General features: G+C 35.7%; 6 protein-coding genes across 6 annotated transcripts in view; 4 read left to right on the top strand and 2 right to left on the bottom strand.

Moving 5' to 3' along the window:
• LOC111892218 (probable alpha-mannosidase At5g13980) overlaps window positions 1–2,450 on the top strand; it is a 7,371-nt gene extending 4,921 nt beyond the window's left edge. Inside the window, exons 19-30 of the mRNA XM_023888287.3 lie at window positions 50–121; window positions 246–293; window positions 364–483; window positions 584–649; window positions 791–903; window positions 1,008–1,092; window positions 1,188–1,298; window positions 1,385–1,480; window positions 1,581–1,628; window positions 1,747–1,815; window positions 1,901–2,099; window positions 2,272–2,450. Coding sequence (XP_023744055.1) covers window positions 50–121; window positions 246–293; window positions 364–483; window positions 584–649; window positions 791–903; window positions 1,008–1,092; window positions 1,188–1,298; window positions 1,385–1,480; window positions 1,581–1,628; window positions 1,747–1,815; window positions 1,901–2,099; window positions 2,272–2,321 — 1,077 coding nt within the window. The 3' untranslated portion in view covers window positions 2,322–2,450. The remainder of the gene's footprint in view (window positions 1–49; window positions 122–245; window positions 294–363; window positions 484–583; window positions 650–790; window positions 904–1,007; window positions 1,093–1,187; window positions 1,299–1,384; window positions 1,481–1,580; window positions 1,629–1,746; window positions 1,816–1,900; window positions 2,100–2,271) is intronic.
• Window positions 2,451–13,346: 10,896 nt separating this feature from the next.
• On the top strand, window positions 13,347–17,578 carry LOC111892260 (uncharacterized). Its single transcript, XM_023888329.3, has 13 exons — window positions 13,347–13,508; window positions 13,649–13,715; window positions 13,810–13,920; window positions 14,362–14,557; window positions 14,645–14,730; window positions 14,838–15,033; window positions 15,116–15,227; window positions 15,319–15,446; window positions 15,527–15,733; window positions 15,816–15,925; window positions 16,091–16,220; window positions 16,310–16,465; window positions 17,161–17,578. Exons 1-13 carry the CDS (start codon window positions 13,430–13,432, stop codon window positions 17,383–17,385), a joined length of 1,803 nt encoding a protein of 600 aa, XP_023744097.1. The 5' UTR covers window positions 13,347–13,429; the 3' UTR covers window positions 17,386–17,578.
• A 3,467-nt stretch (window positions 17,579–21,045) lies between these two features.
• LOC111892325 (ADP-ribosylation factor GTPase-activating protein AGD3) lies at window positions 21,046–27,137 on the top strand. The gene is made up of 19 exons (XM_023888403.2): window positions 21,046–21,586; window positions 22,536–22,612; window positions 22,873–22,970; window positions 23,074–23,144; window positions 23,387–23,449; window positions 23,522–23,566; window positions 23,658–23,723; window positions 23,839–23,886; window positions 23,970–24,065; window positions 24,137–24,178; window positions 24,270–24,479; window positions 24,548–24,679; window positions 24,759–24,965; window positions 25,047–25,133; window positions 25,313–25,633; window positions 25,713–25,861; window positions 26,087–26,177; window positions 26,265–26,746; window positions 26,824–27,137. Exons 1-19 carry the CDS (start codon window positions 21,524–21,526, stop codon window positions 26,936–26,938), a joined length of 2,463 nt encoding a protein of 820 aa, XP_023744171.1. The 5' UTR covers window positions 21,046–21,523; the 3' UTR covers window positions 26,939–27,137.
• Window positions 27,138–31,196: 4,059 nt separating this feature from the next.
• LOC111892212 (pentatricopeptide repeat-containing protein At5g61990, mitochondrial) lies at window positions 31,197–34,389 on the bottom strand. The gene has a single exon (XM_023888280.3). It carries the CDS (start codon window positions 34,254–34,256, stop codon window positions 31,641–31,643), a length of 2,616 nt encoding a protein of 871 aa, XP_023744048.1. The 5' UTR covers window positions 34,257–34,389; the 3' UTR covers window positions 31,197–31,640.
• Window positions 34,390–55,751: 21,362 nt separating this feature from the next.
• Window positions 55,752–59,406, bottom strand: LOC128133526 (uncharacterized). The gene is made up of 7 exons (XM_052770998.1): window positions 58,949–59,406; window positions 58,025–58,808; window positions 56,996–57,147; window positions 56,660–56,773; window positions 56,555–56,559; window positions 56,106–56,185; window positions 55,752–56,042 (listed from the first exon to the last, which is right to left on the bottom strand). Exons 1-7 carry the CDS (start codon window positions 59,404–59,406, stop codon window positions 55,752–55,754), a joined length of 1,884 nt encoding a protein of 627 aa, XP_052626958.1.
• A 4,279-nt stretch (window positions 59,407–63,685) lies between these two features.
• On the top strand, window positions 63,686–68,243 carry LOC111892306 (ATP-dependent Clp protease ATP-binding subunit ClpA homolog CD4A, chloroplastic). Its single transcript, XM_023888380.3, has 10 exons — window positions 63,686–63,867; window positions 64,598–65,146; window positions 65,243–65,358; window positions 65,424–65,549; window positions 65,641–65,826; window positions 65,910–66,125; window positions 66,217–66,434; window positions 66,520–66,595; window positions 66,665–66,754; window positions 66,845–68,243. Exons 2-10 carry the CDS (start codon window positions 64,600–64,602, stop codon window positions 68,024–68,026), a joined length of 2,757 nt encoding a protein of 918 aa, XP_023744148.1. The 5' UTR covers window positions 63,686–63,867; window positions 64,598–64,599; the 3' UTR covers window positions 68,027–68,243.
• Window positions 68,244–71,918: the final 3,675 nt, after the last annotated feature.

Below are 71,918 nucleotides of genomic sequence, written 5' to 3'. Positions count from 1 at the left end.
ATATTTTATAGTCAGATTTAAATTTTAATAGTGTTCTTTGAAATTACAGACTCCCATAAAGGTTTTGAATGGGCCAATATATGATGAAGTACATCAGAAAATAAATCCATGGATTTACCAGGTAATGAATTATTAAATCATCATCTTTTCTTGATTACCTTTTGAACAAAATATAGGGCACGTATATTGTTTATTTGTTGGATTGATTGAACCGTCTAAAATGATCATTTTACCCTTCTGTCCAGATCACTAGAGTGTTCAAGAATAAGGAGCATGCTGAAGTTGAATTTACAGTAAGTTCATTTTTCTTTACTTTTTGTCTTATTGTTCATTGTTCATTACTGATAATCGCAACTTTTTCAGGTGGGTCCCATACCTGTTGATGATGGAGTTGGGAAAGAGATTGTAACTCAGATCACAACCACCATGAAGAGCAATAAAACATTTTACACAGACTCTAATGGGAGAGATTTTCTTCAAAGGGTATTAGTATTACTCCCATTAAACATCTGTTTCTTCAAGAAACAAATAGGTATTTAAAGAAAATGTGATCAAAATTATATATATTTTTTTCTTTTGGCAGATTCGAGACTATAGAGAGGATTGGGATCTTGAAGTGAATCAACCTATTGCTGGAAATTATTATCCTGTATGTTTTTTTTTTCTTTCAATATCCATTATCAAGATAACTGTCATTTTGAATCAACATGCCCTTTGCTATTTATATTCAATGCTCCATTAATGGAAAATTTTTAAAGAAACTTTTCACAGACCTGTGTTATTTCTAAAGGTCAATCTTGGAATTTACCTAAAAGACGAAACAAGTGAGCTCTCACTTTTAGTGGATAGATCCGTAGGTGGATCCAGCATTGTTGATGGGCAATTGGAGTTGATGCTTCATAGGTATGTCCTTTGACTTTCCATTCACATTTTCATCAAAATCAACAATAAAAAAAAAAAATTAAATCAGCCATAATATATATAAACACGAATAATCTCTTTTTTAGGAGATTGCTTTATGATGATGGAAAAGGTGTTGCAGAGGCACTAAATGAAACAGTTTGCGTTGGTAACGATTGTAGAGGATTAACTGTAAGTCCTTCAATTTGGGAATTTAATTTTGACTTTGATAAAAAAAAAGTCAAAGCAACGAGTCTTCCCCTCATTAAGTCTTAAACTTTTTATAGGTTCAAGGTAAATACTATCTTAGGATCGATCCGGTTGGAGTGGGTGCCAAGTGGCGCCGATCCTATGGTCAAGAAATATATTCTCCACTTCTTTTGGCCTTCACTGAGCAGGTGATTGAATTTTTTTTGTGTTAAATGTTTCTTTAAAAATCCATAAAAAGTTGTTACTTATCAATTAATTTTATTATATTTTACAGGACGAAAAAACAGGGACAAATTTCCAAGTGTCCACATTTTCAGGAATGGATTCCTCCTACAGTCTTCCTGATAACGTAGCATTGTTAACACTCCAGGTAAACCATGCAAAAAGACGTAAATGCCCTCCCTCTTCATTCGAATCTTTGATAATAGCCTACAAAGCTTGTGAAAAAAAACTTTATTTTCTTAATTCAGGAGCTGGAAGATGGAAAAATTCTTCTCCGATTAGCACACTTATATGAGGTGGTTGATCTTTCTTCTTCTTATTAATATTATTATTACATAAATTCTTTTAATTGTGTTTTGAAACACGATAAAAATATATCTGTATATTTATATATTTTTTTTCTTCTGGTTCTAGATTGGAGAGGACAAAGATCTTTCGGTTATGACAAGTGTCGAGTTAAAGAAACTATTTGCAAAGAGGAAGGTAAGACAATACAACATGCAAGTTTCTTGAACACACTAAATAACAACTTTTTAACTTTTTTTTTTTTTGGGTGCTTGATATGAAGATAACAAATGTATCTGAAATGAGCTTATCGGCTAACCAAGGAAGAGAAGAAATGGAAAAGAAAAGATTGGTGTGGAAAGTAGAAGGGTCAAAGGAGGATAAATCACCTACAACCCAAAGGGGTGCACCTATTGATCCTCAAAAATTGGTTGTTGAGCTTGCCCCTATGGAAATTCGAACCTTCATAGTCACTTTACAAGGTAAACTTACCCTTCTCTAGGGCTATTTTTGGTGATGTGATGAGATGAGGAGGGCATTCTCGTCTTTTGCACACACAAGAGAACCTATCTTTTTGGGTGGGACAAAATTGCAATTTTTGGTATATTAATGCTTGAGTCAATCAATAAATGGGGTTTTGGAATGTGTATGTAGGTAAGACAATACCCCGGAGATTGGTGAGCTCGGATCTTATTCCACAATAATCTGCTTTGTGAATCGGCCTAAGTAGATTCAATACATGCATTTTGATGGTTGTAATGTGTATCTACATTTGATCTAGTAGTGGTTATGACTATTTAAATAAATAAATTCATCTTTTAGAGATGTTATCATTGGTCTATCCTTCAATAAATTAGGTTTTTTTTTTTTTTTTTTTTTTTTTTTTTTTTTTTTTTTTTGAAAGAGAATAAATTAGTTTCTTTATGTTCTAACAATCATGATTTTTTTTGTAGGCGACAATTGATGGTCATATTTACCACCAATTTCGCATATTTATTGTCGTCTCAACTTAAATATTAAAAAATTTATCATTTACATATCGGATAATGTTGCTAATGGTTAATCTAACTACTCCAAATTTTCTAATTTAGTCATTTAGGTCATCTGAAACACTAAAAAACAACACTAAAATGGTGACTTTTTAGCACAAAAATAGAGTTTTCATTCCACCCACGTATTAAAACTTTACACAAAAAACTTATTTTAATAATATTATATTAGAAAGCAATTTCATTATTATTATATAATTCAATTTAACTTATTTATAATATCTAAATTATCAATAATAATAATAATAATAATAATAATAATAATAATAATAATAATAATAATAATAATAACGACAACAACAAGAAGAACGTTAATAATAATAATAATAGTAACAACAACAACAAGAACGTTAAATAATTAACTAATTGAAAAAACATTATATGAAAAATAAATTTAAATAATAACAACGACAACAAGAACGTTAAATAATTAACTAACTGAAAAAAACATTATATGAAAGATAAATTTAAATTTAAATCAACAATATTACATTACTAAAAAAACATTACATTTAATTCAACTTCGAACATAACCCAAATTTAAACTAATTTTCCGAGTTAGTATACTCATCCCATAAATGTTCAATAAACGCATTTCGAAGTTCATAGTGAGCGTCTTTATCTTTGATCTTTTTATGTCGAGCAAGCAATTCTTGAAAGTGAATATCATCATTAACCACCATTTCAACTTCTACATTTGGCATTTCACCTTGCTCTTCGATTGTTGCATTAACATCACGTTCGTCTTCAATGATATGTTGTGTATAATGATAAATGAAGTCATTATATCATGTAATATTTCTTTATTTATTTATCCAAATTTTGTAAGCATGTAATGTATTTTGTAGATTGATCAAGCAAAAATTTTATTAGCACAAGATCCAAACTACAAGAAAGGGTTTATATTTGGGCATGTGGGGAACATCCTTAAAGTTGTTGAGAAATTTACGAATGCCAATCCAATGCCTAGATCTCAACGAAAAGGTAGACTCTCAAACATCGTCGACTACATCCGTTGAACCCTCGTTTGATATCAACGAGGAGGCAGACATTAAATTTACTGAAAGACCTATTGGTGTGAAAAAAGCAAAAAAAAAAAAAAAAAAAAAAAAACCTACAAAATGAAAAAAAATATGCTCGGTATATTAGACACCAATAAACAAATGTGTGAAGCTTTAAAAATCGGCAATGAAATTGGTTTAAAAAAACTTGAAGCTCAAAATGAAAAGAATCGGGTGGCAAATGAAACAAATAGTTTGGCTAACATTACAGAAGAAAACAAAATTTTGTTTACCGATTTAAACACTATCTTCGATCCCGAGTTTCTTGAGTAAATTCAAAATGAAAAGAAACGAATAATAAGAAAAAGAACAGAAGAATCTCAGAGGGACAGGGACAAGGGTCTCATTATCAATGATCTCAATATCGAGCCTCTTAATATCAACCACTTCAACATCCAGAATCTCAAAACGAACCATGTGAGTACCAAGGATCCCAAGAACAAGAAGAAGAAGTTCAAGAACAAGAACGACCCCAAAATTATAGTCAATACTTTCAGTATTTTGGCGGAGCGGAAAATGATTTGAACAATTTCTAGATTTGTATCTTATTTTATGTTTTTTTGTTAATTATCTATGTTATATTTATGAAGTTTCGATTTTTAATATGTGTTTAAATTTATTACAACAAGATTGAATTATCTTTAGACTTTTTAATTAAACAATACCTTAATACTTATAAAATATAATGCAATACTTTAATTATAAAAATCAGCCGTTTGTATAAATTATTTTGATAGTTTAAGATGGTTCATTTTTATAATACAATATATTTGATAATATATGTATATATGTGATAATCTGAAACAAGTCCAATGAATATAATATTGATATATATTGAAAAAACAATTTTGTGTTATATGAAATGACCTCTATATTTACAGGCCAAAATTTGAAGACACAAAAATACCGGCCCATTTAGCGATCGATTGGAGGAATAAATGCTAGCATTCCACTATTTTAGTGGCCCATTGGAGTAGCTCTTACACATATCTAAACTCCATATATTAGTTCAAAATTAAAAGTGTTTATAATATTTACGGAAATTGAATAATCTAACTCATACAAATGAAATGAAGTTTGAAAAAATAACTATATATATATATATATATATATATATATATATATATATATATATATATATATATATATATATATATATATATATATATATATATATATATATATATATATATATATATATTGTTAATCAAACTAAAAGACACGCAAGGAAACCGACAAATAATATTGTGAATTATATGTCGATTAGTTGCGAATAATAAATTCAATTATTATTATTAAATTTACCAAGTTTCGTCCAGAAACCAGATCTATCCTTCTCGCTTAGATCTGATTATAAAAAAGGTAGAAGAAGACTGTCCTGTTATTGGACGAATTAAACACAAGACAGAAAAGTAAAACCGACATGTTGATTGCTGACTTGATCTTGAAGCAACTGCACGGATCAGATTCCTGTCCTTAAAGGTTTTTACTTCGCTTGTATAGGCTGTAAGCAACAGAGTAAAGCCCCAGGATTTAATGCAGCTAGATCAATATTCCAACAACACTGGAAATCGACAAACACAAAGCGACTACTCGGAAACTAGAAGAAAAAACGCAGAGAGAGGGAGAGAGCTTTGAGAATTCGTGTGTGTTCTGAATGGCTCCTAGGGGGCTATATTTATAGGTATCGAAACCCTAGAAGGCATAAAACGGGCCCCCATAGGCCGGCCCCAGAAACCCTAGGGCGACGACTTGCTCTCTAAGCAAGCCATTTCCTGATCCTTCTAGAATTCCCCGTTGACTTATCCTTCACGAAGTCAACATCGGTCAACCATTTGACTGGGTCGGTCAAACCGGCTTGACCCGAACTCACCAAAAAACAAAAGCTCCTCAGCTCCCAGCGACCGATGCGTCGTGCAAAGTGCGCCTAAATCGCGCACTCACGGCGTCGGCTAGTGCTAGGCTAGGCTAGGCGCGCGCGTGGGCTTGGCCCATTCCTTTGATCCACTAAAGCCTTTGAAGGCTTACCAAGGGAATAGGCTTATAAACCCTCAAAAGTTTCTTCCCCCCACCAATGTGAGATATAAAGGAAATTGCCAACTTGCAATTCCTTTATATATAAATTCCAACAATCCCCCACCAAGTTGGTAAGTTTCCTTTCACTCAGACAGATGATGTCACTTGGGTGTCACAAAGATTAAACCCTAGTTTAATGAGAACAAACAAGAAGAGACCGATTCAATGGTATCCTTATAGGTTTAAACCATGAACCTCAATGACCTCTCCGGTTTACCCCCACACACCACAAGTCATATTTGTGTTCTCCCTGAGCGCTATTATGGCCATGCGCTATAAATCCTTTTCATGACCCTTTAGAAGATAAACCACTAATCTTCACTTGAGGCGGCACCACCTCTAGATCATATAGGCATAGTTTTACAACATCTTCGTTGCTTAGATGTCTCCAAAACTACGTTAAGAGTCGTAACTCAACCTCATTCTCGGCAACGACGCACTATCCTACCTCACATGGATCTATCATGAATGATAGTACCTTCTATCGTTAGTGATTTCGTTGTTACCCTTTAAACTTGAAAATTAGGAGCACTAATGTCAAGTTGGGTTTCCATCACTAAACGATTCTATTGTGGTTTTAGACCCATGACTCTCGTGGTAGATGTAACCAAATCTCTCGTCAGAGGTTTGGTAAATGGATATGCCAAGTTCCTACTTGTCTTGACATAGACAACCTTGATGGTACCACTTTCAATTAGTTGTCTCACAAAATTGTGACGCAAACCTACATGTCTTGACTTCCCATTATATACCGCATTATATACTTTAGACAGTGTGGCCTCACTGTCACAGTACATGGGTATTGAAGGCATCGGAATATCCCACAAAAGTATATCCATAAGTAGATCTCGAATCCACTCTGCCTCTTTGCCTGCTGCTGCTAAGGCAATTAGCTCAGCTTCCATCGTTGAATGAGCTATGCATGTCTGTTTCTTGCTCGCCCAAGAAATAACACCACCAGCTAAAGTATAAATCCAACCACTTGTGGATTTTGAATCACTGGTGTGATCAATCCAGCTGGCATCAGAATAACCTTCAAGTATTCCATTAGATGACGAATATGTCAATTCAAAAGTACTTGTCCTTTTCAGGTATCCTAGTACTCTACCCACTGCTTTCCAGTGCTCCGTTCCTGGATTAACTGTATACTGACTCAACTTGCATACAGCGAATGCGATGTCAGGTCACGTGCAGTGAGTAGCATACATCATGCTCCCAACTGCACTAGCATATTCTAGTTGGGCCACAGCTCGACCAGAATTCAACTTAAGTTTCACACTTGAATCAAAAGGAGTGTTAAATTCCTTAATGTTCAAATGTTGAAACTTTGTCAGAATTTTCTCTATGTAATGAGATTGACTCAGAGAAATCTGACCACCTGTCCTCTTCACCTTGATACCAAGAATAGTATCTACTTCTCCAAGATCTTTCATATTAAAGTTCGAGGATAGGTATTTCTTCGTCTCAAGAATACCTTCTAGGTGAGTGCCAATGATCAACATATCATCAACATAAAGACATATAACTACTATGTAATCAGATGTATGTTTAGAGTAAATACATCTGTCAGCACTATTGTGCTGAAAACCAAAGGCAGTCACAGTGGTGTCAAATCTCTCATGCCACTGTTTAGGAGCTTGTTTCAACCCGTACAAAGACTTAACAAGTCTACATACTTTGTTTTCTTGTCCAGGTATTACGAAACCTTCAGGTTGCTCTAGGTAAATCTCCTCTTTGAGATAACCATTCAGAAAGGCTGTCTTCACATCCATTTGATGAATGTACAATCCCTTTCAAAGCTGATATTGCTATGAGAGTTCTAATTGAACTAATTCTAGCAACTAGGGCATATGTATCAAAATAATCGATCCCTTCTCGCTGCCTATAGCCCTTTGCAACCAACCTTGCTTTATAAGCAGATATGGATCCATCAGGATGATATTTCTTCTTGAATATCCATTTGGATCCTATGGGTCTTCTCCCCTTGGGTAGATCAGCTAACTCCCAAGTTCCATTACCCATAATTGAATCCATTTCGTCATTGATTGCTTCCTTCCACAGAGGAGCATCCCGAGACGTCATGGCTTCAGTAAAGGTCTTAGGATCATCATCCAAATTAATTGAAAAGATGACCTCTCTCGTCACTTTCTTTTGTGTTCCTTAGACCAAATAAGAATAGAAATCACCTCCAAAGGTTTTCTCAATTCTAGCCCTAGTACTTCTCCTTGGTTCCTCCACAATGGGAGGAGGTGGGAGTATTTCTCGAGAGGTACTTGGAGGTGTTGTATGACTAGAGTTTTCTTCATCCTTAGAAAACTTGTCCTCAAAGAATTCCACATCTCTGGATTCCACAAAAACACCAGAATCAATATCTAGTAATCGGTAAGCCTTGCTATTTTGAGCATATCCAATAAATATACTCTTATTAGCTCGTGCTCCCAATTTGGTTCGCTTAGGATCGGGAGTCCGATAATAAGCAACACACCCCCACACTTTCAAATAGTCTAGGTTAGGCTTTCTACCTTTCCACAACTCATAAGGGCTTTTAGGAATCACACGACTAGTGATCCTGTTATGAACATAACAAGTAGTTAATAGTGCTTCCCCCCACAGATTCTTTGGTTGACCCGATTGGTTCAACATACAGTTGACCATCTCACAAAGAGTTCGGTTCTTTCTTTCAGCTAAACCATTCTGTTGAGGGGTGTATGGTGATGTTCTCTCATGTTTGATTCCATTCTCTTTGCAGAATGTGTCAAACTCTTGGTTGAAATATTCTCCGCCTCTGTCCGAGCGAAGAATTTTGATGTGTCTTTCAAGCTGATTTTTGACCTCAGCCTTATATCGTTTAAATGCATCAAAAGCTTCATCTTTTGATCTTAGCAAATAAACATGTAGATATCTACTGAAGTCATCACAAAATGTGATGAAATACCTTTTTCCTCCTCGAGTAAGGATTCCATTTAACTCACATATATCAGAATGAATCAACTCAAGTAAAGATGTGTTTCTCTTAACTGATGGAAATGGTTTCTTAGTGAACTTTGATTTTACACATGTTTCACATTTTTCAAAATCTTTTGTGTCATATTTTAACATACCTTTAGATTGCATTTTTTCAATGTTTTTAACATTAGTGTGAGCTAAACGTTTGTGCCATAAAGAAATTGAACAAACAATATAACTAGAAAAGTTCACTTCATTCACATTAGCAACCAATCCATCAATTACATCATTACCAACACCCGGCACACTAGCAACACTAGAAACACCACACTCAACACTAGGAACACTCACATTACCCTCATCAATAAGACACAAGCGATACATTCCTGAAGTATTGTTCGCCCTCCCAACATGTTTTCTACCTTTAGTGATCACAATTTTGCCTCTCTCAAGCACCATCTTGAACCCACCCTTGTCAAACTTGTCCGCAGAAACCAAACCCTTCGAGATGGTAGGAACATGAAGAACATCTCGAAGTCACCCATTCACCACGTGTGAACTTCAACCGAACATCACCCTTTCCTAGAACTTCAGCTCTGTGGCCGTCAGCACAGACGACAACCGTCCCTTGTGGCATGGGGTGGTAGGTGCTAAAGCTTTCTCGATGCCCACAAACATGCACAGTGGCTCCAGTGTCCACGAACCAACCTCGAGCACAGATTGCTCGAGTAAGAGAGGAGATCATGAAAATTTCTCCAAGGTTCACACTGGCCACCATGTCAGTCACCTTCTCGACTGCGTGTGCAACCGGTACTGATTTGCGATCTTTGCATTCTCTTGCATAGTGCCCAATCTCTCCGCAGACGTGGAAAGGACCGACCCTTTTTGGCTTTGAGTTAGGATTCTGATGACCCGGTTTCTTGAAGCTTTGTTTCTTGGGTCCAAAGTTCTTCTTGTTCTGTCCCCCAGATTTGCCTTTGTGGCTAGAACTCCCAGCTGACACTTGATGCACACTTTGTCTAACTTTACCTTTCTTGTCCCTGATGCGAGTTTCCTCCTCAATGCGGAGGTGTTTCATCAGATCATCCAAGGAGTAGTCCTCAGACTTGTGCATCATTCTCTTAGAGAAATCTTTCCACGAGGGTGGCAGTTTTGCGATGATCGCACCAACCTAAAAGAGTTCTGGAAGAGAGATGGTGAGTGCATTCAACTTGTTGACCATGACTTGGAGTTCATGCACTTGCTCCATAATCGATTTGTCATCAACCATTTGAAACTCAAAGTACTTGGACACAAGGTACTTGTTAGTACCTTCCTCATGTGCCTTGTACTTAAGTTCCAACGCATTCCATAGCTCTTTTGGATCTTTGACCGGCGAGTAAAGATCATAGAGCCGATCAGATAGGGAACTCTTGATGTGACCCACACACAATTCCTCGGATTCTCTACGCAGAATCCTTTGCTTTTCTAGTTCTGCAATGACCGCTGGGTCCACAGATTCCCCTTCCTTGGGAATTGGATTATCTGGAATCGGTGGCAGTTTTGGGTCCAACACAAAGGAGAGCTTCAAGACATGAAGCATGAACTTGACCTTTTCGGCCCAACGAGTGTAGTTTTGACCATCGAATTGGTCAAGTTTGGCAAACTCTTGGTTCATGAAGTGGAGGCTAGCAGTAGTGTCCATTAGTCTGATGATTTTATCACAGTAAAAAACCTTTAAGAGTATTGTTAATCAAACTAAAAGACACACAAGGAAACCAACAAATAATATTGTGAATTATATGTCGATTAGTTGCGAATAATAAATTCAATTATTATTATTAAATTTACCAAGTTTCGTCCAGAAACCAGATCTATCCTTCTCGCTTAGATCTGATTATAAGAAAGGTAGAAGAAGACTGTCCTGTTATTGGACGAATTAAACACAAGACAGAAAAGTAAAACCGACCTGTTGATTGCTGACTTGATCTTGAAGCAACTGCACGGATCAGATTCCTATCCTTAAAGTTTTTTACTTCGCTTGTATAGGCTGTAAGCAACAGAGTAAAACCCCAGGATTTAATGCAGCTAGATTGATATTCCAACAACACTGGAAATCAACAAACACAAAGCGACTACTCGGAAACTAGAAGAAAAAACGCAGAGAGAGGGAGAGAGCTTTGAGAATTCGTGTGTGTTCTGAATGGCTCCTAGGGGGCTATATTTATAGGTATCGAAACCCTAGAAGGCATAAAACGGGCCCCCATAGGCCGGCCCCAGAAACCCTAGGGCGACGACTTGCTCTCTAAGCAAGCCATTTCCTGATCCTTCTAGAATGCCCCGATGACTTATCCTTCACGAAGTCAATGTCGGTCAACCATTTGACCGGGTCGGTCAAACCGGCTTGACCCGAACTCACCAAAAAACAAAAGCTCCTCAGCTCCCAGCAACCGATGCGTCGTGCGCCTAAATCGCGCACTCGCGGCGTCGGCTAGTGCTAGGCTAGGCACGCGCGCGTGGGCTTGGCCCATTCCTTTGATCCACTAAAGCCTTTGAAGGCTTACCAAGGGAATAGGCTTATAAACCCTCAAAAGTTTCTTCCCCCCACCAATGTGGGATACAAAGGAAATTGCCAACTTGCAATTCCTTTATATATAAATTCCAACATATATATATATATATATATATATATATATATATATATATATATATAATCATTTTGTTCGGAATAGTTCATTTCGGAGCGAACTCTTGGATACCAGAGTAGGATTCCGAACAAGCGTTCCGGAATAGTCAAACATTTTTATTTTTGAAAGTGGATAAAATATTCCGTATATATTCCACCAATCTCAGTGGTCTTTATAATACACAAATGTTTGACTTAATCTAAGTTAAGAACATACTTACAATATAATTTCATCATTATGGCTAATACGCCCCCGTAGTCGAAACGATAGGTGGCCGGATGTTGGGAATCTAAAGTTGTCGAATAGAGCACATGGGAGTCCCTTTGTGAAGATGTCGGCAATTTGAAACCGTGATGGCACATGAAAGACACAATCTTCACACTTAGCTACTTTTTCGTGAACGAAATAGATGTCGATTTCTATGTGTTTAGTGCGTTGATGTTGAACCAGATTGGTTGACAAATAAACAACGCTCACATTATCACAGTAGACAATGGTTGCTTTGCGAGGGGGGTAATGTAATACACATATAAGGTTTTGTAGCTAACAAGATTCAGAGACGACGTTTGCAACCCCTTGGTACTTGGCTTCGACACTCGATCTGGAAATAGTGGTATACCGTTTAAAGGACCTAGAAAAGAGATTGTTTCCCATAAAGATGTAGTACCCAGATATCGAACAACGAGTGTCGGGACAACTCGCCCAACTGGTGTAGGCTATAAGCGATGTAGTGTTGGAGCCGGTGAGTGTTAAGTCATGATCTACCATACCACAAATGTAACGAAGTATTCTTTTGATGTTTTCTAGGTGTAAACTAGATGATTCAAGTATATAACAAGCTAAGACAATAGTACTTACAATATAGAAGCTTGTAAAGGTGCTTAAGGCTCAAGAACACTAGTATGTGTTCTTGGTGAAATGAAGAACACTTGAAGATCTATCAAATGAAAGAGATTTCATGGATGAAATCATGAAAAACACTAGATATTGAAGAATATCAACTAATCAAGGAAGGAATCATTTACAAAGTTGAAGATCTAGTGAGAAATTCGGATGATACTTGAGAGAGAATGAGTTCCAGGCTTGAAAATGGTAAAAATGACTAAGTGTCATATTTATACCTTAGAGTTTACGGCCTTAAACTCCATGTTATGGCCGTAAACTCCAAACTCTTGGAGTTTTGAGACTTAAGTGTTGTGCAATTAACTCTAGAGTATACTTCCTATGATTACCTCTGATGTATTTAAGATCAAAACACCCAAACTGACTCCAAAACTGCTAAAAATTAGCAACAGTAGGTTTGACTTTGATTGAATGCAAGGTTTGTTATAAGATAGAAATTTCGAGTTGTCACAGGTACTTTGGGGAACTCACTAAGCTTTGTGCTTACAGTTTATGTTATGATTTCAGGTACTTCCGGTACGAAATGGAAGAATCCGATGTGATGAGACAACATTACCCTCTTGATTCCTCATTTGTTTTCATTTGTACTTTGATGTTTTGTTGACAATTTATTTTGTGATTCACTTTGTGATACCTGGTGAATGAAACTATTGGTTTTTAAAACGAAAAATTTTATGATTGTTTTTGGATTGTTACATCTGAACCTTTTAAATTATAATCAATAGTTTGTAGGGTTTGTATGAATTTAACCTCAAAAATAATGTTTAAAATATGAGATTGAGATACTCATTACAATTTGCAACGTACGTACATACTACATGGCCGCTACTTCAATATGTGAATAAGGTGGTCGGACTCGAATAGGAAAATTGCAATGGAATTCATATAGAAACGAGTCAATATTGGTCAAAATGTTAAAAATAAAAAAAAAAAAAAAATGTTAAAAGAGTTTCGACTGTGATCCGGCGTTTTGCTGATTTGACCCGACCCGTTCTCATTAACTATGTCCATGTGCGTACTAGGCGCATTTTAGAGAGTGACAACAACATACCGTCACAAAACTCGGAACCCGCCGCCGGACGCTTCTAAATCCATCTGAGAAGAATTTCTAATGGCGAAGGAGAAGAGCGATGTGTCTTCAATGGAAGTCGATGATCAGATCAGTACCAATCCCAAGTTCTCAATCAACGGTCTGTCCCTAATTACGCACAAACACATGTATTCACACGCACCATACGCAATTACTTGTGAACAAAACTTGTCTACTTGTGTCGATGATTTAATTGAAGTAGAAATCTTATGTGAATTGAGATAATCGGTGCTTTTGCAGTGCTGCAGCTTCTAAAATCATCGCAGATGCAGCATGGATTACGTTTTGGGGACTACACTCGCTATCGGTAATGTCGATATATGTATTGATTCTAGGTTTTAGCTTTTTCTAAAGAGATACGCATGGGCATTTACGAATCTTATCTGGATTTGCAATTACAGGAGATATTGCACTGCTCGGTTAAGGAGACTGTACAAATCGTTGAAGTTCACACATGGGCGTGGAAAATATACCAAAAAGTCCATCACAGCATCTACTGTTACTGAAGTTAGGTATGTTAATGTGTGATTCGTGTTTATGGCCTGAGTTTTGGTTGTTGGATTGGATTTCTTTTTTCTTGTGATGATGATGAACTGCAATGAGGAATGATTCAATGAGATTATTGGTAGTCGAACTTAATAGGGATGGTATAAATTGCATGGGATGTGGTAATGCCTTCAAGGTTGCAGTTTTGGATCCCATTTCCCCATTTACTGATCCAAAGAAACAGAAAGTTTGGGATCTCTAGAGGTTCAGGATTGAGCAGTAGGGCATGTTGTTACTGAACCTAGCATCATCTGCAACTATTAATCATAGGTTCCTCTAAGAATTAAGTTATTTCATCCAAATTATTTTAGAAGTAACTTAGACACTGATGCATGGATTGAAGATAAAGGTCATTATTCAATAAGTTGTCTAATTTGAAACTAACACCTTTTTTGGACCTTCAACAGGTTTCTCCATCTAGTTCTCTACACAGCAGAAAGAGCATGGAGTCACGCCATGGAGAAAAGACAACTCCCTGATGGACCAAATGCACGTCAAAGAAGCTACCTGATTGGTCGGTTGCGTAAAGCAGTAAAGTGGGCCACACTTTTTGCAGAATTATGTTCTATCAAGGGAGATTCTAGAACATCACTAGAAGCTGAGGTATTAAGTTTTTGACATATTTATATAACAGGAATTCATTCACTATCTTTCACCCTTTCCACTAAGCAAGTTGATTTCAATTTGCAGGCTTATGCCTCATATATGAAAGGGAATTTATTATTTGAACAAGACCAGAATTGGGATATTGCATTGAAGAGTTTCAAGAGTGCTAGGCAAGTCATTTTATCTTTTACATACCTAACTTTTTCTCTTTTATCATTATACATCTGTAACAGTTTGTTATCTTTAAAGATACTAAAACAAAACTGATATGAAATAGGGTTGTGTATGAGGAACTTGGAAAATATGGAGATTTAGAGAACCAAGTTTTGTGTCGTGAGCGTGTTGAGGAACTAGAACCAAGTATACGATACTGTTTGCACAAAATTGGAGAGTCAAATTTACAAGCTTCTGAACTTGTACACATTGGAGAAATTGAAGGACCTGCACTTGACCTTTTTAAAGCTAAATTGGAGGTAATGCTATTAATTTGAATACCTTTTTAACTTCCCACAAATCTTATTTCCTCCATTGTTTTCATTTTTTTGATAAATCCAGGCTGTTATGGATGAAGCAAGATCTCAACAAGCTGCATCCATGACAGAATTTCATTGGCTAGGGCATAGATTTCCAATATCAAATGCCAAAACTCGCGTTTCCATTTTGAAAGGTTAGTTATCATTTATCAGTTATCACTTATCTGTCTTCAGTGCTTTGGGGGTATGTCTATATTTAATCAGTTTCCGGATTTACCCTTTCAGCTCAGGAATTGGAGAAAGAGCTTAATGATCGAAAGGAAGGTGCTCTTCCATCTGAGAAAAGACTTGCTGTTTTTGACAAAATCTTTGCTGCATATCATGAAGCCCGAAGCTCCATTCGTAGTGACTTGGTATTTAATGAGATTTTTTTATATATCCATAAATATATATATATATGTTTTCTGATGGGGTTTTTTTATTATTTTTTTAGGCGAATGCTGGTAATTCTGAAAACATGAAGGATGATTTGAGTGGTCTTGATAAAGCTATAGGTGCTGTATTAGGGCAACGTACCATTGAACGCAATCAGCTGTTGGTTAGTATTGCCAAGAGTAAACTAAGCAAGACACGTGATGAAAAAAATGAAAAAGTTACAAAACCTGAAGAACTTGTGAGGTTGTATGATCTTCTTTTACAGGTAATCATTCATTTAATGTCTTTAAATGATAATTGTTTTGTTGCTGCTGCTGATATATGTTTTATTTTGTTGTTAATTTCAGAATACAGCAGATCTTTCTGACTTGTTGAGTTCTGGAAGAGATAGAAAAGAGGAAGAAGTTGCATTATCTGAAGAATGTGAACTCAAAAGTTTGATCTTCCGAGCAGAAAGGTTTGCATAACATTTGATTTTGTAATATTATAATGTTTTTGGAAGGAATGGAATCTGTCAAAGGAATTGCAACCAAACACAAACACACCATGGAATGGAATCACGAATTCCATTTTCGGGCAAACCAAACACCTCTTCATATTCATCAAGATTTTTTTTTTGCAGGTGTTTTTTCTTGGGTAAGTCTTATAGCTCAGCTGGGAAGAGGACAGAAGCATATTCTTTGTTTTCTCTTGCGCGTTCTCTCTCTGAAAAAGCCCTAAAGAAAGTTCAAAGTGTGGCTACACATGATCAGGTGTTTACCCTTTTTCAGGCTTCTAACTAAATAAAAATTAAATTTATTAATAAAATGATATATATCTATTTTTTTTAAAATAATAATAGGCAATGGTGAAAGAATTGGAGACATTATATAAAGATTGCAGATCCAACAGCTGTATTGAACATGCAATGGGGATTATGGAACATGAGAAGGCTCCTAATGATCTTTCAAAAAAGATTTCTGCTGTTTCAATATCTGCAAATGGGAATGATAAGAAGGTATGAAACACCTTTTCTTTGTTTTTTTTTTTTGGGCAGAGTTTCGGTCTAAAATTACAAAATATGATTAGGGGCATTTTAGTTGTTTTAAAAGAAGATTCAGTCTAAATTTGCAAAATGCAGTTAGAGGCATTTTAGTAATATGGCAGAGTTTCAGTCTGAAATCACAAATTATTTTTAGGGGCATTATAGTAATTTGGCAAAGTTTGGGTCTAAACTTACAAAATCCGATTATGGGCATTTTAGTAACTTTGGCAAAGTTTGGCCTTAAAATCACAAAATGTGATTAGGGGAATTTTATTAATTTTGGCAAAGTTTCAGTCTGAAATTACAAAATATGATTGGGGGCATTTTAGTAATTTTGGCAAAGTTTCAGTCTGGAAATCACAAAATATGATTGAGGGTATTTTGGTAATTTTGGCAAAGTTTCGGTCTAAACATGCAAAGTTCGATTAGGGGCGTTTTAGTAATTTTGTCAAAGTTTCGGTCTGAAATCACAAAATATGATTAGGGGCGCTTTAGTAGTTTTGGCAAAGTTTCAGTCATGAAATCACAAAATATGACAAGGCGGCATTTTAGTTGGTGTTTTTCTGTAAAGTTCCAGTCTGAAATCACAAAATGTGAGTAGGGGCATTTAAGTAATTTTGGCAAAAGTTTTCAGTCTAAACATACATGTGACGGATTAAAAATTTCAGGGTGAGAAGTTTCTGGTTGAGAAGTTGGATGCGTATGAGTCGGCTGTTGCTGATTCAAGCACAAGGGTGGCTCCACGTATTGCAGCATTCCAGCCATCTTTTCAAGCAATTCCTCGTAACCCAATTGTTCTGGACCTTGCTTATAATACAATTGATTTCCCATCAATTGAGAACAGAATGAAGAAAGACAAAAAGGGTGGTTTTATTAGTAGGCTTTGGGGTTAATTTATACAAATCAGAATTTGGATAATATATTTATTTTTACTTTTTTACTTTGTGTTGATTTTTGGTCAGACTTGTTAGATTTTGGACAGTTTTGTAAGTTAAATCTCCCGGCTCTTTGTATTGTCGCATACTGTGTGTTGTTTTGTGAACCATTTTCTGAAGAGTGAAATTGAACAATAATACTTTTATGAGATATGAGATTAGCTTTTGTAGTGAATTGAAAAGGGTTGGAAACCAATAGTTGATCAATACTAGGAGACTATTTATGTGATGGTAGTAGATCTAAGAACTCTATTGTTATGTCACTTTCTTTTAAAATACTATGGTGTGGCTCTATTCCAAGCCTTTCCTATCTTATAGTTTTAAGAAACTCCTATCTATAAAAATATTTTTGGTGATTTCAAATCAACAATTTGTATGAATATTATAATGATTATGTGTATTTTGATTAGACGTAAAGCTATATAAAAGCCATAGGGAGTGATTTTAATATGATCCATAATTATATTTAGAGGTAGAATTTGTATTCAGATATGTTTGGTAAAACTAGCTGATAGTTGTAAGTTGTAGCTTTTGTTTGTAGGAGAAAGTGTCATAAAAATAGATGTAAATTTTTTTAACATGTAAAATGGCAAAATATAAAAGTTTATAGTTTTCAAAAGCTACTTGAAATATCTTTTCGATTGAATGTTTTTTGTTAAAGTGAAATTCTAAACAAATTTTTTTTCTTTAATTCAAGTTTCTTTACGGCTAAAAGATAAAAGCTTTTAAAAGCTCGTTATCTAACATACCTGATATCTTTTTACTAGTAAATTTACTAAATTGTATGTAAAACAACATATTTTCAATTCATTTTTATTAGAGAATGTATTTATAAATTAAGTTTATAATCAAATATTGGTTAAAATATGGTTTTATATTTTATTATTAATATAAAATTATATCTCTTGATTGATTGTACACTTACAAGCTTGATAATTATTTTCTTTACTAAAATACCTTCTCCTTATGTATGATTTGCCTATTTTATACAAAAAAGTTTATGTCCTTCTGGAGCCGGGTGCTTAGTTGATTAGAAAATACTTTATAGCCAAATGTAAGGCATCAAAATATTTTAGTTATTTTAACTTTTTCATTACTGTCAAGTAAATAATATTTGATTGATGTGGCATTTATATATTGATTTGTATAGTAGTGTTTGACTATTATTGATTCTTTGTATTTACCCATTATATATAGGTTTTAATGATGTGATTAAGACTTAACCCCTCCCATAAGCTCCTAATTAGTTTAGTTGAGCTAAACCCAAAGCTCTTGTTCATAGTAAAACTCAGTAATATACAAAAACTTTGAAAAGATTACTTGCAAAATTTATTGTTTGATTATCATAATTCCATTATGTCATTTTAATAAGATCTTAAACATGTGGTTTTAGAACTTAATATTAGAGGTTTAAGCAATTGTTTCAAGTCACCGATCCAAAATGGCAACTTTATCTCATGAATCTTGTATTGTTCTTTTACATGCTCATAACATTTCGTTATTGGAGCTGCTCACTGTAAGCAACTTACAGTCCAAATCAATTTTGAGCATAAATAGAATTACTTACTTGTGTGTTCATTACTTTTAACTTTGATTTGAATTGATTCACAAGTTCAAAATTCAATAATATACAAAAGCTTTGAAAAGATTACTTGCAAATTTATCGTTTGATTCATGTTTGATTATCATAATTTTGTTATGCAATTTCAATGGAACCCTACAATTACAACCTCATCGTACTACTAAAATTTATTTTATTAAAATAACCGATTTTAAAAAATCAATCTAATTATATATTTAAAAAATTTACTATGATATTATATTTTATAAAAAATTTACCCAATCATAATAATACAAATTGTTTTGTATTTAGATAACATCGTTATTACTAAGTATACTTTTTCAATATATATATTAGAATAGGATAAAATAAAAACAAAACTTTATAGTAAATATATCAATAAAAATATGTTTTTATTTTGTATACACAATCATATTATTATTAGAGTAGATTACAAATTTGATCATATTGTTGGCACTCTTTGTAGTTTATTCCAAGTTTTGAAATATTGATGTGGATGGTCATTATGGTTTCATAATAATACAAATTGTTTTGTATTTAGATAACATCATTATTACTAAGTATACTTTTTTCAAAAAATATATTAGAATATTATAAAATAAAAACAAAACTTTATAGTAAATATATCAATAAAAATATGTTTTTATTTTGTATACACAATCATATTATTATTAGAGTAGATTACAAATTTGGTCATGTTGTTGGCACTCTTCTACAAATTATTCCAAGTTTTGAAAGATTGATGTTGATGGTCATTATGGTTTCAAAATGTTACACACTTGACCCTTTAGTCGTTAGTCGTTACGGTTAACGACCATCCATTAAAAGCCTTAGTGTGATCCTTACATGAGAACATTTCTATCTTTATACATGTCTCTTCTAACGTCTATACGAATTGAAACAACCATCTTTCCCCTTATACTATGTTCTTCCCTTTTTATCTTCTCTTATATAGTTTCGAAGATGTATATCGATCATCCAAATAAACACCAGATTATGATTTGTTATTTGTGTGTATGGAAGCCATGTGATTATCGTCATATCCTAAACTAACCTCAACCAATGTATAAGATTATGGAGTTGCTCTAGGTTTGGCAAAGATGATTGGAATAGAAGCAGTAGCGGATTCATAATAAAAAATCAAGGGTTGCATAAATTTTTTAGGGGTTATACTACTAGAAAAAATACTCATTTCCGAAGGAAGTTTCCGGCCGGCTCTATGTAGAGTTTTTTTAAGGTAGGGCTTAGGGCCCCTAATTCTAAGGGGCCCCATATTCTCCAAATTCCAAAGATTTAGTCTATTAAAAATTCCAATCCGGTAACCACAAAATAAATGAAGCAGAAGAATAAATCAGCGATGGCTGCACTCATGAAGCTGAAACGACTTTGCATTCTTCTACCGATGCTGATTTTGCAAAATATTCAACTCATCTGTTTTCGATTTCCAAGTATAGTAAAGGCCAAAGGGCCCCAAATTTTTGGATTGCTTAGAGCCCCCAAAATGGTTGAGCCGCCCATGGTTTCCGCCACCAAATAATCATGAAACCGATGAATTTACACTAAATTATCAGACTTTATGATGAACTATCAACGGCTTCGTGACAAATTTGTGACAAATTTTCTACAAATTTCGATGAATTTTCATTAAATTTACATTTTACGGTAAAATTTGAGGGATAGCTCGATGCTACATAATGGATATGCACATGAGTAGAGAGACAAATAAAAAGACAAAAATGGCCTCGAGGGCAATTGACCGACCTACCAGCTAACAATCAAATGGATCAAGCATGCATTTTGAAACTATAAGGACTATTCATATCAATTTACAAAACTTGGACCAAAACCGTCGAAGAGTGTTAACCACATACCAAAAATGTAATTTACTCTTATTATTACCATTTATTACACTTAAAAATACATTAGATCATGTACTTTAAGAAGTGTGTTCAATAATCAAACTAATGGTATGAGAATCTATAAGATGTCAAAAGTAGAATTTTATGATAATAAATAAAAAATTGTTATTGGTTGTTTGCATGTTACAGCTTTTTGGCGCGCACCACCGTAGATGCCCGTAGCCCCTTGTAAACCCTTCGGCTTAACTTTGATATCTCAACAGAGAGTAGGAGCAACACAGGAAACATCGGAGACTTTAATGGCATCCACGAAAACTCGCTACCTCTGTTTTTCCCTCCTCCCTATTTTCCCGCATCTTTCGTTCAAAAATGATCCCAAACTCACTCTTTCTCTCTCTACGTTGTTCGTTCCTGTTATTGTTCCTACATCCTTCCTATCCGTCATCGATTCTGAAGGCCACGATCATACAATTGTATTTAACCCTATTATTCAATTTCATTCTGAATTGATCGAGACTGAAGGGTCGGGAAGAAGAAGATGTATTGAAGAGTGGGTATCCATTCTCATTTTGTGATCGAAATTAGGGCGTCCCAGAAGAGGATTATATTATTTCAGAAGTAGTTGCGTGCCCCCTAATGCTGGAGGTTGGGATCAATGCAGCAGGAGGCAATGATGTATTTCTCCAAACTCGACGATTCCCCAATGTTCCGTCAACAGGTTTGTGATGCTATCTGTAGCATTTTGATTTACCTATTTGAAAGCATGTTGTTTATGGTTTTTGTGGTTTGTTATGTCTTTGAGAAATAGTATGCTCCTTTTGTCAATCAAATCGATAGTATTGTTGTTCAATGAGGGGACATGTTGGTTTAATTCGATGCCAAAGTGGTAAGCTGTATAATAGAAAGTGAATATCTTATCTTGTTGCATTTTGATTCATCAAACCATCCCCTTGTAGATAATTACTTTCTGGTTTGAACCTCTTTTACCACTTTACAGAAAGTTGATTCTGTTTTCTTATGAATAAGGCTTTGAGTTATAATAGTCATTCCATTTTACTTGTTATGTTCCTCAACTTTATTAATCATAAAGGCTGAAAGATTGCAAACAGAGTAATTTTTACCAACAGGATCAACACATTTATGATTCATGTAAACTTGTATACTAGAGATTTACGTTTTAGATGTCAATTAAAACTGAGAGATTGAATTCACAGAAAAAGTTAAAAATACATGCTTGAAACAGTGGCCAATTATGATTTGAATACGAATTTGAAGAATAAGTAAATCAACAAAAGAAAATTAACAAAATGAACTACCAAATTGACAACCCTACCAACACTAACAAGCTAACCTAAACAAACTTTTTCATGATTCCAGTATCAATTTTAGTTATAATTCCAATATCACAAGCATCAATTAAGTAAGTTACAAATCTCTAGTCTTACATAGAGCTGAGAGCAACCTGACTAGCATTGCATAATGCCATAATCCATTGCATTTAGTTAGCCTTAAGCATGTTTCAAATGTATATATGTGCTTACAATAATTGAAATGCTGTTTATGTATTCCAATATTTTTGTATACTTGAAAGACATCGGTTTTTCCTTGACAAAGTATTTCACATTCTCAAGTATATAACTGTGAATGTATAATTTTCCATAATGCAGATCCAGTGTTTGGAAGAAATTGCAGAGACACTAAGGGAGAGAGGTTCCAAATTCTACAAAGGCTGTCGAAAGTACACGTAAGGATTTATTTGTTTCTTCTATTAGCAATTTTCACACCTTTTAACCATCCAAATTTATTAAACTCCACAAAAGAAATAGATCAGATACAAAACACTTACATTTCCCCAAAAAACTTACATACAATTCAAAAGATCTATACAATAACAATAATATTCTACCATGATTGCATTGTTGATCATTTTGTGCTCTAACTTAGCTGCATGCCCACCATGTGTTTGTGAAAATGTTACTTACTTCTTCTTTTTGGGTTTTACAGAGAAGGCCTAACAGAAGCAAATGAAAGGGATGCTGCTTTTGCAAGCTCCCTTGAAAGTTTTGGTGGAGGACCTGATCCTATTTCTATGGCTTTTGGAGGTAAAATTAAAAAATTTCAGTTAAATAAAGTTGTAGCTTTAGGATGAATTCTTTTACATTGACTAAAAAAACTTTGTAATACCATTTGTTTTTATGTTCCCAGGTCCTGACATGATAAAGTTTGCAGTTGTTTTAAGAGAAATTGGGACATATAAAGAAAGTCTTCGATCAAAGGTCTTAATTTTTTATTTTTTCAATTTTTTACCAAAATACCACTCAAGCACCTACATATTTACACAATGGGGTCATTTACTTTTAGTGGACATAAACTTAGCTTTTACAATATAATCATTATATGAAAAAGATCTTTCATTTACATATGTAAAATAGCATAGTTATGGAATTTGCAACACTTATACCAGATTGAGCATACACTTTTAATCTTAATATCTTCTTTATCATTTGTCTTTTTCCAGATTGAGCATACACTAAGCGATAGATTAATTCGCTTCACCAATATGGAGCTACAAGATATCAAGGTTTTGTAATTTACTATATTTCATAATATTATCTCAACATTTTTGTTAATACTTTTTTTTTGAGTGATACAGGAAGCTAGGAAACGTTTTGACAAGGCTGATGCTGTTTATAGCCAGGTATTTAATTTTTCTATACAAAGAGATGAATGTAATGTAAGTACATTTGAGTATTTGACATGTCATCATGTTTGCACATTTTGGTTTGCAGATACGTGACAAGTTTTTATCATTGAGAAAAAGTACTCGAACAGAAATAGCTGCTGCAATGGAGGAGGTATATGTGTTGTCACGTATAAAAATAATTTAAAATATAATGCAATAATTTGGTGTTTGTTATACATGGGTAACATCGTCATTTGGAATTCTAATTTGGTAGAGAGACGTTCCAGGAACTTTATAATGCAAGAATGACATTTGAGCAAGCTCGCTTCAATCTGGTATTTACACATTTCTCCCCCTCCATTTACATTTCTTTTATCGAATGTGAAGGGCAATAATGTCATATCCAATATCACTTCAGGTTTCTGCTCTTTCAAGCGTCGAAACAAAGAAAAGATTTGAGATTGTGGAATCTCTTGGTGAGGCAATGGACGCCCATCTTCATTATTTCAAACAGGTAAATCATTCTTTTTCTTTCTCCTTTTTTCAATCTTCTTCCAAACTAATAACCCTTTTTTGTTTTTGTAGGGTTATGAGTTGTTAATTCAAATGCAGCCTTACATCCAACAGGTTTTTATTACTGATAAATTGGAACTTACAATGTTTTCATTCTTTTTGACTTCTACTTCACAAAAGTTTTATTTTTTCAATTCTTTTACAGGTATTGTTACATGCACAGAAAGCCAGACAAAGCTACTATTCAGAACAGCAAACACTAAACGAAAGGGTTCAAGAGTACAAGAAACACATTGATGTGGGAAGCAGAATATCTTCTAATATTTCTGTTGGTAATGGTGACATGGCACAACAATATCCAAGAAACTCCCATAAAGTAATACATGCAGTTATGCAGTCTGGTGCAGAGGGGAAGGTACTCTTTTACTTTTAGAATTGTATTCTTATCTTTATTTTCCAATTGCTAAGACTTCAATAGTTTAGGTTCAAAACATCAAACAAGGATACCTATCAAAACGCTCCTCAAATTTGAGAGGAGATTGGAAGAGAAGATTCTTTGTACTTGATAACCGAGGGATGCTGTATTACTATCGCAAGCAATTAGCCAGACCTCCTGTAAGTCAATCAGATTCTTTCTTCTTGATAAATAATCACAATCTTTATCTGTATTTATGTTGTATATAATAATTTTCAGGGATCTGGTGTACAGAGAGGTAATACAGCTGAGCCTGGGCCTGGTATACTCAGCAGGTGGCTATCTTCTCATTATCATGGTGGGGTGCAGGATGTGGCACGCCACACAGTCAACTTGCTTACATCTACAATAAAGCCTGATGCTGAACAATCAGATTTGAGATTTTGTTTCAGGATTATCTCTCCAATGAAGATATACACTTTACAAGTGAGTTGACTTTCTTTGTGTTTCTCATCATCATAATCTGTCATTTTCCTTTTGAATTCTGATCCTCTAAACTATATCCAGGCAGAAAGCTCACTGGAACAATTGGATTGGATTGAAAAAATAAACGGAGTAATAGCTTCACTCTTAAGTTCCCAAACACCTGAGATGGTAGGTTTCAAAAGGGTATACCTTAAATTCCAGGAAATAGCAACCTACTTCACTCTTTTTACCAATATAGGCAACATACTTTATTTACTTAAACATCTTTTAAATAAGTACATTGCTATTATCTGCAACATTCCATATTTAAATTTTTAAGATGATAAAACTTGTTATGTTTTGTGCAGCATCTATGTACAAGTCCTACGAGTGAAGGTAGCTTAGGAGGAGAAATCCCAATGAGTCAAGATAGGAAGACATCTGCAGAATGTAGCAGTGAGAAAGATAGGAGTTCAAGAAACATGATGCGTGCATGTAAAAGCTCACAACAATTAAGATATGGTGGAAGAAATGAAAAACCAGTTGATGCATTGAGAAAGATAGTTGGTAATGATAAGTGTGCTGATTGTGGTGCACCTGATCCAGACTGGGCTTCCTTAAATCTTGGAGTTCTTATTTGCATTGAGTGTTCAGGTGTTCATCGCAATCTTGGTGTTCATATATCCAAGGTCAGTTTTACCCTTGAATTTGTTATTTTTGGTTTTGGTTTTGGGGGATTTTTTTTAATCTGGCATTGGTTTTGTGTAGGTAAGATCTTTGGAACTTGATGTGAAGGCATGGGAACCTTCTGTGATTAAGCTGTTCCAGTCATTAGGGAATGTATTTGCCAATTCAGTATGGGAGAAAATGTTGACTGTAAAAAGAAGTCATCAGGCTGATGATGAATTATCTTGGAGGTAAATATTAGTTTAATACAAATTATTATATCCTCTTTCTTTGGGTTAGCTAAAGTGTCATGTCAAATGCTAAATTTTGGTATGATGGAATGGAATCGACCAATCATGAAGGAATCTGATTCCTTCTATTTTGTTAATTTCCATCCAACGAAACAGCTGTGTTAATAAAAAAAATGAGCAGAATCAAGTTTTGATCTTGATGTTGTGATTCTTATATGATTGTAGATCCATGGAGTCTGATAAATCAGGTGAGTCCTTTGGAAAACCTAGTTGTGATGATCATATATCCACAAAGGAAAAGTTCATTCATGCAAAGGCAAGTTCATTTCCATTTTTTACTACTTGAGCCATTGTTCATCAATAAAATTAACTCCAAAACATCATATATATCTTGTAATTGCAGTATTCAGAAAAGAGATACATTCAAAAAGTAAAAGACCCTAGTCATCTCATGACACTGGAACAACAATTATGGGAAAATGTGCGTTGTAATGACAAGAAAGCAGTTTACCTTCTTATCATCATATGCAATGCAGATGTGAATGCCACTTATGGTGTTTCCATCACACACTCACAAGACCTAACTACAGTTGAGGTTGACCATGACCATGAATACGAATGTGACTACTTAAAAAGTTATTCTACAGATAGTTCCTCCTCAAGATCTTCAGCCTCAATAAAAGGGACTAATGATCCCTTAACCAATGAAGCCCTAGATGGTTGTTCCCTTCTTCACTTGGCTTCCCAAACTGCTGACTGTACCATGGTGGAACTGCTGTTACAACATGGAGCAAATATCAATGCTTGTGATTCAAAAGGTCAAACGCCACTTCATCATGGTATCATGAGAGGCCGACTTGCAATCGTAAAGTTACTTCTTACCAGGTATTTAACATTAGTATATTGGAGTTGTTGATATGAGTAGTAGTAGTAGTAAGACAAGTTTGATTGGTTTTTGATAGGGGAGCCGATCCATTAGCAGCAGACATGGAAGGTAAAACGCCACGTCAGCTTGTGTCAGAATTAGGAATTGATGATATCCAACTCCTTGCCCTTCTACGAGCACCAAAGAGATAGCACCAAGGACTAGTAGGTTAACAGCTCAATTTTGGTCAACCATGGACCTTGTATATTTACTTTATACACAATACATAATAGTAACTTATAAAAAATGCTTAAATTTTTGGTAACTAGGAGATATAGCATGCTGTACATTAACCAATTTTTTTGTAATACTTACATGTGCTAAATGCAAGAAATACCAATATACTTTCTATTTTTCCTTGTTATATCATTATACTTTCATTTTTTTTTCTTATTTCAACATTGCTCTTGTAAATTATTCCTTGTTAGGGAATTCTACTTATCCATTATAGCAATGGGTAATTGGCTACCTAATGTACCGGTTATCCCTTGACTTCCTATTTTTCCTTGTTATAGCGAAGTTGTGCTCTATTGATAGGTCTGCAATTTGTACAATAGAATATTCTAAATTTTTCTTGTCATCTTCAATAGAGGTTCTTCGTTACCAATTTGTAGACCTGTCATTTAGAAATTCGAATGGATCATGACAATGAAAGTATGTACAAGTTTATCCTCAACAATCATATTATGAATGATAATACACGTAATCATAATTTACCCCATCATATCCTTGTCCCACAAAAGTCATGGGCATCGAAGAAATGGAAAAGACAAAGTTGCAAAAATGGTCCCTGTGGTTGGCAAAATTCTGCAGATTTGGTCCAAAATGAAATGTTGGTGCACCACTGGTCCAATTTTAGATACCTTGTGTGGTTTTGGTCCCTATGGTTGACATTTTGTGTGTTTTTAGTCCAAACCCAACCTGAAATGACGAATATGCCCTTTAATGATTCTTTTTTATTTATTTTTAACTTTTTATTACTATTTTCATTAAAAAATAAAAAGAAAATAATACCACCTTTTCTCTCTCTCTCTCTCTCTCTCTCTCTCTCTAAAAAAAACCAAATCTTCACTTCATCGGTTTCTTTATCAGTTTATCTTCTTCATCAGTTTCTCCATCAAATCACATTTTCAGCTTACCATCCCACAATACCTAAATCTTCACTTCTCATCTCATTCACTCCTCTTTGTCCCTATTTCGTCTCTTTCTCCCTCTAAAACAACAATCTGCATATTTGGAAGAATTCTTAGCTCATCATCGCTTTAGTAAGGATTCAAACACACACACACACTTTTTGAAATCGATTGAGAAGTTGAATACATATCAGGGGACGAAATCGATTTCAAATATGTCAAGAGTCAACCACTTTAAACCCAGTAAACCTTAATCGCTCGATTAATAGGTGTGTATATGTATTTTTGATCGCAGCTCTCAAGGATCCGATTTAAGGGTTGTTTGGTGGTTCGGGAAAGGGGTAAAGGAAGGTGTTCGATTGTGGGTGATTAAGGTGTCTTGGGAGATGGTTTATCAAGAGGAATAATGGTAGTGATAAGTTGTTGGGTTGATAATCGATGATGATTCTCGAAATTGATTGAGATGGTGGGGGTTTTGGTATGCTGAATCAGGTTCTGAAATGGTTGAATAGGTATCATGTTATCTGTTTTATCATTCACGATTTGCTTTACAATTTGTTAATCAATTCTACCTCACATGATGTTGATTCATTCTTGTTTATGTTAGACTAATCTTGATGGTGATTCTTGAATGATTGAGATTTATGAAAAAAGAATCTGATAATGGATGAAGGTGATGATGGTGAGACTGAATTTGTATGGCGATGACGGTGGATAGATGGTGGTTGATATGATCAGAGAACGGAGATGGTGGTGGAAGAGAAAGAGTGAATCGAGTCTTCCTTTGCAACCATTTTCTTTTCCTGGACCCATTTCTCTGCATCTCTATCTCTCACACAATCCCGTTTTCCTCTCAAAGAAGACGATGTTCATATGTTTTTGTTTTTAGTTGCAGGTTGTGGAGAGGGAGAGATGATGAACATGCCTTATTTCTTCCTCTAATGAATCATGTAACGAGAGAGAGAGAAAGAGAGATTTTTCTCAATTTAATTAATGAAAAACATTTGAATAAATATAAAAAAAAATTTAAAAAAACAAATATAAGGGTATAATAGTCTTTTTATGTTGACAGGGACCAAAAACAATAGAAACATCCAATTTTGGACCAGTGGTGCACCAACATTTCGTTTTGGACCAAAACTGCAGAATTTTGCCAACCACAGGGACCATTTTTGCAATTTTGTCAATGGAAAACGAGCGTGTAGAACTCCAAATGCTCGATCAACATCTTTTCTGACAGTCTCTTGATGTTTAACAAACAAATTGTGTTTTCGAAGTTAGGGACGTTAATGTCATTGCATGTGCCGGGTGTTTCGAAGAATGCATGTCATATCCATAAGTCATACGAACGACTTCCAAAATGATTGTTGGTTTACCGTTTCTACCTACATACTGTCTAGCCCAAGTGGTGGGACAATTTTTCAATGTCCAATGCATATAATCAATGTTTCCTATCATACCTAGAAATTCACGTTCTTCCCCTACATGAAGTGGTCTTGCCTAATCAACTTCATTGGGCTGTCTAAGATACTCTTCATCGAAACATGAAATAACACCTTCTACGAACTTTATTAAAGCATCCCTTAGGCTGTGTTTGGCGCGTCACAGCTAGCTGATAAGCTAGCTTATTTTTCGAGCTTTTTTATGTTGTCGTGTTTGGTAAGCCAAAAAGTAGCTGATAAGCTAGCTTTTTGAAAAGCTACTTAGACTAGCTTTTTAGGAGCTTTTTTAAAATTTTCCAAATACACCCCTTAATTAATTATAGAAACACATATTCTTACATGTCCTTTTATATAATTTTATATATTTCAGCTAGTTTTACCAAACGTTATTTTTTATCAGCTAGCTTTTCAGCTATCAGCTAACTTTTTATTTAACAGCTAGCTTTTCAGCCATAAGCTAGCTTTTCAGCTAACAGCTAGCTTTTCAGCTAGTCCGCCAAACATAGCCTTAGTACAGTTTGACTTATTCTCAAATATTAATCTTGTGCATCTACTAATGTCCATACGTCAATGCCCATATAGTTGCGGTACATTTCTACAATGGTGAAAGACCTTGTCTACCTATGGCATCACATCTTTGTTGAAAATATAGGTCATTACCTTTAACAATTGTCATAATAAAGAGAAATAGTGATATTTGCATACGAAATCTACGTTGAAAGGTTGCTTGATCATACGTTGGATTGTCAACAAAGTAGTCTTCCACTGAACGTGCCTCACCCTGCTCATATTCTCGGTTGTAATACCTCCTTCTTGCTCTGGGAGGATGACCACCTATGAGTAATTCATTGATGATTTCATCAAGTTGTCAATTATGTTGAACAACCCATGCTTCCTATTCTGAATATTCATTCGAACCCAATGAGTTTTCATTATGAGGCATTCTGAATATGTCGGTGCTATACTTTATTTATACTAGAAAAATAATGATTTACATTTTTTTATCATTATGAATTAAGATAATGTTAAAATAGTTTATCTAAATAAAATCCAAGCATCCAATACAAAGTTGACACATGGAAATAAAGATAATGTTCAATTTGGTAGATGATAAGATGAAACCGACAACTCCGTGATCAATAAATATGATAATGACAACTCCATTTTTTGCTTCTTGGTTTGTTTTATATAAATTGTACATTAGAGTTTTGATTTTGGCAGGTTTTCATATGCCACTATACTCATTTATCTTGAATTTTATGACACAATGGCATCTTCATCAACATGTAGATGTATTATCCATTGAGGTACATTATCATGGTATGTTTGTGCATTGAGAGCTCAAATATGCTAATGGGTTAGTAAAATGTTTAAACTTGTAATATTTGTGATGTGGAGTACATTGAGTCTCTTGTTTTTCGTAAGTTTGAAACACACGTTATATGGAAATATGTACTTTTGTATTCTGGGAAAGGGCTTACAAATTTGCTATGAATACAACAACAATAGTCATGAATATATGGCACAATAAGATGTGATAGTTTTAAGTATGAAACCTTTTGAAAGATCTTAACGGGCCATTAAAAAGGGTTAATCTTGTTGGGGTCGACGAGGGGTACTAGAAAGGGTGTAATAAATGTAATAAAAATGAGTTTTTTTTGGTAAACATGTTTAGCTTGTGTTGACATGAAACGGTGGTCTTTTGTGAACATGTTGAATTCGTAAAATGAAATTTTTTTATGAAGATATTTGATTCATTGTATGATGTCAATGAACAAAATTAGAAGAATAAGAAACAATAGTTTCATGTTTTAACTTCAATCATTTTTGTGATCTTTGTTTACATGTTCAAAACTAATGATTATTTTTCATAAGGCACAAATTTTCCAAGGAGTTAGTTGTAAGCAACATCACCAAATCTTTTTTAACAAAAGAACTACAACATGAAAACAATCAAAGCAACTAAAATAACACAACCAACAACTTTTTTAAAGCCTTGTATGCTTAATATATTTTACTCGCGTCATATGTACACTTTCGCCATTTTCCAGGTACTAGTTCTTGAGTCTTGACCAAATTGCCCCTATGAATTGCATATAATAACAACTCTGCCATTCGTACCCGTGGTATTGGTTGCTACCATTGTCATCAACATCATACGAGTCGAAATCAAGAAAATTGCTATTATTCATATCACAACAAACACGAACCACATTCTTTGGTTCAAAAAACAGCAACCGATTTTCTTGACCTAAAATTTCACCCAAAATTCAAAACTTTCATACAACTTGCCCATCTTTTTCCCAATCAACATCTTGATCAATCAAGTGAGTTAAACTTGATGCTTGTGGGACCCATCCAAAGCCTTCCATACTATTCAAAACTCCCTCCAACTTATTCTTATATCCTGCACTATGCAAACTACGTACTAAAGTAGTACACGTAGCAAAACTAAGCATAACCCCACGCTTCCCAATTTCATCAATCGATTTCACTGCTTCAGAAAATTTACCATTTTGACACAACCCATCAACCAATTTATCATAAACATCTTTTCCCGAAATACCCTTTTGTAACAAATCATCTAAAAGCATAAAAGATTTCTCTAAACTCCCTTGATCTTCATCCAACATTCCGTACACCACTTTATCTAAACTAATACCTTTCGCCACCATCTCCTCAAATATCGAAATCATTTTCGATTTTTTTCCCGATTTTATATAACCATGAGCTAAACAAGTGTATGTCACAATCGTTGGCATCAAACCCCGATTTTGCATTTCGATAAAAAGATCTTCTGCTTCTTCCATCATTTCGGATTTGCAATAACAATCTATCAAGATTGTGAAAGTGACATGATTCGGTTTTATTTGCTTGTTTTCAATCATATCTTTCAATAAAGCATCCGCTTCCACTATCTTTCCCATCTTGCAATATCCATCAATCAAAGTGTTGTAAGTATGAGCAGAAGCAATCCCTTTTTCCACCATTTTGTCGAATAATAACATCGCCTTTTCGATCTCCTTCTCTTTGCAACATCCATTGAGAAGGGCATTATAGGAAATATAATCCGGTTTGACACCATTCTCATCCATTTTATCAAACAACTCAAACGCCTCAGACAAATTCCCGGATTTACAATACCCATCAATCATTGTAGCATAAGTCACACCATCGAGTGTCAAACCCTTACAAGAAACTCCATCAAATAACTCCTTAGCTTTCTTGATTTCACCTAATTTACATAACCCACTTATCAAAACATTGTAAGTTACAATATTTGGAGGAACCCCTTTTTGACTCATTTCATCAACCAAATTGTAAGCTTCTTGCATATCACCATTCTTACAGAACCCAGAAATGAGAGAGGTGTAAGTGATGACATCAGGAAGAATGTTTCTTCCAAGCATACTTTTGAATATTGAAAATGCTTCTTTTATGTTTCCCTTTTTGCAATGACCATCTATCATAGTTGTAAATAAAACACGATCTGGGATTATATTAGAGTCAATCATTTCCTTAAAATACCTATCTGCAAACTCCATATCCTGCACTTTACTATATCCATTGATTATCGATCCATAAGTGAAAGAATTCGGTTTAACACCATTATTCTTCATTTGAGTTAACATTGACTGCACTTCTTCCATCTTTTTTTCTTTACAAAGACCGATTATAAGTGAATTATAGCAATAAACATCAGGTGGAGTACCTCTTTCTTTCATACCTGTCAATATTCCAATTGCTTCTTCAAAGCGATGAGCTTTACAGAGTCCAGATATGATTGAATTGTATGTGAAAACATTTAGCTTGACTCCATTAACAAACATTTCATCTTTCAACTTCAAAGCCTCGTCTACACACCCTTGTTTCATGAACCCATCAATCAAAGCACTATATGCCACATGGTCAGGATATGTGCCTACCTTTGACATATCTTCTAGAACCATCTTTGCCTCTTCCAATCTCTTAGCTTTGGATAGCCCATCTATGAGTGTTGTGTAAGTATATTGATCAGGAACCAAGCCCTTGTCAGTCATTGATGTTTTAAGCTCAAAAGCTTCATCGAAAAGCCCAGCTCTGCATAATCCTCCAATGAGCACATTGTATGTTACCAAACTTGGATCACAACCCTTTTCACCCATTTCCACAAACACCCTTTTGGCCTCACTCATGTTGCCATTTTTGCATAGAGCACTAATCAAGTTGGTGTATATATACACATCAGGAACAATATGTAACTCAAGCATTTTGTCATACACCTTCCAGGCTAACTCTTTTTTATGATATTTCGATAAATTTGTCATCATAGAATTAACACAAGAAGAATCTGGAAAATGATTCCTATTGTTAATACCTGATACAACAGAAACAGCTTCATCGAACATTCTTTTGTTGTTATAAGCATCAATAATCATTCCATATAAGGAAGACCCAGAGTTTAAACCCTCGCCCTCCACACAAAAACTAGCAATTGATTCCATGATATCCGAAACCGGCTTCCGGGTTTCAATCATTTGCCCTAACAGAATACTAGCATGTCTTGACTGATTGGAGTTACAAAGAACCGCAGCGAGAATCAAGAAAGATTTTAGGTTTTGAAGAGTACCAATTTGATGAATCGACCAATTGAAGAAATGGAGAAGACGATTAGGGTCGGCACGTTGGTTTTGGTGAAGAACAGATTGAATCACATCTGGGTTTAGGGATTTCAGAAGATTAGGTGATGAATTTAGGAGGTGAGGCCAGTTGCGGTTCCTGAGAATGGCTGTGATTTCTCCGACTGTCTCCTCATTGATTCGTGAGGTGTTTGAAGAAGATTTTCTTGATTGATAAGTTAACACGAATCGGTTGTTGATGAAAGATAAGTTCCCGCGTGGAAATAATCTCATCATTTCTTGATCTTAGACTGTAAATCGCATTTGCAGGTTCGCTGGGAGAGAGATAGAAAACGCTGGGGTTCGACTTCGATGTTACGTGGGTGAAGCATTCGATTCGATAACAAGGACTTCCATTTACAGATTTTCATTTTGATGATTGTATTTGAAGAGAAATAATCCATATTAAAATCATATAATTATTATTAGGGGTGTTTAGGATTTCTTTTCAAAAATACTTGTTGATTAAAAAAAACAATAAAATATTTTTTTATAACTAACTTTTATAAGACAAAATTTTACAAATGATCTTTTTGCTTTTCAATTTTTCCTTAAAATAGTTCATATGAAACCTTTTTTTTATGGTTGATTTCTTTGGAGCAAACATTACACACAAACGGTTTTTGTAACTAACTTTGTTAATTGTATGTGAAATGACAAAACTACATTTTATTTTTTTGCACATAATTTGTCCTTATGATTCTATCTCTCCCTCTCTCACTCCTCCTCTCTAATGTAAGTCGGTGGTGATAGTTTCATTCTTTGTTTCTGTAACGTCCCAGAAATCAATGTGAAAATTTTCATTTTTCTAATTGAGGTAAAATCATTGTTTTTAATCAAAACCAAATGTCAAATACAATATCCAAAAATCAAAGTATCATAAAGTCTCCAAAACATGTCAGTAAAGGACGTGTACGCTCACACATTTGTTTTCCCCTTATCATTCAAAGTACCTGAAACGTAACATTTAAATCATAAGCCCATGCTTAATGAATTCCCCCAAAGTATCCCACACAACAGAACATATAAACTCATGCATGTTGGATCAAATCAATTATCGGATTGGAATACTCTCAGGTCCACATACATCAGGTTGGATTACCCCCGGCCCAATTAGTCATCGGACTGGAATGCCAATATGCAAACGGGTCCAATCATTCATCGGACTGGAATACTGTGGTTTGTTGGCTCATTCACATAACAGTAAAGCCTCAACCCAAAATCGCACTATGTCGACATATGCAACAGATAAACATATAACCAGCCAACAGACAAACAGGCAAATCTAACAAATCACTACAACATAACAACATCATATATATCATGATATAGATCTAACAGATCGTTACAGTAAAACATCCTATATACCAGGATACATAACATAGTAGGCCGGCATTGGTGCTTTCGACCCACAATTATAGTGAGGAAAAATCACCTCACTGTTTGAAGATATTTAAACATAACACTGCTCCGAATACCAGCTCTACAGGTCACCTATAAATCAAATAATGACTAAATCTCATACTACAACCTAAAATACCCAAAATGCCCCTAAGTCAAACTTAGTCAAAGTCAATGGTCAAAATCAACGGTCAAAGTCAAAATTCAACCTACGATTGACCACCACGTCATGGCCATCCTTGGTCGTGTTGTGGCAGGAAGACGACAAAATAGACGCAAGGCAGTCATCCGCCACGTCGTGGGGATCCATTCGCCACATCATGGGGATTATCAGACCAACTTAATCCAATAAGCTCTTAATCCATCAAACCAACCATTCAAACTTTCCAGAAGGCGTCCTCTCATCCAATGGACCACAAAGATCGTTGTTTTGTAATGTCCGTAGATTCGGACTAGTCAATTTAAAGACAATAAGCGTCAAAATGACTTTTTGATAAAAGATTATTTAAATAAATAATCTTAACCAAGTTATATGTAACGACCCAATTTTTTTCAAAGAAATTTTTCGTTTTTTAATCAATCAAACACATTTCCATATATCATGAAATTCCACAACAATTGTTTTCAAATTCATACTCATTACAACTTTATTTTCAAATATCAAAGTGTCCAATAAAAACACCTAAGAGAGAGTGCACATCGTACCATCAAGCTTTGCCCTTGCCCTTGGACTCAGATGTACCTGAAACAAATCCACAAACTGTAAGCTAACGCTTAGTGAGTTTCCCATAGCATACCCCACACACAAGCCACATAGCACACATCATAACTTCTATGAAGACTACCTATACCACATATTCCATAACGTTTTAGCTATAAAGCTATCTCTACCATTAGCCATAAAGGCTATCTCTACCGTTAGCTATAAGAGTTATCTCTACCATTAGCCATAAAGGCTATCTCTACCGTTAGCTATAAAGCTATCTCTACCATAGCCATAGAGGCTATCTCTACCACATTTCTCAACAAAATTATGCCACACACCTCTACACAATGAGTATACCAACTATCATAAAATGGGTCGGCCTTAGTGCCTTAGACCCATCAGTATGGTGAGAAGACTCACCTCTCGAATGCTGAACTGGTAAGCTGAAGTCAGATATGTCCCACGCTACTTCTTCTCGACTGCCTATAACCATCAAGTGATTTACTTAACCTAAACCCATAATACCCTCATAGTCAACCCTGGACAAAGTCAAAGTCCATAGCCAAAGTCAACGGTCCATGTTGACCTCAACTCATCGAGTATAACCAGCCACTCGTCGAGTTCCTTGCATAACTCGTCGACTCGCCAAGTCACTAGAGTGACTCGTCAAGTCCCCTCCAAACTCTCAACCGTAAACACCTGGCCGAGAACCCTATGGCTGTAAACTCCTTGGTCGTACATGCTTAGCCGTAAACCCGACCCGTCGAGTTCATAAAGCGACTCGACGAGTTCCCTTAGTCCATTTCGTTTTCGGTCCTTTACAGTGGAATCTGGAGTCACAAACTTCATATCCAACCTTCCCTATCACAGATGCCACGTAAAGTTGCAAACTTTACGTGCATACAAGGCCTCACAATGCTAAAAGGTCAATATTATGTTCTCAACAAGGTTTGTGTGCATGGGAAGGGTTAAGCTACATAAAGGGAGCAAATTTGTGACTTTGGGGACCTAAAAAGGTCCAGATCTGAAACTATATCTCAGTGATACGTCCAGATCTAAACTTGGACTCCATTTGCCCCAAAATGGACATGTACTTGGGAGAGGAGAGATCTAAGAATCTACAGTTCAAGGTAATGACTTTTTACCTTAAAATGTTGCCCAATACAATGTAGATGTTGGATCTACTGCTTCCCCTCTTGTTCCTTCTTCTAAATCTCTTCTTCAACACTCCAAGTTTGCTAAACCAAGCTCTTACTCTCACTCAAGGGGGGTTCACGCCCAAAAATGTCTCTCTAAAAGATAATAAGATGCTAAGGGAGGCCACAAGTGTAGATAATGATCCTTATATAAGGTGCAACCCTTAAAAACTAGGGTTTCCTCTTACAGCTCCTATTCGTCGTGTCGGGACTTCCGACTCGCCGAGTAGGTCCTGATCCCGCGCTCACGATTAAATGCCCCTACTCGACGAGTTGGACTCCCAACTCGCCAAGTCCATGAACAAAACCCTTAAAAACTATAATTGGCTTCTAGAACCAGGAACAAGTGTTACATTATAGTATATGTCACAAGGATTTCGTACATATAAAGAACGTTGAAATCCGAGTTATAACAAAGAAGTTATGACTTGTCGAAGTTTTGCGACAAAACCGGCACGACGTTGTGTATCGTAAAAAGTGAGTTTGCAATAAAATATTTTTTAGCCTTAGCGATCTAAACAAAAGTCATAGCATACGTTAAACCGAGAGCGTGCATAAAAAGAACGTCCAAATCTGACTTTGTATGAGGAGGTTATGATTTTTATAAGATTTAGCATAGTAGTATGCAACCCGGAATTCGACTTCTAGATCGATCGATTTTTAGCCGACACAATCTAAACGAGAATTAAAAAATTCGTTAATAAGAACTCAACGATATAAAGACATACGAAAATGGATGTCGGATGACAAAGTTATGAATTTTTAACGGATTTTAACTGTCTAAGTCGGTTAAAATATTACTTTAAAAATAAAGTCAAAATTAGCCAATGGAGTCTAAAAGAAAGTTGTAGATTATGTTGCCACCTACGTGTGGATGTAAAGAACATATGTGAAAGTTATGGAATTTAGAAGTTGTTGGGTCAAAAATATGGTTTATACTTTACTTTTCTAGAAAAATGTATTTTTGTGTCTTGGACCGTAAACTGCTTGGTGTTTACGGCCGTAAACCCATTTACGGCCCATGTTCACCAAGCCCATGTTTCCCTTGTATATATATAGGTGTTAGGGTGAGGAGTAGAGATTGATGAAACACAAGGAGTGTACGGCCAAGAGAGAAACTAGAGAGAAGTTTTGTATGTGTGAATCTTTTGTATCCGGATCTTCATTCTAATCAATTCATACATAGATTCATCATATTATTCTTCTTCTTCTTTTCTTCTATTTTATATGACATCATCCATTTGATTGGGATTCCGCACCATCAAACGGATTTGATTGATACACATGCATTTTAGGGACTTACAATTGGTATCAGAGCTTGGTTGTATCAGTTAATTTTGTCAAATTTGGAGCATTATTTGATCTTATTTTCGAAAGATTTTTGTGTTTTTGGGTAGATCTCTGAAAAATAAGGGGGGTTTGTTCTTCATGTTTTTCATAAAAAAGGTTTTTGATCGAGTTTTGGAGCTTAAAAGCCGAAAAATCGGTGTTTTTGGTCGAAACCTGCGAGGGTGTGGCGGAGTTTGCGGCCGGCGGCTAGGGTTTCGGAGTTCACGGCCCGAGGTTCACGATCCGGAGTTTGCGGCTCGAGGTTCACGGCCCGAGGTTTGCGGCCTCGGCCTCGGTGGTTTACGGCCTCGCACCTCGCACCTCCTCGCATCGCAGCTGATTCCTCGCCTCGCATCGCATCTAAAAAAATTGGGAAGCGGAAGTGAGGGTGGCGGGGATCAAACCCGGATCCTCTAGTTCATCAAGTATGCGCCTTACCATCTCGGCTAGCAGACTCTTTGTGTCTCTCCTTCCGAATTTAATTCATAAAGCATCTTTTTCGCTTCAAGTTTCGCATTTTTGACACTTTTAACACAAAAACTCAATTTCTTTTAATTTTAAATTCCTTTTTCATCCAAAATAAAAAAAATTAAAATAAAATAATAATAATAATAATAATAATAATAATAATAATAATAATAATAAAAATTAAAAATTATATTTAACTTTTATTTTTGATTTTTTATTTAAAATTTTGACTTTGACTTTCAAATTTGACCTTTGACTTTAAACTTTGACTTTTTTGTTTAACTTTTAAATTTTCAAATTTAGCTCTTCGGTTTGATTTTTCAAGTTTGACTTTTGAGTTTAACTTTTTAAATTTGACTTTTAAGGTTGACTTTTGAGGTTCATAATCAAAGGGTTTGACTTTTAAGTTTTATTTTGGCTTCTAGTTGTGCTTTTTAATGGATTTTAAGGTCTACGAAAGAGTTGAAAACATGAAAGAGAGTCGTCAGGATATGTTAAGACAAAATTTCAACATTTTTTATTATATCCTTGGAGAAACCCTCGAAACTCAGTTGCAGCGATTTACAACACTCACTACTGAGATGAATATAGTTGGGATCTTCTTTACTAAGTCCGAGATAAACAAAAAGCTGCTAAATTCACTTCCGAAATCGTGGGATATGAACATAGCCGTCGCCAAGAAGACAAAAGATCTCAATCGTCTTAGTATTTCTGATGTAATTAAAGAGCTTGATGCTTTGAAATGTGGAGAAACAATGAGTTTCGCAAACCTTCCGGTCAATGAAGTTTCGTGTTCTCAATCATGTGAAGTTTCATGTACTCCATCTTGTGAAGATACGATTAAAATTCTTCGTGAACATAATGATTTGCTAAAAAGGGAAGTCGAGGACCTAAAATACGAAGGATATCAACTTAGGAAACGACAGAAACCCCTGAAGGCTGAATTAGAAGCAAAAACCAAAGACTTTAGGAAGCTTCAGGAAGAGTATAGCAACAAGTGTGAAAATTATGACTATATTAAGAAACAACTTGCTGCTGTAACTGAAGAACTTGACACTTTGAAAATTAAGTGTGGAAAAACAGATGTTAGTTTTAAAAATTATACTGCGTCAAGTCAGATAGTCGAGTCCTTATTTGAAACCCAATTAAAATTCAAAGATAATAAAAACAAGGGTCTAGGGTATGATAGTGTTCCTCCACCTTTCAATCATAACTACACATCCATCCCCATGCTACAAAAAGAAACTGACAAGGAGGCACATCTTCAATATGGCAAACCAGCTGGATTTGTGTCAGGAGGTATTCAAATTGAAAATATTAACGTTTCTACTTCATGTGCAAGTAAAGTAGCAGAATATGAGAATAAGGAGAACACTACTGAACAAACCAATGACTCCTTGAACTCATACTTTGTTTCTTCGAATTATGTTACTCCTAACAAACCTGTCGTTGAGAAATACAGGCCTCCAATTCCAGCGCAACAGAGTGCTTGTTGCAAGTGTGCATGTGGGATCAATAAGAGACAAGGCATGGATACACCACCATGGGCAAGAAGAAATAACTTCATAGTGAAGAAAAAGATTTTTTTTCACTGTGGAACACCTGGACACATTGCCAGAAATTGTCCTAATCGCGCATACGTTCCCTACTATGCTCAAGGCCGGCAGAACGCACCAAGAGGGAGATACTTCAAAAGAAACCCCTCAAGGTCACGTTCAGACAATGCCGATTGAAATGCCATGAAGGCTAAGAATTCAACTCCCAAGGCCAAGCATCCAACTCCCAAGAACAAGAAGGGAATGCTGGCCCAGAAGTCTAGTTCAATAGATGCTCCTGTGAAGCCAAGACCGGTTAGGTCAAAGTCAGCTAGGCAGCCGGATTCAAGTTCCAAATCAAGTGCCGAGGCACCCATCGGATCGAACAAGAAATGGGTTAAACCCGAATATAGATGGGTACCAAACGTTAAAACTCCCAAATCTTTTAATGACTTTAATATTTCTACATCTTCTATTTGTGATAAACATGATATGTCATGGGAGAGAGTATCGTGCAAGGATGACAAAGGTCGACCCAGTTTCAAAATGGATTGGGTTCCAAAGACCAACTGATCCCGCTCTGTGTCGGAGCAACTATGGAGGCATATCATCAAATTTCAGTTTGCTGATATTGGCTGTTCCAGGCACATGATAGGAGGCATCTCTCAACTGTGCAACATTTTGACCTTTGCTTGAGAGTATGTGTCCTTTTGCGGGAAGGGAAGAAAGGAAGGGATCACTCATGGGGTTAGTGCTTAATGATGTGAAGAATTTTTGGATCTGTTCTGAGATTATGCGTGATGTTCTCAGATCTTTTGGATGCAAATTCAATCGGTGACTTACGGTTTGAATTTTCTTCTCTATACTTCTGAGTTTTTCTTAAGCTGATTCACTTTAAAGACTATTTTTTGTTTTAGGATAGTTTAAATTTGCGCATTTACTTTCGTTTCTCTCCTATGCACAAATTTAGGGGGAGAAATAGAAACAAAACAAAAATTAGAAAATTTTAATTTAAAAAAAATCCAAAAACATTAGAAAATCAGAAAATCAAAAATATGGTGTTAATGGAATGTGCTTGCAGGAGATGTTTTGGGAAGTGATATAATCATGTGATAACAGGCAATCTGAATCTGTGTAAGGGACTGAATCTGAATTGTCTAGGCTCTGTGTTCGATGCGCTGGTAGGCACGAAAGATTAAAATGGACTTGACTAGGCATAGATGAACTTAAGGAATCTAGAGACTTGAAAAATCTTGACCTAGATAGATCCATTTAGCCTGACAATATGACGCTCGGATAGGTTGAGCAGGGAGATATACACGGGAATCTACTGGTTACACTAAAGAACCCGTATCTAGAACTGTGGATTCACGTTTCCTCGATGTGCGGATTCTATCCTTAATTCCGGTTGGTTGGGGTGACTGGGGAATTCCGATAAATTAGGTCTGTAGAAGATTATTTTCTTTCTTTCTGTCTGTTAGTCATATGTTGCCTCCTCTGCGTGATTGAAATACATCCGACCTGGACGGTAACATATGCAAATCTATCTTTATGCATCTTCTATCTATGCAAATTCTTTCTATCTGTTAGCCATATACTGTCTCCTCTGCGTGACTCAAAATCCGACATGGTACACAGTATATGCACCGTTCTCTTCTCAATCCCTCTAAAACTTCTATTAGTCATACGTTTCATCCTTTGCGTGATTGGAAGAGATCCGACCTGGATGTACAACATATGCATTCTAAATCTATCTTCTCTCTTAATAATTGTCTGCTCACCCGGTGTAAGAAGTATTTTGGAAGTCCTTGATGGTTGGGGCATGCCAGGAAGCGGGAAACACGTTCTAGTATAATTAAAATTAAACACATACATGTTGTCTGTAGATCTCGTTGCTCAATTTAGGTGGACAACAAATATCTTTGGTCGTCATCATCTGAATGGTCCTTAAGGAATATTATCTAGGAACTTAAGATCACATTGTCTTGTCACGTATAGTATGTCCTAATTTTATCACAATCTCTCGTGTTTAAGTGGACCACAATACCGGCGATTGACCAGATCTATTCATGAAGGGAGAGGTACTGATAAACGGATAAAGGTTGTCTAAAAAACTTTGATCCCAAATCACTCTTAAAGTTAGCTATTATTTTTGTTATTGTTAAGTTTGTTCATAGTGTTCTTCTAATTTAAATATAAGGAGGAGAATTAAAAATAAAAACGCAACAAACAAAAATAAGAAAAATCAAAATCAAAAATAGTGTTATTTCTGTTTTATTTCTTGTTCAGAAAAATCAAAAATCCAAAAATATTTTTGTTTCTGTTCTATTTTTGGTCAGAAAATATGAAAAACCCAAAAATATTGTGTGCTAAATTTTCTTTTAGTTTTGTTTTGTCTTGAAAAGTGAATTCAGGTGAAGATGAAACTCATGGAGTTTGTGTCGAAGATTTCTAAGTCAAGGCTCCGTCCGTGAGCATCGAAGAACTCTCATTCGAAGGAGCAAGAAATGAAGATTACTATTTCAACATTCAATCCTTCAACCCTAGAAGCAAGGTGAAGCAAAAATTGAAGATTATGTGACGGATTGCATTGAAGCCTCCTCAATCAATCTGCTACTATCGTTGTACCTGCTGAAGTGATCCAAAAGATTTGTTCTCTCTGATGTTCTCTCTGAAGATTCTCAAGCTGAAAGCGCCATATTTCAAGAATCAGTACAAGAAGCCTCCTCACCCAATGTGAGTTTAGAGTCAAATCATGAAGAAAAGCTCAAGTGCTCAAGATGAAGTGATTCATCGAAGATTCATCAAGCACATCTTGAAGTTGTGAAAAATTTGAAGATAAATGTTGAAGCAAATCTCACAATGAAGATTAACAAGAAAAGCTAGATACTTTTAGGGGGAGTTTGTTGGGTCATTTAGAAAAGAAAGTTATAAACCAAGGGGGAGATTGTTGGGTCAAAAATATGGTTTATACTTTACTTTTCTAGAAAAATGTATTTTTGTGTCTTGGACCGTAAACTGCTTGGTGTTTACGGCCCATGTTCACCATGCCCATGTTTCCCTAGTATATATATAGGTGTTAGGGTGAGGAGTAGAGATTGATGAAACACAAGGAGTGTACGGCCAAGAGAGAAACTAGAGAGAAGTTATGTGTGTGAATCTTTTGTATCCGAATCTTCATTCTAATCAATTCATACATAGATTCATCATATTCTTCTTCTTCTTATCTTCTATTTTATCTGACATCATCCGTTTGATTGGGATTCCGCACCATCAAACAGATCTGATTGATACACAGGCATTTTAGGGACTTACAGAAGTTGTCTATAGGCTGATGCGAGAAGTGATATGTGGTTGAATTTGGACCATTGCTTTCTCCCCACGACCTCGCATGCGGTGCTGACATCTGGCCCTCGTACGCGCATCATACTGAGTACGCGCTGCGTACTCCATAGCTACGCCGAACGTAGTCCGAGGAGTTCAGCTATAAATAGATGCGAGAGCACCCTCATTTCTTCACACCTTATCCCTTATTTCTCTCTAAATACTCCCAAACTTTCCCTACCATTCCCTAGTACTTCCCAAGTGCTAGAGGCGATTATCGGAGTGCCAAAAGGCTTCGAGAAGAATAGTTTTCGGCTCAGAAGTTCTGCCTCCGTAGAGCTCGATTCTTCACTAAACTCCATTGTAAGTGAGTTATGCTTACCATTATTTAAGTATAACTTATGTTTAAGTTCATTATCGTGATTATGAACTTATAAACAATATATGTAAGTACTATAAAATATAAAAGTGTTATTATAATATATTTTAACTACTTGCAGTACGGGGAATCTGGTTTGAAGGGTCGCATAGGGTTGTTGGATTTCAAAACAGCTTAAATGCCAAAATGGTCCTGCCCTCTGATGTTTCATGCCTGGCCCATGTCTGTACATAGTAGTCGAAAAGTATTGTTTAACACTTATAAAATAATATCACTTGTAGACCTTGAGTTAATTAGTCGTGATAAATATTAGACTAAAACTTAGCAATAATAATGTTAGGTTTCGTCAAAGAAAAAGACAAATATTGTTACAAGTGAAGCGTTGTCCGAATTTCGAGTCATTACTTTAACAAGTGAGTGCATAGTTACTTTCATCTTACACGTAGATATGAAGTATTTAATATAAATTACGTGTTATGTGTGCATATTTTATGTGTTCCTGATATCTATGCTAGACGAACAATTTATACATGTTTACGTGATTTAAACTGTATATGTATTTTTATAGTTATAAATATATATTGGGTAGCGACGGGTGATGAGAGAAAGGTGATGATAGATAGGTGATGATAAATAGGTGATGTGAGATGTGAGGAGATGCCATAATCTTGACTTGCGATGTTGCGATGTAGCAATGTAGTCATTTACCAGAGTATAGATGGCGACCACAGACTATTCTAGACAGTCATGTGGAAACACCAGCATACTCATAACCTGTAGGGGATGAATTATGAGTTCAGGCGATGTTGTAACTACGTATTCATGCGATGATACTCTAACCCTTACTTTGAATTACGAGTTCATGCGATGTTGTAACTACGTATTCATGTGATGATACCCTAACCCTTACTGGACACGTATTAGGGGAGTAATCCCCGAATCAGTATTGTCTATGCGATGTAGGCGATGATCCTTAGGGAAAGTCCTTAGGAACAAACCTATAAGGAAATGCGATGTAAGGATATGAGAGGTAAATACGGTGTAGGAGATGACCCTTAGAATAAATCTTTAGGGAAGATTAAATGAAGAAAATAGGGATGGGTAATCGGGTTAATTGTTTGACATGAATTATGTGAAGAAACAAATTAACTATATTATTGTGGGTTGAAAAACCTATGTACTCACCAGGTTTCCCAACCTGACCCACTCAGTTTATTTATATCACAGGTGTCGATTTGAAGATACATTACACCGAGAGATTAAAGGAGATGTAAATCATTAGAGTAAATGAATGTAAGGTATGTTTATGCTTATGTTTTTGTATTGACAATGACATTCCAAAGTTTTAATATAAACAAAATACATTTCTTCGGAAATCCTTTGATAATAAATTTATCATGTTTTCTAGGAACAAATTCCGCAACATATTTCTTTAAAATGGATACTCTGATTTTTAAACAAGCATAAATAATTTTTTTTAAAATGACCGTGAGTTTGGGGATATCACATTTATAAACATGCATGTATAGTGCATGTCTTGAACTCAAGTTAGGTCAAAATAGAGTAAAAAAGGCTAATGTCTCATGCACAAGTTCAAACTCTATAAAACTCTAGATCCAACACTCCTAACCACAAAGGGACTCTAGGGATCCATAAAGTTGGCAATTTTATGGAATCCCGACACTCCAAAATGTCCCAACATGAAGAATAAGGCATAAAAACATAGATATATGCACAATAAACCAAAAAGATTGGAACTTGAGGACTTACAAGAGTTCATAAGATGCACCACAAGATGATGAGAAGAGTTGCTTACTGAATCCAAGTTTAAATGTCACTTTCTTCTTTTTCTAATCCCCAAAAATCAACATAAAAGGCTCAGATATAAAAAATGGAGGTTATGGTTTGCTTGGAGGCTGAGAGAGTGTGATGGAGGTTGAGGGTGAGCAACCCTAGCCATCACATTCCCTTAAATAGGGGCGCAAACCCCATATATTAGGGTTTCTTATTAAATAGTTGTCACACCATGGCCATAGGCTGCCACGTCGTGGGGATCCATCCGTCACGTTGTGGCCACCAAAAATCCATACTTTAATAACAACCTTAAACAATGGAGACATACCAGGACTTGGTGTTACAGTTTCCAATGAGAATTTAGATTAGGTTAGGGAAGAGTGTTTTTTGGTGATTCATAGTCATGGTAGGTGGGATAAATATGGCTAATTTAATAATCCCTTTCCCAGTTTCGGCATCAATCACTACTGCTATTTTGTTGTTGTTAGGTTTCCTTTGATTTTTCTTACAATTCTGTAGTTTTTTAGGATTTGATTTCCGGAAACAAGAATTACACCTTGTGAGATCAATTTCAATTTTTAGACGATTACGAAGCAACAAGTTACGTGCAGAAATGTTTAACTTCGTTTTAACTTAATTTCTCGTTTGATTCATCTTATTGCTTAATTCCATTGCCAAATTTGTAATTTCGAACATCAAAGATCTTATATGTACCTTTTTAACTGCATTTTGAAATTCGAGCGGTCATATTGCCAAATGATAGAAATTTTAAGTTGGAACGACATTATAATTTGGTTTTGAAAATTATAACTTCTAAAGGTCATTGCCTCTGATTCTTTTTCTAACATACAATCGCTTAACATTTGAAAATTCTAACTTTAATTATGGATTGATGAGTTAAGTATCTGTGATTTGATCTTGTAATTTTTGCCTTACAGAATCCAATTAATGCTTGGCCACGACATGATGACCGATTGATGGGCTTTTGATCGTTGACTTTGAACGTTGACCTTTGACTTTTTGGCAAAGTTGACTTTTGGTCAACTTGAGGGTTTTGGGATTTGGATTGAGAATTGGTACCTTCTTGTTGTATATATGACTCGTAGTACCGATTCTTGGATTGTGTGAGTTTTATTGTTATCTGTTAGGCTATGAGGTGAGTTTTCTCATTATACTTTGTATTGCAATATGTATCCTTATATGTAGGATGTTGGTATGATGTAGTGATTTGTTAAATTAATTGATTTGTTATGATTACATGTGCTTTGGTTATTATTGTTTATCTGTTTGCACATGTCGACATATTGTAGTTGGGTTGAGGCAGTCTTGCTTTATGTTATAGGGCAAGTTACCCAGGCGGTCTAGGTGTACTATAGGCCTTGCAAGGCGGACCAGTCATATTGTAGGCCCAAGGGAGCAGTCCAGCTATTGTAGGCCTTGCGAGGTGGTCCAGTTAGATTGTAGGCCAAGTAGAGCGGTCCAGACATCCTGTAGGCCTTGTGAGGCGGTCTAAGCAGACCGAAGGCTCATGTATGCATGCATTGTATGTGTATTGTTGTGTGAGGTATTTTGGGGGAAATCACTAAGCATTGGCTTACAGTTGTGGATTTAAATGTTTTAGGTGCTTCTAAGAATTAGGGGAAAGCGAAGGGGTGACCGTACACATCATCCTACTGATTTATGTTTAAGAGATGTTATTGATACTATGATTTTTATGGTTTTTTTAATCAATTATTTGAATATTTATGGATTTCAATTTCTAAGCTTGATGTAACACCCCAAAATTTCAAGGTAAAAATTCATTTTTAATATAATCAAAACACCCATTGTATCTTTTACTCAAACGTTTAAAAGTATTTCATAATAAAACAATTATCAGAGTAAAATCCCAAAATCACAAAGTTGCAGAAAAACATGGGTGCATACGTTGCGATCAAGTCGGGCCCTTCCCTTTTCGAACTGGAAATACCTGAAACCATAAGCAATAAACTGTAAGCACAAAGCTTAGTGAGTTCCCCAAAATGCCGCATACCATACATACAATAGAGAATGATATGTGCCAGCCATATTCTTGCCATTATGACATGAGCCATATCATGGTCTTTCCTTGCCAAGTAGGGGGCCAATAACTTGGGTCTTACAGATAAGTGCCAAGAGCCACCTCCTGGTCTTCAATGCAAGCATCATATAGACAACAAACATAAAATATACAACTTGCAATCTACTTAACTGCTAGGGTCCGAACCTTGGTCTTGCATACAAATTTGTCAGGAGCCACCTCCGGGTCTTACATACAATGCCAAGGGCCACCCCTTGGTCTTCCAATAATACACAAACCAATGGCTCAACATTGGTGCCTTCGACCCATAGTATTGTGAGGAGACTCACCTCAGACAGCTGAAACCCACAGATAGATCTGTGACTACAGATCCGCTAAAATCCCTGTGTTATTAATCACAAAATAACATCTAATCAATAATTGGATCCCATCTCGCACTAAGAGTCCATATTAGGGTAAAAGATCTTTTTACCCTTTTCCGAACTTGGTCCAAGGCTAAGGCCGATACCAATTGTCCAAAAGCCCAAAGCCCAAATATGACCCAATTTTCCAAATTGGTCCCAATCTATTTCATGGGCCTTCACCCAAGAAAGTCCAACAAAATCTTAATAGCCCAATGATAGAATTCAAATGACCGAACAAGGCCCAAGACAACCAAAGACCAACATGGACCAAAACCGAGAGCCTAAAACGACCGAAGCCCAATCTGCTGAGTGTGCAGGGCGTACTCAGCTTGTACGCTTAGCGTACACGCTTGTACGCCCAACGTAATCCACCATCTTAATCGATTAAGAATTCAACCCAAACCTAGAACTGACTTTCTTAAGGTGGTTTATCACATAAAGTTGCCAACTTTACGTGTATGCATGGCTTAATGGGGCTTTAGAGCTCAAAAGAGCTTATTAAATGACTTAAGACATGCATAAGACCAAAACCACCATAAAGTTTGCATCTTTATGCTCAAGACACCCTTAATGTATCCAAATCTATAAGGACGAGCTCCAAAAATGACATTAAATCACAATCACCAACCAAATGGACCAAAATGACCAAAAACATGCCAAGGAGTAGATCTATGAAATGAGATGACAAGATTTGAACTTTATACATCAAAAGCCACGAAATGAAGGTGCTAAAGCTGGATCTCAAGGCCCTCCTCCAAAGAATGATTCTTCAAGCTTCTTCTTTCCTCTCAAGATGCACAAAGCCCCCCACAAAAGCTTCACAAAGAGCTTAAAAGCACCACACAAAGGCTAAGGAATGAATTAGGGTTTTCAAGGGTATGGGGGATGGTTAAACAAGGCCAAAAGAGGCTATCTTGTGCTTTATATAGGGTACAAGCCCTAAAATTAGGGTTCCTAATATGCTCATGTATGCTAAGCATACTCCGCGTACGCCCAACGTACATGGATGAGCCCCACGATCAACTTGCATGAGTATGCCCAACGTACTCCAACTTCCTCGAAGTTGACAATTTTGCCCCTTAGGGACCAAATCCGCAAAACCTTACACCCTCCAAGGGTCTAAACTGAAAAGTCCATAGAATCAAGTGTTACAACTCTCCCCCACTTAAATTAGATTTCGTCCTCGAAATCATTTCTTACCTTCACAGGCACGCCAAACAATCCGAGCAACATACCCAAAACCCCGAGCATACAACAACCTTCCCAAATCTCCAATCTTGATGATGAACGAATCCTTTCTCATCCTAAATTAATCCCCTACAGAAAAACCGCTTATATGTCAAGAAGTCAGTGGGAGTCATATTGATCTTGAGAGTTTCAAGAGTCAACCAACAATAAACCTTTTAGTTATCCCTAACACGCGACCTGTCATTGATAACCTATTGTGTTTGGTTTGCACATTCTTATTTATATGCACTTCTAGTTGAGTTGACAATGCTTATGAGTTCTATGTTTTTCATTTAACTGCAAAGCAAAAAACACATTGGCCAATGAAAGTACATTGAGCAATATAGGTGAGCTGCTAACAACATGGAAGCATTGGTAGACCCTTGAGCTACCAGAGGGAAAGAAATTTAGAATTGTGAAGTTCAGTCCATATAGGAAAGCTAAATTTGAATTTGGTTTGGTCCTAAACCTTATCTTATGATTATAGGTCACAAATGATAGATTCACGTGGATGGGAACGTATGCACCTTGAAATCTATGTGGTAAAGATTCACTCTAATTCATGAGAAAGATTATGAGGAAATACTTTTGCTGACAGATTATATGACCTAGTAAGATCAATACGGATGTTCGATGAATTAATTGCATTCTTAAATTCACAAATATGATTACAACATCCCTCTTCATATTTTGAGTTGTGAGGAATGGCAAGGAATTATTTCAACTTTCATGACATATATCTACAAATTTTGAAAGGGCTTAAACTCACACATGTGCTATCCTATAAAGGTGTATAAGCTTAAGAAGTCTAGTTGGAGACTTATTGAAGAATCACGTAACATAAATATGCACTTCAGTAAGAAAGTCAAGAATATTGATTTCTAGAAGTCCAATTGTGTAACGACCCAATTTTCACGCCCAAAAATTTCATTTAAATTAAGTAGCTTGTAAAATATTTGTAGTAAAACATCATCCGATCATATCATTTCATATACATGTCTCGTGTCTGAAAACCAAAAACATGAAAATAATAATAATGTCAGAGTACAATCCCAGAACATCTCATAATGCGGAAAACCAAAGTGTGTGTGTGTGTATGATGTGCCGCTACCGCGCCAACTCCTTCCCCTTCGCTGAAGAGGTACCTGAAACCCAAAATTAAAAATGTAAGCACGAAGCTTAGTGAGTTCCCCCATCGTACCACATACCATACAATCATATAATGAACAGCTAGGAGATACGGGCCTCGCCCACGCTCCGCTAGCTGGGAGATACGGGCCTCGCCCACGCTCCGCTAACTGGGAGATACGGGCCTCGCCCACACTCCGCTATCTGGGAGATATAGGCCTCTCCCACACTCTGTTATCTGAGAGGTACGGGCCTCGCCCACACTCCGCTATCTGGGAGATACGGGCCTCACCCACACTCCGCTATCTGAGAGATACGGGCCTCGCCCACACTTAGCTACTAAACCAAAACATACAAGTATCACACAGACAACGAGTATAAACAATTCTACCACACTAGCATATATCATCATCAAACTCAACTATGAGATACGGGCTCTGCCCACACTTCGATACTATCATATCGTCTATACGGGCCGACCTTGGTGCCTTAGACCCGTTCCTACTGAAAGGGAACTCACCTTGATAAGTAGTTGCTGAAAGTCTGCTTGCTAGACGTTTGACTGCTGCACCGGTAATCCTCCGGCTGAATGGAAGCCTCTTGCAGGGTAGATGTCAGATCTACTTCCCCTCCTTGCACTCTTCCACCTCCTTCTTCTTCTCTTAAGCTTCAAACTTCCTTCACAAGGCCAAAATCACTCACAAGGACAAAAAGGGGCTAGGGTTTCGCTCTACAGCTCTTCTGGAAGTGTTAGGGACAAGGGAGGTTGAGTTAGAGTGTTTAAATAGGGTACAAACACCCGAGTTAGGGTTTTTGCCCAAACATGGCCTACTCGCCGAGTCCAAAGCTTAGACCCCGCGTCTCATCCCGCTCTTACTCGGCGAGTTGGTCCTTCAACTCGCCGAGTCCAAGGCAAAATGCATTATTTAAGAAATATTAAATTACAAGGAATACGTACCAGGAACCAGGTGCTACAAATTGATTTATGGGTACATGTCAAAGCTAGTGGGAGCATAATTGTTATGATAGTATTACATGTTGACAATACTGTTTATAGGGAACAAATTTTCAATTTGCAAATTGCAAAGTTTGGGAATTGTTTCTCTATAGTAGATTTAAGGGAGAGGGCAATCATACTTCGTTTCGAATTTAAATGTTTCGATCGTACAGTTTAATAAAACTTAGTCATAGACATATATGAATATCATATTGAAATATTTCAACATATGAAATTCAGTATATGAGAATATTATAACAAGAGATCGAATATATATGAATTCCTTATGTGAGACATAGTGAATCGAGTCCCATATGCTTCAGATATAGGATCGATTGCATATGCTATAATATTCACTTATTTAGTCACCCTCGGGGGAAGAATCATTCCATTCACTTGTGAAACTGCTAAGAAGAATAGCTTTTCTCTAAATCCACCACTCACTCTCTTTCGGGTAGGTTTAACAAGAAAGTAAAAGCAATCTCCTCAACCTAGAAAGAGAACTTTGGGATCTTCTTCTTCTTCTTAAGAACCCAAAGGCGAACTAATCCGTCTTGGTGCAGCTCCTTGTCCTGATCGATTGGCTACTAGGTGTTCACTCAAACTAAAAAGAAAAAAAATGGAATATAGAATCCAGATCCTCTTCTCCTTCCCGCTTTAGTTTCACTCTTATATTGGTTGCTAACTGGTGTGGGAGATGAAGCCGAGTCCTTTCCCTTCAAGGATCTAATTGCCACTCTTTCTGGTTTCATTCAACTGCCACTAACTGAGTTAAACTACTCGTGTTAGCATGGAAGTCAGCCCTTTGATTCCATTATGCTACTAGGGTTCCAAACCTTCCCCTTAGCTCTATAAAGACCTTCCGACTCAAGAGATGCTAAAGTTATTGTTAGTTGGTCTTTCTAAGTCAGAAAGAGGGTTTTGGGCAAAGAACAACTCGAAAGTACTTGACTTCAGTCCCAGTACTGAAAGACGTGACTTCAGGAGTGGATTTCGGAAGGAAATACTTTGTTTACTTCCTGAAAATTGCTTATGTAAGAACTAGTAGAAAAAAAGTAATTTTGAACAAAATAAGGTAGCATTGATAGACCGTTGAATGAGAATGCTTGAGTGGGAATCGTCTTAGCAACTGGCTATAGACATGACTAAAAGCCGCCGGGAGAGGAAAGACAATCTTTCATGAGAGAGGGACGATCGAGTGATAGATTGGGAAAAAAAGAGGTAGGCCTTCTGATCGTTCATTTAGGGGCCTTGTTAGCGAGCCATCATTCTTCCCTAAGCTGCCAGAGTTGATTTTTCCAAATGCCTTGAGCATTGAGAGGAAAAAGGATTAGAATTTTTGTGTGACTAGAGTTGTTAAACAACTATCAAGAACATTCTGAGGTCTACTAAATATTGGTTGCTTGTGGACATTCAGAAGTATGGCATTGTTTGGGAGGACCATAGTGACATGTTTTAGATTGAGATGATTCTTGGTCAAAACGGATGGTCGTATGGGAATATGGAAATGTTTCCATAATAAGAGTTGATTATTAAATCTATATGTGAGTTGGAAATTTTAATGCAAGAAAAGTGTTGAAGGAGTGTACCTTGAATTTGAAACTTTATTACCATGGAATTGTTTCTAGTAACAAAGTTCCAATGGAAACATTCTGTAATATCATTGGCTTAGTCTCTGCGACTTAGAAGCCTCGACATCATAGAAGGTCAATGCATGTAAAGTTGGAACTCCAATACATTTTAGATAGTGATAAGAATTTAGAATTGTAAAACGAGCATCATTGGAATCGTGTCCAATTGATCTATTCACAAAGGAAAGACCATAAGGAGGCATAGTATGCATGTTCATAACATGACATAACTGATGTTATTTAATTCAAGTGGTTGGTTGATTACTCGAAACATTATTTAATGAATAAAGTCGTAATTATCACGGTGATTAAATAAAAGAGATTATTTATATTCAATAGGGTTGTGACCATAGTTAATTAGTTTATTATTATGTTTTACTTCCTGGATGATTTGATTATTCGAAACTCCACAGTCGCTCATACTTTAAGAAGTAAATAGTGAATGAAGACTTTCATGAATTGGATTGTAGATTGTCTAAGGAGATTAGACATAGCAAAATGTGTTGCTACAATATTCATGAGTACTTAGAAATTGGAGATTTTGAGTATTGGATAAACCTACGCTCTGGGAGTTACTTTATGGATTCTATCACGAGTAATTATGATATGATAATATCTTATATTCTTAAAAGACTTAATTGCAAAAATGGTCCCTGTGGTATGCAATTTTTTGGGGTTTTGGTCCAAACCATGAGTTTTTTGGTTTTTTGGTCCTTTTGGACTGGTTTGTTTGTGAGAATGGTCCCTGTACTTAACACCCGTTAAAAAGAATCCGTTAACCCCCTCATGTGCCTTGCACGTGAGGGTATTTCTGTCTTTTTACTTATAGGGACCATTTTTGCATATGGAAAAATAAAACCTCCTTTATATATCATTTTCTATTCCCAGCTTCTTCCCTAACGAATCTTCTTCCCCAACGAATCTTCTTCCCCAACGTTTTTAACTGTTCTTCCCCAACAACTATTTTCTTCCATTTCTCCTTCCTGACTTGCAATCGAACAATGGTGGTTTGTTTTTGTGGAAAGCTCGCTTTGGTGAAAACGTCTTGGACACCACTGGATCCCAGAAGGAGGCTTTATGCTTTCCCTACTAAGGATTCTGTTTGTGGGTTTATCGGGTGGTTTGACCCGCCTATGTGTGCTAGGAGTAAAACCATCATACCTGGTCTTCTAAGAAACATAAATATGTTGGAGGAAAGATGTAATGGGCTGGTAAGAAGTATCAACATGCAGGAACAATGCAATGGACTTTTAAGCAGGAACAACATGTTGGAGGCAAGGTGTGATGCATTGAAGGAAGAAGGTTTCAAGCTGAAGATGTATTTATGTGCATGCTGGTTTATGTTTGTGATTGTTATGTTTAGTATCTGGTCTATGTAAGGGATAGGGTTAGACAAATGTGGGGGTTTTTGTTGATTAAGTGATGCAGGGTAAAAATGGTATAATTTTGTTGTAAGTTGACTTCATCATGTTTGTAATGAATTCCAATGTTGTTAATGATATAAATGATATTCAAGTGTGAAAATGTGTTCAAAAATATGTATCAATTGTCAAATATAAGCACATAAATAGAACCAAAATGTAACAAAAGTACATTACCAAAATACGTATCGTAAATTGACCAAAATGCACATTTCATTAACAACATGAGCGGAAACAAAAACCATTACCAAATTAAGCATACAAGTGTCTGTGCACCATACATAACCACATAATCAAACCATAACCAAAGTTTTCAAAAACAAACAGTTTTTAACAACAAACAACTAAATAGTCATTGCACCACAACAAACAACCAGAATCACTTCTTGGATTGATTCCCACCTTGCCCTTTACAGGTCCTAGAGTTGTGTGCCTTATTCTTGCATTTGCTACAAGTAACATTGATATGTTTCCTTGATAGCTTCTGCACTCCATCATTTGTTGGCCCTTGGGAATCTTCTCCTTGCATCTCATTGACTCCATCACCTTGACTTTTCTTCTGCCTTTTGCTTAACCTTTCACACTCACTTTGTCTTTTTTTCTCTTAGGCCTTCCCACCTGAGTGCGATGTGGAGGATGGATTAGCTTTGTTGGACAATTACTTTTAGGCCACGTGGGTATCCCTTTAATTGTTTCCACCTTAAATGAATAAGCTTTTTTACCATGTCTCTAGTCAATACACCTTGTGTACCCACTTGTAAATGTCAAGCTCAGCCTCAGGGTCTTTGCTTATTTCATTCAGAGTTGCAATTGCATGCCTGCAAGGTATTCCCATTAATTCCCACTTTCTGCAAGTGCAGGTTTGGTTCCTAACATCCACCACATGTTGATCTTGCAATGCTCTAGTGACTTGATACTTGTTTGCCCCATTCCACCTAACAATATATTGTGAAGCACCTTTTTTTCTTGCATCTAGGATGTTTGTTGCTGTAGGTGTTAGTGGACCTTTAGCCTTCTTCATTGCCTTCATGATATTGCATATCCTCTTCATTAGATACTCCCTAATGAACTATAAACATGAAATTACAGGTTTGTCCCTGCCTTTCTCTATCTCCCCATTAAACACGTCACACATGTTTGAAATCAACACATCAGAAACAACTCTTCCTGCACATTACAATAACATACAATTAATGCTGATAAATAACTGAAACACATAATCATTACCATATGCAAACATATACAATTAGCTGAGAAATGACTCCTTGCCAGGGGCGGAATCAGAAATTTTTGTTAGGAGTAGCACAATTTTTTTTTCTATAAAGATTAGTGGCCAAAGATTTTTCATGCCCATGAGAAACTATGTTTTTCCTATATCTGCTATATAAAGACAAGTTATGATGTGAAGGATCTTATTTCCTTAAAGCATGATGTTTAGCGAACTATGGCATAAAACTTTTACTTTCTTTGATGTTAAAATTGAAATGGACTGAGTAATATCAAAATTCTCAATGTTAAAGTGGTACTAGTGTTGACGCAACCTGCATCATTTTTTATATAGATAAGTCAAAAAAATTGATATGTAAAAAAACAAGAAACGGTAAAAAAAAGTATTTTACTTGATTAATCCATGGAAATAACCCTTCATTTAGTTCATCAGCATAGCAACATAGCATGTTGTATGTTGTAGCTTTCTCCTTAAGGACACTACTTTTGATCCATATTCTCTTATTTGCAGCTGTGATGGTCTCAATGCTGCAATATCAATAGCCATTTGTTACTCATCATAATTTCTAAACAAAAGGGTAATTATAAACTTTAATTCAATATGATTTTGCAGTATAAAAATGAAGCTCAATAATAGTAAAAGAAAAGAAGCAGCCTTGAATCATATAATAAGTTATAAGTCTTTAAGATGCAAAAAGTAAAACATTTGTAAATTAAATATATAATCTAGCTATCACCCCACGAATGTACAGTTGTTTAGCATCATCTTTGAACTTATATTTTCCAATAACCATTCCAACCAAACTAATACACTCCATGGATTTGGCACAAAGCATGAGATTAGCTTTATCAGTCGTATTCATGAGTATAAATTTCAAGTAAGGATGAACAAATATAATTTCCTTAAATTAATCAAATATTAATCACAATCACAAATCTACACAAACACTCTGGAAGGCTATGTAAGTCAAAGTGAGAAATCTAAAAACCTAGAACTACTGAATCAAATCAGGGTTACTTTCTAGATCTTATTTGAAATCATAGTAATTAAGGTTACCTTCAATTCCAAATTGGAGAAATCAGGTTTACCTTCATCTTCGTCCATTAAGGATATCTTCATTTGATCTGTTCTCTCCCCCTCTCTTCTTCTTCAATCAGCCCCTCTGAGTAGCACTTCTTCTTCGAATTCCAGTCCCTACGTCCCTGCCCCTTTTAGAGTAAGACATAAGATTGATTTTGTGAAGACGATGGAGATGACTAATAAGACCCAGGGATCGATTTTAGTCCCCTGTCCCTTTACCTTTGACTTTGTGAAGACGAAGAAGAAGACAAGGAGTAGCACAAACTGTAGCACCTTACATAATCATCGACGACATTTAACAATTTCGATTGTTCTTAGAAAAATCTGAGGGGTAGCATGGGCTACCCCTGGTAACTAGCTAGTTCCGCCACTGCTCCTTGCCCGATGTACAGGAGGAATCTGCTTCAACCATTGACATGCCTCCTTATCATACTCACTAAACTCCTTCATCAAATGCTCAAACTCATGAATGGTGGTTGCTGATGCACACCTCCATAAATGGTCCCTGTACTCAATTTGCCCCCACTTCTTTCTCATATGGTCATAGATATGTATAATACAATATCTATGCTTAGTATTGGGAAACAATTGATCAACTGCAATTTGTAATCCTTACATGACTCAACATACAATAATTAGAATTAATTTCTTGGTAAAAAAACAGAATCTAAATGATAAATTGATGAACTGCAATTTACCTTTTGCTTGTCACTTATGAAAGTATAGTTTGAGTTGCTCCCAAGCTCCAAGTCATCCCCAAGGTTTTCTAAAAACCACTTCCAGCTAGCTGTGTTTTCAGACTCAACAATTGCATAGGCCAAGGTATAAATTCCATTGTTAGAATCTAGACCAACTGATGTAAGAACCTGACCAGGGAATGGGCCTTTCATGAAGGCACCATCCAAACCTACTAAGTCTCTAAGACATGCCTTGAAACCTTTTATCAGTGGACCCAAGCATACATAAATCCTTCTAAATTGCCTTGTTGGGGATGCAGGGTTGCCATTAGGACACACATCTATTTTGACTGTTGTGTCTAGGTTTGTAGCTTGAAGTTCAAGAGCATATTCCCTCAACAATTCAAACTGTTTTGTGTAGTCCTCAGTTACATGCTTTCTTGCTATATCTTCTGCCCTAAACACCTTATCCATCGAAACACCCACCTGGTAGGTCTTTTTAAAGTGATCTTGTATGGCTCTCAAAGGAATCTTCGGATCTACCTCAACTTGATCTATGATTTTCTTGCAGATTAAAGAAGCAGTACAAGCTCTGAGTTTTCTTGTTTGTAAGCATGTATGAGTTTGGTTTAAGGTCCTTATAAACCAGTCAGATTCGGGGTTTGACCTAGATGCATGTATATACCAACCACATGTTTCTTTTTGTGTCTTTACTTCTTTGCTCTTGCTTTTTGAAGTGGTAGGTTGAGTCCCCACTTGACCTTTATTGATGATAGGTACAACTCCTCTGCAATGTGCCCTAAGCCTTTGATTGTCATTTTTTTAAAGCATATATTCCTTCTTGTTTCCAGTGCATGCACATCAATTAACTCCTTTATTTCTTTTTTACTTTTAAACTTTTGTCCCACTGAGAATGATTGTATGTGTACTGACCCAAGGTTGGACCTTTTTTCTTTTCCCAAATTTTTTATAAGAGCTCTTCTTTCTCTGTCTTGGTCTGATCCTTCATCCAATGATTTGAACTCGTCATTGTTGATCACTTCCATATCTTCAGGTTCATGACCATCATTAATACATGCTCCTTCAACATCGCTTTCAACATTTAGACAGAAGTCTGCCATGTCCTCATCAACATCTTCTATATTGTTCTCCTCATCCATTATGTCATCCAATTTATCTTCATTTTCTGATTGTTTCCCATCCTGGTCATCACCTTCATCCTTTTCATACTCTTCATCACTATCTTCAAATTCATCATCCCCTTCATACTCTTCAACATCCTCATCACTTCCAAGTAAATTTTCCATAAGGTTATCAAAAAGCTCATTATATTGTTCATCATGATTAATAGGTGGGGTGTTGTAGCATCCATCAATATGGTCATTATCCTGAACCACAATCATCCCACCCCTACATTAGCAATATTTGAAGCAAATGGCTTGTAGCATCCTTCAACAACAGTTGTAGCCTCCTGAACATCCTTAACACCCTTATTAGTGTTTTCCTTCTCTTTTAAATCATAAATATCCTCTAAATTAAGCCTCTTACTACAAGAACATCCCCCTCCTTTTGAATTCCCAACTCTACCCCTTCTATACTATGGTGAGAATTCATCACTTTTACTCCCAAAAAGAATCAAAGACATGTACTCACCAATTGGCTCATCATTGACATGGTTCATATTTCTCAATGGAGATTCTACATGAACTCCAGCCTCATATTCAGCCCCTTGATCATCATTTTCTGGTAATTCCTCAATGACAACTTTACCCTTTGCATTTGGAGACATGAAGTAAGTGAGTAGATTTGTCTTCTCATGTTCTGTGTACACCTCAATCAACTTGTTATTTCGAATAAATTTAGAAATATTGATAACATCATGATCATTCCCTAAAGCTCTAAGACCAAATTGAAAATCACCATTGGGTATCCTGAAATGGTAGTATATCACTGGGGATTCATCAGTCAACTCAATCATCCGTGGGTCTGGGTAACCTTGGTCAAGCATCATGGCATCAAGTTCATGTACAGAAAACTCATCTATGTCCACATAATCAACATAACGCACTTCACCTCCAATATACTTTATATCAGGTAACTTAGTAAACTTCCCACCATGATGAAGCTTAATACTAAACCATGTGGGTGCACCCGCTACAAGTCAAAATTGTACATGATAACAAAGTCAAAATTTGGCGGATTTTAGTATAAATCAAGGGTAAAATGAAAAATAGGAATGTTTAAGAAAACAGAGCAACTTACCATATAAGGATGATACGCCGACAACTTCATTTTTTTGGTCTGATCTGCTACATTACGCACCATTTCGACTTTAACGTATGACCTTGTCTCCTTTTGCTACGATTAGGTTCTTTGGATAATGAAGGATGTTTTTTTGCAGGTTTAATGGAGCAGAAGGAAGAAGGAGGGAGGTGGGGAGTTAACAGGTGTTTGGGATTGTAAATGAGGGATAAAAGGTAGAAGGAAGCGTTGACATTCGTATGCAAAAATGGTCCCTTTAAGTAAAAAGACATAAATACCCTCGCGTGCAAGGCATATGAGGGGGTTAACAAATTCTTTTTAACGGGTGTTAAGTATAAGGACCATTCTCACAAACAAACCAATCCAAAAGGACCACAAAACCAAAAAACTTGTGGTTTGGACCAAAAACCCAAAAAAATGCATACCACATGGACCATTTTTTCAATTTTGTCTTCTTAAAATGAAGATATATGAGTCGTAATTTACAAGTCGGTCGTGCATTGGTGTTACATAAACGCATCAATAACGTGATGTTATAAAACGTAGTGTCATGCATGATTTGGTGAGTAAAACATACAAACATACGAGTCAAATTTATTCGTCCCTTTTTCCATAACGAGAAAAGCGATATCTTTGGGACCCTCGATGATTTGATGTCGACATCTGAAGTGCTTGGCCGAGCCCGGACTAAATTGATGTGTTCAATTAGTAGTCTGAATTCAGTCGTCATAAATTAGGAAACCGGGAAACATAATTACAATGAGATTGATTTCAATCTATCTCTCGTGTCCATACGATATCTTGTAGAATGAAGGAATATTTGATCATTTATCTAAGGACAAATATCTTATCGTATTAGAGTTCGATAGTTGCTTTAGAAAGCACCCTTTGCTATTTTATTTAGAAGTTATACATGTAATTTAGTTTTATACTTATCCAAGTGGGAGACTGTTGGATTAGGTGTCTAAGCCAATAACTAAATTAGTATACTCTTGAATAATTACCAAAGTCCTTTTGGGTTAGCCTCATAACCAGAAATAACTATAAATGATATTAGGAGAACGAGAGATAAATGATTTGTTAGTATATTATGTGATTAATATATTAATTGAAAATAGATAATTGACATGTTAATTTATCATTAATAAATTAACATGAGATAAACTGTTAAACAATTGGTTTGAAATCAATTAGAATTAATTAATAATTGGTTAGAATTAATTTAGGATAAATTGGAATTAATTAATTGTACAAGGGTTACTTTGTAATTGTTTAATAGTAGAGCAAAAGAGAGAGATTCTAGAAACCTCCATGTTTTGAAGATTTTAATACCATATTAGGGTAATCTAGAATGCTCCAAATGGATAATTAGGAAACTAAATAATTACCTGTTTATGGGTTATCATTATCTAGGGTTTCTTAGGGATATCCAACAACTATATAAAGACCCATTGGGCTAGAATGTTCGTATGGATCCTTCTAAGAAGCATATGAACGAAAATTATTAGTCTATTCTCTTTCCCCTCTTCATTCTAGGGTTTCTAGTGTTTTGGGTGTAAGCTATTACAGGTACGAGATTTCTAGTGCTTGCTTTCCGAGTTTTTTTATAAGGAGATTGAAGTGATTTGTTTACTACAACAAATCAAAAGGTATGTAACCTTAATTATTATTAATTTGATTATACTAGGAAGTCATTAGGGTTCTAGTTATTTTGTTGTTCATGATATGTTACATTCAAAGTGTTAAAAACATAGTTCCTTTAGGTTACATGTGCCCTTAAATGTTAAGTAAAATTCCGCAAACACATAGTTATTATAATCTATAAAACCCATCATATTCCACATTGACAACAACTTTGTCGAAAACCATAGTTTCTGAAGTTTGGAACAAGCTTAAGATCACATATAATAAACATGTTTTTCAAGATCGTCTTAGCTTTTATTTAACAAACCTTTTCGGATTAATGTTGAAACCCTTTTCTTGAGTTGATGAAGTAAATAACTGTAAGTAAAAGTTAGTAAAAAGATATGCTCAAAAAGAGTAAATGATTATGATCGAATAAGATACTAAAAATTGGTTAATAATGTTGAAACCCCTTTCTTCATGTGTTTTTTGCATGCTAGTTTCTTGATGGTTTGTTGCCTTAATAATTGTAATAATGTTGAAACCCTTTTCTTCATGCGTTTTTTGCATGCTAGTTTTTTGATAAGAGTCAACTAGTAGCAAAAAGATATTTATAATTATAAAAGATGAAATTACATAACCTAGATTAAGATCTAGTTCATGCCTAGTGAGAGAGATGGACCCTTTATTTATTTATCTTTTCTTTTCTTTATATATATATATATATATATATATATATATATATATATATATATATATATATAGGTTAGTTTATTACGTTCTAACTATCTATTGTGTGCATGTAGGATTGATTATGGACAAATCATTTTAGTTATTTTAAGAATGTAATTAATACATATTAAATGTTGAAGATATAATGAGTATTAATTAAATCTTCAACATATATATATATATATATATATATATATATATATATATATATATATATATATATATATATATATATATATATATATATATATATAAGTGCTTTTGAGAATCAAGAAAAACGTGCAAACTTGAGAACTACCAATCCAAACATCATTTTTTAAAATCAAAACCACAAATGTCAACGAAATGTAGTTTTTAAGCCATATAGGCTAAAAACAGATTTGGTGATTTTTTTTTTTTGAAAAATATACATATATGATGCATGCATACATATATACGTATGCGGTCAATATGATTGCTGATGCATGCATGCATATATGTGTTCGCAATCCATATGACTACTAATGCATGACTCATGAATCCACAATCTGTATGACTGCAGGTTCATATGCGCCGCAATCCATATGACTGCTGACGAGTAGTTTTCAACTTCTGATGGTTAGTTTGCAAGTTCTCACGTTTTTTTAGTTCTCACAATATATCAACCATACACACACACACACACATATATATATATATATATATATATATGATTTAAAAAAAATAAAAATAAAATAAAAATGATAAAAATATGCTTTTAATGACAAAAGGACCGGACAGAAAAAAAATCAAGTCACAAAGACAAAACACATGAGACTCTAATAGTCGTCTTGAATATGTCTATATTGAAAAACAACATGAAGTGATCGAGTAATTTTGTCTTAAAAATTGAATAAGTTTTTAACCACCAAAATGCTATTTATTTAATTTGTTATCTAATTTGCTTTTTAACTTATAACATATAATGTTTTTGGTTTAATTTTAAAAATGTATTTTATATTTTTTTTTATATAAATGATTCATTTGATATCATGTTTAAAAACATGAATAAATACGACAAAACTTTTGGAGATTACAAAGTTAGGGTTAGAAAATATAAAATAAAAACCTCCGCAGAGCCCATTCCCCCCATTTGTTACATGACGGTGCACAGCATCATCCGATACACTGGCGGCTATATCACCTGTATAATCCCTTAACAAACCCTCCTCCCACCCCCCATTATTTCTTCACAGCAAACCCTAGAGTCTTTTGTTCCTGCTACTTCGGTAAAGTATCTAACACCAGATTTTCTTAATCTTTCTGTTAATTTGGGCTCTTCTTTTGAATATCTCGAAATGGAGTTGTTTGACCTAACAGCACCTCGTAATTCGTTCACATTTTGCATTGTTTGTGTCACAGTATATAATTCCGAGCTTTCAAGCGTAAATTTTTATAGAACTTATTTTTTTTTCAGAGGAAGTGATTTCCTTTAGAAAAAGAAAGTAATTTCTTATTCATGCCTGTAGATGAATCCCAACATGTAGATAATTCTGACTAATGTTCATCATTAAACGTTTTACATTTTTGTAAGTCTCTGCGATCCTGTAATCAGAGTCGCTCAATCTGTTGCAAGTTATAGGATGAGTTTGATCCATTAAATACACTGTTCACAACTCAGATCCTGATAGGATCTATTTGAAGTTAGTAAGATAATTCTATAGTTGTATTATATATCGGTGATTTTCTTTGTAAATGTCATAAGCCAAATATGTTGTAATTACATGTACATGTTCGACTTCATGTTTTAATATTCCATCTATAATACAAATAATTAGTCTATGTGATTGTAAAAATGTATTAAATAGTGAATTTTTATCTTTGGAGTCTTATGATTTTTCCCCGGTCTTGGAGTTTTCCACGTATATTCTTATGTTTATTTTTATATTCTTCTAAATTGGGAATCTTTTAGACCATTTCTGAATGACCTTAAAACTAATTTATTCTTGTTGGCTGCAGATATGTCTGGGGCTTTAATTCACGCAGCCTCCTTCCTTGTTCGTGAAAGAGTAAATGGAACCACAAAAGAGAAAAGAACAGTTAAAATGATGGCATGTTCTTACGCACCTCCCATGAGAATGAGAACCTTTTCAGGATTAAGAGGATCAAATGCATTAGATAACATAATGAAATCCCCCCAAGATTTCCATTCAAAGGTAGCTATAGCAACCTCTATACGAAAACAAAAAACCTCCCGAATTGTACCAAAAGCCATGTTTGAGCGCTTCACAGAGAAGGCTATAAAAGTAATTATGCTTGCACAAGAGGAAGCACGTCGTTTAGGCCACAATTTTGTTGGGACTGAGCAAATATTACTAGGCCTAATCGGTGAAGGAACTGGCATTGCAGCCAAGGTTTTGAAGTCATTGGGAATCAATTTGAAGGATTCACGTATGGAAGTTGAGAAAATTATTGGTAGGGGTAGTGGATTTGTTGCTGTTGAGATTCCATTCACCCCTCGAGCTAAACGTGTTTTGGAACTCTCATTGGAGGAAGCTCGTAATCTTGGTATACTTTATTTTGTTTCAAGCTACATGCAGTTTTTTTTTATTATATAAAAATGAAGTCATTTGATAGCTAATAATATAACCTTCAATGTTATAGGTCACAACTATATTGGATCAGAGCACTTGCTACTTGGTTTGCTACGTGAAGGAGAAGGTGTTGCAGCTCGTGTTCTTGAGAATTTAGGAGCTGACCCCACTAACATTCGCACTCAGGTAACACTATTTTAACATTTATTATTATTTTTTTTAGGTTGCTAAATATTTGTAATAATGAGTAGGTGATTCGAATGGTTGGGGAGAGTGCAGAAGCTGTGGGTGCTGGAGTTGGAGGTGGAGGAGCTTCAGGAAGCAAGATGCCAACACTTGAGGAATATGGGACAAACTTGACAAAGTTAGCAGAGGAGGTAGTCCATGTGGATTTTTTACTTTATTTATTTATTTATTTTTTTCAAATTGGTTTTATGGAAAGGGAATATGTTTTGTTGTTTTTTATAGGGTAAGTTGGATCCGGTTGTTGGAAGGCAATCACAGATTGAAAGAGTGACACAGATTTTAGGGCGTAGAACAAAGAATAATCCATGCCTCATTGGAGAACCTGGTGTAGGAAAGACAGCCATTGCAGAAGGTCTTGCTCAAAGAATTGCAAATGGTGATGTCCCTGAAACCATTGAGGGGAAGAAGGTGAGTCTGACTTCATAACTTTCCAAGAAAACAGCTTTAGGGCTTACATATGACTCAATTTCTTTCTTTTCAATTATATTCAGGTGATAACCCTAGACATGGGTCTTCTTGTTGCTGGCACAAAATACCGAGGGGAATTTGAAGAAAGATTGAAGAAATTAATGGAAGAAATAAAACAAAGTGATGATATAATTTTGTTCATTGATGAGGTTCACACTCTAATTGGGGCAGGAGCAGCAGAAGGAGCCATTGATGCTGCTAACATATTGAAACCAGCTCTTGCAAGAGGTGAATTACAGGTAAACAATGATACTTGAAACTTTATTGCTGTAAAATATAATCGGGTTATTTGTTGGAATACAAGAATTTATTGTAAATTTTATGTGTCAGTGTATTGGGGCTACAACACTGGATGAATATCGAAAACATATTGAAAAAGATCCAGCATTGGAAAGACGTTTCCAACCTGTTAAGGTTCCGGAACCTTCCGTTGAGGAAACAATTCAGATTCTGAAAGGATTAAGAGAAAGATATGAAATCCATCACAAGCTTCGTTATACAGACGAGGCTGTAGTTGCTGCTGCTGAGTTGGCACACCAATACATTAGGTAAAAAAAACATCATAGGAAAGACGACATGTGATTGGTTGTCATTGATAATTATTTTTAATTTTTTTTTATATATGTTTTATAGTGATCGGTTTCTTCCTGATAAAGCAATTGATTTGATCGATGAAGCTGGATCTCGCGTGCGACTTCGCCATGCACAGGTACTACATGTATTTGTTTCAATTTTGTGTTATTGATTTCACTGAGTTAACCGGGTGGGGTTTATGTAGCTACCTGAGGAAGCCAGAGAGCTTGAGAAAGAAGTTAGACAAATTACAAAGGAGAAAAACGAAGCTGTTCGAGGCCAAGACTTTGAAAAGGTAATTCTTTTTTTTTTTTTTTTTTTTTTTTTTAAATATTCGGTTCTGTGAAAATGTAATTTTTGTTATAAAATTTCGAATGTTTCACAGGCAGGGGAGCTAAGAGATAGAGAAATGGATCTAAAAACACAAATATCCGCTCTAATCGACAAAAACAAAGAAATGAACAAAGCTGAGAGTGAAGCTGGCGAAGCGGGGCCCACAGTAACAGAAGCAGACATCCAGCACATCGTATCCACATGGACCGGCATCCCAGTGGAAAAAGTCTCGAGTGACGAATCCAACCGCCTCCTAAAAATGGAAGACACCCTCCACAACCGCATCATCGGTCAAGACGAAGCCGTGAAAGCCATAAGCCGAGCCATCCGCCGGGCCCGCGTGGGTCTCAAAAATCCCAACCGCCCAATTGCCAGCTTCATCTTCTCGGGGCCCACGGGTGTCGGGAAATCCGAACTCGCAAAATCCCTAGCCACATACTATTTCGGCTCGGAAGAAGCCATGATTCGGCTCGATATGAGTGAGTTCATGGAACGACACACGGTCTCAAAGCTCATCGGCTCGCCACCCGGGTACGTCGGTTACACGGAAGGCGGGCAGCTGACCGAAGCGGTCCGCCGCCGCCCGTACACCGTCGTCCTTTTTGATGAAATCGAAAAGGCGCATCCGGATGTTTTCAATATGATGCTTCAAATTCTTGAAGATGGAAGGTTGACCGATAGTAAAGGGCGAACGGTTGACTTCAAGAACACGCTTTTGATCATGACTTCGAATGTTGGAAGTAATGTGATTGAAAAAGGTGGACGGAGGATCGGATTTGATCTTGATTATGATGAGAAAGATAGTAGTTATAATCGGATTAAGAGTTTGGTTACGGAAGAATTGAAACAGTATTTTAGGCCTGAGTTTTTGAATAGATTGGATGAAATGATAGTTTTTAGACAGTTGACGAAATTGGAAGTGAAGGAGATTGCGGATATAATGTTGAAGGAAGTGTTTGAGAGGTTAAAGGGTAAGGAAATAGATCTTCAGGTGACTGAGAGGTTTAGAGATAGGGTGGTGGAGGAAGGGTATAACCCTAGCTATGGTGCAAGGCCGCTAAGAAGGGCGATCATGAGACTTTTGGAGGATAGTATGGCGGAAAAGATGCTTGCACGTGAGATTAAGGAGGGCGATTCCGTCATTGTTGATGTTGATTTGGACGGTAATGTGACGGTTCTTGGCGGCAGCGGTGGTGCTCAACCAGAGATCTTACCGGAGCCGATTGCATTGTAGACGTGTCTTTGTATGACATCTTTTTTTTTTCTTCCCGAAAAGTTGGTTATGAATAGACTTTTGGCCGGTTTCCTTTTTGGTCATGTTTGTTTTCTGAGTTAGGTTTACATTTCAAGGCTTGTATATATTACAGGACCAATTAAAGGTGGGAGATTTTGTGAGGTTAGAATTCTGGATTTAAATTTTTTTTTTTTTAATATCAGCTTTATTGCTACTATTTGTTTTATCGCAAAACAAAAAAGTTGAACAAAGTGGTCTAGGTAGAATATTAGAGCTAGGCTATAATATTGCTTTCTTCTAATATACATTTGGCAATAGAGTGAATAGTAATGTTTTCTTGAATTGGAAAATAAAAGCTGGGTCTTATTAGTATTCTATATATGTGTGTAACAAAAATCAATTGTTAATTAATCAGTGATTAATCATTTAGCAGTTTACAAACGATTTTGATTAGGGGTGCTTAGGCAGTGACAATTGGGTTAGGTTCAGGTTGGCGGGTAAGAAAACATAAACTCAATCCAACCCATATAATTATGAGTTAGCGGGTTACGGGTTGGTGGGTTGAAAACTTCAACCCAACCCAACCTATATAATCAATTAAGTATATGGGTTTGTGTAGGGCTGAGCATATGGACCGAGGAACCGGTCGGAACCGGAACCGGAACCGGAACCCGATGGAACCGGTCGGGCCGGGACCGGGATGTTATTTTTGTGGATTTTTGGAACCGGGAATCGGTAGGAACCGAAACCGATATAACCGGAACCGATAGAACCGGCAAAAACCGGTAAAAACCGGAACCGTATGATGCTATTTTTCGAGGACCAGTTCCAATATTTGAAGACACGACAAGAACCGGTAGGAACCGGGAACCGGTAGAACCGCCGGGCCGGTTTGGTTCTTGATTTTGGCCGAAGCCGATTCCCGGTTCCGGTCCGGTTCGGTCCGGTTCGGTCCTTTTGCTCATCCCTAGGTTTGTGGGTACAAGTTAGTGGGTGGAACCCAACCCATATAACTTATTTAATAAATAAGCAACACATTTTAAAAAATGAGGTTTTTCAACACAAAGTCATAAAGTGATTATAGTAATTAATATCAGAAAAAGAGGTTTTCAACATAAATTCATAAAGTCATTAAGATCCAAATAAAATTGAAAAATAAAAATATTCATATAAAATTGATGGGTTATTCGTTTGTGGCTCGTGAGTATCTAAAAATGACAACATTTTTTTAATTAGGGCACCACAAACAGAGATTAGCCACATACGAATACGGATGGAAGAACTAAAAGTGGAACGTTAGATCAAAATTAATTCATTAAAGACATGATCGTCATCTTACCAATCTCATTTAATTTTTAATTTTTTGTGTTATTGTAAATATCAATAGAAATGTATAAAAATTAACATAATAAATCAAAATTTTGGATTTAAAAAAAAAATAGTATTTTTCATTTTTTTTAACAAAGTGCAGATTTTTTAATTTTTTTTTATAGAAAACATGAATTTTTGAAAAAAAAAATTGAAAAACAGCGTTGCTTCTTTTTCGGCCAAATCCGGATTTCGTTTTGCTTCTCCCGGTCGAATTCAAGTTGATTCGACCAGATCTTCTAGATTGTATTCTCATTTTCCGGCCTCGAGCAACTTTACTAATAAGGGAAATATTTTAAAAAAAACTACATTTTTTAAAAGCATTTAAAAATCAATAAAATTAAAAAACTGGAATATTTAAAAAATACTATACTTTTTTAACCAAAAAAAATCAACATTTTAGGTACATATATGCATATTTTTACAAATGCATATATGCATATTTCATATACTATAATATTTATAAGGAAATCATAAGAAACTCATTTTATTTATTAATCTATAAACACAATAGAATACGTATTTTATTCGATACAAAATAAAACATAAAAAACAAAAAAATGCTATAAAATTTCAAAGCGTTTTCATGTATTTGTGTAAATATTACATTTTTTTCTTCAATTTATCATTTTTCACCTCTTAAATATTCACCACAATTTCTTCCAAATCTACAAGAAAAAGCATGTGATTCAATGGTTCAGGTGAGAATCGTTGGCAGAGGACATCATATGTGAATTACATTTGATTTTCATATGAATCACATGTGAATCAAATATGATTAATATGTGAATCACATGTGATTTACATGTGAATCACATGTAATTCATATGTGAATCATATGTGATTTACATGTGAATCACATATATAAATCCCTCTTACGCATTTGATCAAACAACGTTTAATCCCCAAAACACAAGATGAAAATTACATTCTAGTGTTTTTTTTCACTTTCTACAACATAACCATAAATACACTGACATTTTAATCTGTTAACATGCTTATGTATTAATAAGCATCATCATAAGAATTGAGATGATTTTGTACACCACTATTGGTTTTAACTTTTAACATGAAATCAACCGATTAAACTTGTCAACCAATCAATATAATAAGTAATATATCACCCTAACGTTTTGTAATCTAAACACCCAAAAATCAAGGCATTGCTAATGAAAACCACAAAACTAATGAGTTATAGGAATTAAAAGTTAAAGAAAAGTCCATGACTTAGAAACCAACACATTTAGAAAAATTTGTTGGCACTCAACTAAACATGTAAGCAATGAACAATACAATAGTTAAGGGTTATTTTAATTTACAACATCAAAAATTAATAATTCATATAATCTATCATAAAAAAGGTATTTGCAAATCAACAAATCAAAAATCGACGGGATATGAAAAAATTATAAGGAAAACCGATCAAAGCTTTAGAAAACCGATCAATGAATTAAGCAGAGACTAAATCAATCAACTACATCGGAAGCACATGTAACATTTGAGAAATATTGGAACTATCAATTAGATATTATATATGATTGCATCTCAAATTTTAAAACTAAAAAAAAACTACGATACCTAGTTTGCTATGAATGACGACGAACATCGAGATTGTGCGTAGGAGTTCACTCCTAGTGTTGTGACAATTGTTGTAGTGGTGGTCGTAGACGTTGATTGTGGTGGAAACCGATGGTGATTGTGGCAGAAATCGGCGGTGATTATGGTGGAAACTGATGGCGATGATGGAATTAAAGTCGTTCACCTTGTGGATTTCATTAATCTCAACTTCAATCTCGTCTGTGATTTGAAATAACCATCTCTTTATTTGTAACACCCCGAGATTCAGGTATATTCCTTTCATCCTTGTTCTTTATTGTTTGGGCATGTTTAGTCCTTGAGTGGAGGGTTTGTAGCAAGTGAGTACGTTGGGCGTACCAGAGGGGTACGCTGCGCGTACTCATGCGCTTAATCTGGACGCGGATTCGCCAAGGTACGCTGGGCGTACCTAGAGTTACGCCGGGCGTACCCGACCCAGGTGCAAAAACCCTAATCCTCCTTGTGCACTATTTAAAGGGTGTTATGGCTGATTCCTTAGCCTCCATATCAGTGAGTGAAACCCTAAAAGAGAGCCCCATCGTTCTTAGAGTGTGAGAGTGTTGATTTGAGCTTGTTGGTGCTTTAGTGGCTTGGTGAAGAAGGAGGAAAGGAGATCTTGGAGGCTAAAGCTTGAGGTGCCATTTTGGATCTGAGATCTACAGAGGAAAGAGCTACTCTTGGAGGTATAAAGTTCAAAACTTTCCTCTTCTTTTGGTTGTTGTTGTATGTGTCCTTTTTAGGGCTAAAAACCCCAAAGGTGGAGACTTTATGAGTGTAAAGTGCTCCATGGTCCGAGATCTGTCCCTTTTCAGTGTTATTAGTGATGTAGAGCCATAAAGTTCCCATCTTGGATGTTACTTTGGAGTCATGCATGTGTTTTAAGCCTTTTAGAGTTGAAGGATGGATCATTTTGGGAGTTAGTGACTTG

This window comes from Lactuca sativa, chromosome 4, assembly GCF_002870075.4.
Source record: "Lactuca sativa cultivar Salinas chromosome 4, Lsat_Salinas_v11, whole genome shotgun sequence".
Classification (NCBI taxonomy): Eukaryota; Viridiplantae; Streptophyta; class Magnoliopsida; order Asterales; family Asteraceae; genus Lactuca; species Lactuca sativa.
This window is presented reverse-complemented; position numbering and strand designations above follow the sequence as displayed.

Coding starts and splice junctions, on each gene's coding strand:
- LOC111892260 (XM_023888329.3), top strand. CDS start 13,430: ATGGCGAAGGAGAAGAGCGATGTGTCTTCAATGGAAGTCGATGATCAG. Junction 14,558..14,644: donor GAACATCACTAGAAGCTGAG/GTATTAAGTTTT, acceptor TTCAATTTGCAG/GCTTATGCCTCATATATGAA. Junction 15,926..16,090: donor TTGATCTTCCGAGCAGAAAG/GTTTGCATAACA, acceptor TTTTTTTTGCAG/GTGTTTTTTCTTGGGTAAGT.
- LOC111892325 (XM_023888403.2), top strand. CDS start 21,524: ATGCAGCAGGAGGCAATGATGTATTTCTCCAAACTCGACGATTCCCCA. Junction 26,178..26,264: donor AAAAGTTCATTCATGCAAAG/GCAAGTTCATTT, acceptor TTGTAATTGCAG/TATTCAGAAAAGAGATACAT. Junction 26,747..26,823: donor GTAAAGTTACTTCTTACCAG/GTATTTAACATT, acceptor GGTTTTTGATAG/GGGAGCCGATCCATTAGCAG.
- LOC111892212 (XM_023888280.3), bottom strand. CDS start 34,256: ATGATGAGATTATTTCCACGCGGGAACTTATCTTTCATCAACAACCGA.
- LOC128133526 (XM_052770998.1), bottom strand. CDS start 59,406: ATGATTGTGGTTCAGGATAATGACCATATTGATGGATGCTACAACACC. Junction 58,809..58,948: donor AATTTGGGAAAAGAAAAAAG/GTCCAACCTTGG, acceptor TGACAATCAAAG/GCTTAGGGCACATTGCAGAG. Junction 57,148..58,024: donor TCATAAGTGACAAGCAAAAG/GTAAATTGCAGT, acceptor GATTAATTTAAG/GAAATTATATTTGTTCATCC.
- LOC111892306 (XM_023888380.3), top strand. CDS start 64,600: ATGTCTGGGGCTTTAATTCACGCAGCCTCCTTCCTTGTTCGTGAAAGA. Junction 65,147..65,242: donor GGAGGAAGCTCGTAATCTTG/GTATACTTTATT, acceptor TCAATGTTATAG/GTCACAACTATATTGGATCA. Junction 66,126..66,216: donor TTGCAAGAGGTGAATTACAG/GTAAACAATGAT, acceptor TTTATGTGTCAG/TGTATTGGGGCTACAACACT.